The sequence below is a fragment of the Lactuca sativa genome, chromosome 5 (assembly GCF_002870075.4).
Source record: "Lactuca sativa cultivar Salinas chromosome 5, Lsat_Salinas_v11, whole genome shotgun sequence".
NCBI lineage: Eukaryota > Viridiplantae > Streptophyta > Magnoliopsida > Asterales > Asteraceae > Lactuca > Lactuca sativa.
This window is the reverse complement of record NC_056627.2, coordinates 282082262-282154350: the sequence shown is the minus strand read 5'-3', so window position 1 is coordinate 282154350 and position 72089 is coordinate 282082262. Positions and strand designations below refer to the sequence as shown.

General features: G+C 36.8%; 4 protein-coding genes and 2 non-coding genes across 6 annotated transcripts; 3 read left to right on the top strand and 3 right to left on the bottom strand.

Annotated features, from left to right (window-relative positions):
* The first annotated feature begins 16735 nt into the window (after positions 1–16735).
* Positions 16736–16853, top strand: LOC111910415 (U5 spliceosomal RNA). The gene has a single exon (XR_002856525.1). It is a non-coding gene; the product is annotated as a U5 spliceosomal RNA (small nuclear RNA).
* Positions 16854–21653: 4800 nt separating this feature from the next.
* On the top strand, positions 21654–21771 carry LOC111910416 (U5 spliceosomal RNA). Its single transcript, XR_002856526.1, has one exon. It is a non-coding gene; the product is annotated as a U5 spliceosomal RNA (small nuclear RNA).
* A 27710-nt stretch (positions 21772–49481) lies between these two features.
* On the top strand, positions 49482–52659 carry LOC111910181 (dynamin-related protein 5A). The gene is made up of 5 exons (XM_023905955.3): positions 49482–49915; positions 50199–50390; positions 50465–51530; positions 51590–52208; positions 52294–52659. The coding sequence occupies exons 1-5, from the start codon at positions 49559–49561 to the stop codon at positions 52478–52480; spliced, it is 2421 nt and encodes an 806-aa protein (XP_023761723.1). The 5' UTR covers positions 49482–49558; the 3' UTR covers positions 52481–52659.
* A 1103-nt stretch (positions 52660–53762) lies between these two features.
* Positions 53763–56109, bottom strand: LOC111910182 (uncharacterized). Its single transcript, XM_023905956.2, has 4 exons — positions 55827–56109; positions 55224–55445; positions 55029–55141; positions 53763–54942 (listed from the first exon to the last, which is right to left on the bottom strand). The coding sequence occupies exons 1-4, from the start codon at positions 56010–56012 to the stop codon at positions 54582–54584; spliced, it is 882 nt and encodes a 293-aa protein (XP_023761724.1). The 5' UTR covers positions 56013–56109; the 3' UTR covers positions 53763–54581.
* LOC111910183 (uncharacterized) lies at positions 54063–54487 on the bottom strand. The gene has a single exon (XM_023905957.3). It carries the CDS (start codon positions 54298–54300, stop codon positions 54142–54144), a length of 159 nt encoding a protein of 52 aa, XP_023761725.1. The 5' UTR covers positions 54301–54487; the 3' UTR covers positions 54063–54141.
* Positions 56110–60942: 4833 nt separating the features above from the next.
* Positions 60943–62915, bottom strand: LOC111910179 (probable protein phosphatase 2C 39). Its single transcript, XM_023905954.3, has 5 exons — positions 62741–62915; positions 62042–62290; positions 61687–61963; positions 61384–61538; positions 60943–61289 (listed from the first exon to the last, which is right to left on the bottom strand). The coding sequence occupies exons 1-5, from the start codon at positions 62771–62773 to the stop codon at positions 61155–61157; spliced, it is 849 nt and encodes a 282-aa protein (XP_023761722.1). The 5' UTR covers positions 62774–62915; the 3' UTR covers positions 60943–61154.
* Positions 62916–72089: the final 9174 nt, after the last annotated feature.

The window sequence follows — 72089 nt, the reverse complement described above, 5'->3', positions numbered from 1 at the left end:
GAGTTCAGCTATGGACTCGGTGAGTCCAGCCTCCAGAACACCAAAAATCAAATTTTTCAGATATACAATGCATCAACACAATTGAAACCAGGCTAGGCTCTGATACCACTGATGGGTTTTAGTCATAAGACATCCTATGTGCTCATACAAACCCTAATGCTTGGATCTAGGTTTCTCTATTGTATATGCAAGTTATCCAAGACTATAAACCCTAATTCTAGCATATGGAAATCGATATTAACATATAATTAGGTTTAAGATGTTACCTTGATTGTTATGTAGTAATAACAATCCCAATTCCTCCTTGAATTGAATTTGGAAGGCTTAGAGTCACAAGTGTCACTCCTCTAATGACTCACAAACACCATAAGCAAGAGGATGAAGAGGAGAGAGGATGGAGGCTGCCAAAACCGTGTGAAAAGCCTAGCAAGAAGCTTAGCCAAGTTTTTGGTCCTTAAGGGATCTATATATAGTGAGACAATTAGGGTTATCAAACATGAAAACCCTAATTTGGTTGCTTAAGCCCTAAGCAACCCATGGAGCCCTTTCCATAAGGCCTTGGAAGATTTCATATGGGCTTCCCCCATAGAATTCGTCCACCTTATGATATAAGGCAATCCATGGCCCAAACTGTAATTATCTTATAATTACAATTCCAGTCCTTTAAGTTTAATTAATATTTTTTAGTCACAAAACTAATTACCAATTAATTATTGACTAATATTAATTAAACAATATGATTTCTCCTTTAATATATTATTCTCATAATATATTAATAAATCATATTTAATCCTTTCTCTCCATAATTCATCCTATCAAGTTGCTTTGGTGAAGGCAACCCAAAAGGACCATGCACCATCGGGTCAAGTACATACCAAAATAGTTATGGACTTAGACACTAATCCAACAGATACATCCAACCAATTATTCTAGAAGCTAGCTATTTAGTTAGGTGTTTTTGCTTTTTCGAAACAAAAATTCATAAAGTGTGTAGACCATATCTGTAACCCTCTATAACGAAAGAGGTGGACCAAACGGATGCAGCCAGTAATAAAAAACATGTTTGTTTTTCAACATATGCAAACTACTGCAGTAAACTGAAATTTAAATAAACTAATTTTATAAACTAAAAATAGTTCTCTTATACCGAAATTTTAATAATTCTATTCTTAAAACATTGAAAGAATACTAAAAAGAACATGTAAAAAATATGAAGTTTCTAAAAAAATGTAAAATAAGAAATCTGTTTTATTCTAGAAAAAAACTAATTTTGAAAAATATAAAAAAAATAATAAAAATAATAAAATTAAGAAATATTACAAACGATGTCTACAAAGTTTGTAAAAAAATTACATGTTAAAATAGATGCAACCGAAACTGAAAATAATATTAACAAAAACGGTAAAAAAAATAAAAAAAATCAAACTGTTTTTTTTAAGTTATATATTGATGAGATTAAAAACCTTTAAATCTATGAAGATCGATTAGATCTCAAACAGGCAAATAAATATAAAACTGTAAGAACACGAAAATATGAACGAGACAAGTGTGAATCAAACGAGTCGAATGATTAAAACAAAATCCTCAGAAGAGCTCGATTAAGAACATCAACTGTAGAGGATTGGTAGGTTACAAGAACGATTAAAGAAACCTGTAATGCTATCGTTAGGCTCTAGAATAATCGCTAAAATCGTTAACCTAATATGCATGCAAGAATATACTTATATGTTAAACATAAAAGGCTCTCGGTTGGACAGGCCCAAACCGGAATACAAAATATCTAAACAATTGAGCCCAAAAGATGCAATCATCAAAATAATCTTCAGCCCAACAATCTCCCCCTTTGCGTCAATTTGGAGCGAGACCTTCACTTGTTACTTGGGCCAGCAGCTGAAGTAGGTACCTTCTTCTTCACGGTGCTAAACAGACATTTGGTGATAGAGAGTATGGTTTGTCTAAACCGGATGTACCATTGGATCATGTCATTGAAGTATTTGATGTCATCAGCCGAATTCTCTTTGCACCTCTTGATGATCGATAACACATGCTCCAGACAAGCAGTGGTGTAAAGGTGTTTGTCAGCTAAAGCAAAGAGACATTTCTGTCCTTCTGCTCTAGTGAACATAACCGAGTTGCGTCTCGGGTCGATCTTGCCCATTTGCATTTGGTTGAGATCACTGGCCGATCCCACAGGAGCTATCTTCGGTTTCTTCTTGAAGACTGTGGCAACCTCCTGATCCATTAGGGCAACCTCCATGATGTAGCAGGCTAACATCCTTCTGATATGGTCTATAATGGGACCATATTCGGCTTCATCAGTCAAAAGGATATTATACAGGACAATCCAATCATGAGGATTTAAATTCGGTAGATCTGCCAGGGAGATAAGATGAGCAGATCTTGCAGATCCCCGAATCACCTTGAACCGAACGTTTATAAAACGACCTTCGGTGTAAGGCTTCAGCACCCGAACATTTACCATCTTCTGGGCGCTCCAAGTAAGGTATTAAGGACGAGCAGCCGTTAGATAGAAGTCAATGAGCTCCCTGTCAAGCTCAGCGTTCGGATGAGGGACTTCAAAAATGTTAGAGAAGGCGTGGAAGATGAACGCCTTTCGAGTCAGCGGCATGTCGAACTGCGAGTCGACAATATTATTGCAGTCGAACGAGATAACCGGCTCGAGCCATAAGATGCTGGGAGTATCTATGGCCTCTTTAATCAAACGCTCCCTGGTCCAGGCAGGGAAGAGAGTCTTCCTGCTCTCAAGGAGTTCATGGGCTTCCTTTTGCTTGCGTTCAGCTTCTTCAGCCTCTCGCGCCACACGACTGGCATCATCGTCAGCATTGCGACTGTTCTTTCGTTTTAACATGTCAGCAATGGTCTCCCTGTCTTCATCTTCATCTTCTTCCTCAGCTATGTTTTTGCCTTTGTTCTTCACACCCGAACCCGAAGCTTGACCAGTAGGAGGTGGTTCGGTTGTGTGAGTAGCTTTGGAGGAAGGAGGTGGTTTCGATCCGTTCTTCTTCTCATCTCCCCCTTGTTTCGGAATGGACACGAAACTAGGAAGGCCTTCGATTTTGCTAAGAAGGTCCATGGCCGGAGAGAGCTTTTCAGCAAGGGTTCGCCTCACTGAGTGGTTGAGAATAGGATCGTGTGCTTCAAGGATGTTGGATAATGCTGCGTGGACATCCGAAACACAAGTTTTGATCACCTCCCTTTTGGATCGAAGAGCTTCCAGTTGTTGTTGTGAGTTGGAAAGCTCCGTGCTCTTGACCTTGAGGGCGGTTGTTTTGCTCGCCAGAACGTCCATCAATGAATTCTCGGCTGCGAGATCCTCCTGTAACTTAGCGAGGCGCGCATCAATGGAGGCACGAAGGACCGAGTTGTCGTCGCTTATGTTTTGGCGAAGGGCAGCGAACGAAGTCAACTCCGTTGAGACGAACTTGGCCAATTGCTGAACAATCGGTTCCAAAGTTGTCTTAGTGGCATCGGCGCTTTCCTGTAAAGACTTCAACAGGACAGAAGCGTCGGAGAATAGTTTATCGACTTTTTCGGTCGCAGCCTCACAGGCTCTGGTTGAGGCGTCAATAGCAGCAGTTGCGGAGGCCACCGAATCATGTTGAGCCCTGGAGAAGGCATCAACAATTTTCTGAAGCGCAGCTTCAGAGATAGAGGACTGCTGGTTGGAAGAGGAGGCGAGAAGTAGATCAACCTTCTCGTTAAGCTCTTTAAGATGCTTCTTTGTCACTGGAGCATAATCCTCGTCGTCACTCTGAACCTGAAATGGACTATAGTAGACCGAATCAAAGTTCATGTGTTCACCACCAAGGTAAGGGTTGTCTCCATCAGAGGCATTTTCGGGAGATGGAGGGGGTGGTGAAGTTGGGGGTGTTGTGGTTGGGGTTTGTTGAGGTTGAGTATTGGGTGGGGTAGTTTTGGGTGGTGGTTGAGTGTGGGTAGGTTCGGTTATATGAGTTTCGTTTTGTGGTGGTTCGGTTACGGGTGAGGTTTCGGTTACTGGTGGTGTTTCGGTGGCAGTGGTAAAAATGGGTGGTGGTATAGGGAAAGATGTTGGGGGAATAGTGGTAGTGGGGATTATGGTCGGAATGGAAGTAGGAATGGTTGGTGGAGGTGAAGGAACTGGTGAATTGTGAAGTTCCACCTCTGGGGTAGGTGACCGAGGTGGTGTGTTGCCTCGTTGAGGGGATTCGTCTCCTTGAGAGCCGTCAGAACCCGAACTCTCGCCCTCAGAATCACTTGAAGAAGAGGGAATAACGAGCTTGCGCTTCGGTTGTGTCTTCCTCCTCTTCGGCTGTGGGGACTGTGCAGCCTTTGTTAGTTTCCTCTTTTTGGGAGAAGGACCCTTTGGAGCTTTGGTCGCTTGCTTCCCTTTGTCAGCCTTTTTGCCCCTGTTTACCGGTTTGTCTGCATCGTGGATAGACCTGAGCATATCCGGTGTCAGTTCCCTAGGACCAGTTGGCCTGAACTCCTTGATCGTCCGAATCAACCTGCTGTCAGAGGGCACGCCGCCATACATTGTCTCCGGGATGGAGCCAATGAACGAAAATTTAGATGCATCTGAGACGATGATCTTCTTGGTATGAAACGTACCAACAGAAGACATCGATGCACCGACAGCAGTGGGGATGTCGAACTTGTCCATCGCCCATTTTGTAATCAAGATCCAGAATCGTGCCAACAACACCTCAGAGTGTCGTGATGATGAAGAAAGGCTCTGGATGATCTGTTGCCATAGGACCAACCCATAGTCCAGGTTAATCCCGTTGTAGACCGCGTACATGATCGATAGGAAGAGGCGACTGGCACCGTCGGATCCTGAACTCCGTTCCGACAAGCCCTTGAATAGGACTGTAAACAAGCCGTTCCACTGTGGCGGCAGGCAGGACTTTTTGAATTTAGCGACAGAGGTGAGGACCTCTGTATACCCCATGTTGTAAAACATGCTAAACAGATGCCCAACCGGAATCGTCTCCGGATTTATTCTTGATGGGTCAACAGCCAACCCAAGCATGGTGCAGAATCGTTGGCGAAAAACTGATGTCTTGTGGTCTGCAATTTCGAAGAACACCCGTTCGACTGCCTTGTCGTAATAAGCAGTCGCATAGACCTGCGATAGGGCCACCATTGGCACAGATTCAATCCTTGAGAGAGCTGGAGCTAGTTGGGAGTACTTCAAGCATTCAATAATCGGCGACATGTAGGAGTCGTACGCCAGTGGGTTAAGGTCAATCACCAGACATTGTTGTGGACGGATGGGAAGGATTTGTGAAGTAGCATGGACGGAAGAGGATTCAGCCATTGTTGAAGGTATGAAGAAGATGATGAACAGTGAAGCTGTTTGGGAGTATGTGTGCTTTGGAAATTTCGGAGGCAGTAAAGAGGTAAAAGGTGTTGAAGACGGCCTTTTATAGTGGGTGATAGGAGAGAGAAAAATCGTTTCAAATCTCTTATGGAAATACGAAAAGGTTTCCGGAGTGACAGATGGATGACAGTTGAGGCGTTCGATGATCACGTAGGAAAGAGAGTGTCAGATTCCTAGGATCACGCCACCCAACAAGCGCCGTTTCAGAGAGAAAACCGTTCCAATTGCTCACGCGCCCTTAATTGCCAGAGTGATGACGCTTGGATTTCGCACACGCGTCCCCAATGTCAGTAAAAGCATGGCCGTTTCAAATTCACACGCGCCCACTTTTTACCGTCGTTTGAATTTCAATCCGTTTAACTTCCGCCGAGTCAGCAATCTTTCGTCTTATCCTTTTTAAACGGCATCTTTTGAATTAAATGCCCACGTGGATTGTTTTTGACCACAACTTCATAATTAACCACCAAGTAATAAGACAGCCTGTAAAAGTTAGTAACGGAATTTTGGAAAATCAAAGATTTTCGTGCAAAGAGTGTAAAAGAAAAAGAAATAAAGCAACTCTTTTAAGGATTTTCTGTGATGTCAATAATGACACGAAACAGATGATCCCGGGCACGAATCTCTTCCTTCAAGGTCAAGAGAGACCTTAAAGTGTTAGCGTGGATTCCCGTTGAATTACGATCAAACACTTATTAATAAATGTTGAAAGGCTTCTTTTAATTAGGCTAAATAAGGGTGGTTTTCGCTTTGATTCAGCAATTCTATTCTTGAAATAAGAAAGAAAGTGAACAAAGTACTTGTGAGACCGGTGTAGCCTGTTGAACAAGTAGGTAGGAATTTATTTTAAATTGGCTTGGAAAAATATAAAATCTCAGATAAAAAAAATATTAAAACCTGGATCCCAAGGGAAGAAATGTTATGGTGTTTAACAATTTCATAGGAATCACACAAAAGAAAATTTGAGATTTCATTAGGGTACATTCGTCAATCCTTTGGTGAAAACTTGAGCAAATTAATTGTTCACCGTCAATTCATTAGGTGTTGAATTTTGGGTTTCACTCAGCTCGTAGTGACACGAAACTAAGATCATAAACACAGATGTTGTGTAACCATAAACCTCAGTGATAATTTCTGAGAGTCTCAAGGGTTACGTTGATGAAACGAATGTAGTGGAGAAGATTTATGGAGATGGTGTAAGGAGATATAGTACCTCTGCTGCGAAAATAGGGACCAAGCAGGAAACTCTTAACTCATGTGAGAAAAGAGTGAGGTAGCTCACGATTAGAATAAATGTGTTAGCCTTATTGGGAAGACAAGGTTTGTGTATACCAGGTCAGGAAGGCTATTATTCAAAATCTTATGAGGCTTGGGACACATACAGCAGCATGCTTCTAGGGACACTTAAGTAATTCATCAAATATATCCCCATAAACGAACGAACACACAAAAAAAAATAAAAAATATTTTTGGAGTTTTTGAGATTTATTAAAAATAAAATAAAATAAAAAAAATAAAAGGAGTAAAAAAATAAGTAAGAGAAAAAAATAAGACTTAAAAAAAAACTTTGGAAAAAAAATTGAAAAACCGAACCCGAACGTTCGGTTGGGAAAAAGTTGAAAAACCGAACCCGAGCGTTCGGTTGGTTTCGGTTCAGCAAAATTTTGAAAAACCGAACCCGAACCTTCGGTTGGTTTCGTTTTTGAAAAATTTTGAGAAACCGAACCCGAACCTTCGGTTGGTTTCGGTTTTGGAAAGTTTTGAGAAACCAAGGAATTTAGACATGCAATTGGAAAATACTTTTAACACAAAGAAAAACAAAATCGTACAAGAAATATACAACAGAGAAAAACTACCTTTGAAGTGATGAGCGAGACACATGGTTTAACCGAACCCGAACGTTCGGTTGGTTTCGCTTCTTACGTTTGAGGTGGAGAGGTAGTGTGAGGTACTGACTCTGATTCCATCATACCTAGCCCTTGCAATATTTTATTGAATGATGCTTCAGGAAGAGCTTTGGTAAAGACGTCAGCCAGTTGATCAGTGGTTCTTACGAAGTGAACTTCGACGTTTCCATCTTCCACATGATCTTTGATGAAGTGATACCTCAGTGCTATGTGTTTGGTTTTAGAGTGTTGCACTGGGTTATGACAGATCCTAATTGCACTTTCAGAGTCACAATATAGTGGGATCTTCTTCATATTGAGTCCATAGTCTCGAAGTTGACTCTGGATCCAAATCACTTGTGATGTGCAGGATGCAGCGGCAATGTATTCCGCTTCGGCAGTAGACAACGACACACACGTTTGTTTCTTGGATTGCCAGCTGACCAACTTCCCGTCAAGGAATTGACAGCCACCAGTTGTGCTTTTTCTGTCGAGTCCACATCCTCCAAGATCAGCATCAGAATAGGCTTGAACGAAGAAGCCTGAGTTGGATGGATACCATAGACCTAAGGAGGTGGTTCGCTTGAGATAGCGTAAGATGTTCTTCACTGCAAGCATGTGAGGTTCGCGTGGGTTTGCCTGAAATCGGGCACAATAACACACAGAAAACATGATATCAGGCCTGCTAGCAGTAAGATACATTAGTGAGCCTATCATTTGACGATAGAGCGTGATATCGACAGCCGGTTTGTCTAGAGATGGGGTAAGCTTGGTGCCAAATGCCATTGGGACTTTGACTTTTGAGTCTCCCATCATGCCAAACTTTGCTAGGAGAGTTTTCGTGTAAGCTTCCTGATTGATAAAGATGCCTTCTGGTCCCTGTCTAATATTTAAACCAAGGAAAAAGTTAATGGGACCCATTGAGCTCATTTCAAACTTAGTCTCCATCATCTTTCTGAATTCAGCTGTTAAGATGGGATTCGTGGAGCCAAAGATGATGTCATCGACATAAATTTGAACTATCATAAGGTGGTTACCTTCCTTTTTGCGAAAGAAGGTTGGGTCAACCGAACCTTGTTTGAATTTAGACATCTTTAAAAATTTTGTTAGCGTTTCATACCAGGCTCTCGGAGCTTGTTTGAGGCCGTACACAGCTTTATCCAGAATATAGCAATGGTTTGGATACCTTTCGTTCACGAACCCAGGAGGTTGCTCCACATACACAGTTTCTTCGAGTTCTCCATTGAGAAATGCACACTTGACATCCATTTGGAAAACTTCAAAGTTTTTGTGAGCAGCATAAGCCAGAAATATTCTAACAGATTCTAGCCTTGCTACAGGAGCGAAAGTCTCTTCATAATCTATCCCTTCCTCCTGGCAGTATCCCTTTACTACCAAACGAGCCTTGTTCCTTATTACATTCCCTTCCTTGTCCATTTTGTTCCTGAAAACCCATTTTAGACCAACAACCGAAGCATCTGGAGGAGTTGGAATGAGGCGCCAGACTTTGTTCCTTTCAAATTCGTTCAGTTCATTTTGCATTGCTTGAACCCAATCAGAGTGATCGAGGGCAGTGTTAACTGTCTTCGGTTCAACTTTTGATACGAATGAGTTAAACATACAAAACTCAACCTTTGAAAATAAGGATGTCTGTTTTGCCTTCAGTTGTGATCGGGTCAGAACCTTCTCAGATACATCACCAACTACTTGAGAGATAGGATGATCTCTGGTCCATTTGGTAAGAGGAGGGTAATTCAGATCAAAGGTTGGGTCTAGTTCAGCATTGATCATTTCTTCTGGCTCAGATTGGCTATCGTAATCAAGCGTCATATCATCATGCTCCCCCTCGATTGATGAGCTTTGAGAACCTTGAGGTTCAGGGGTTTCTTGTGGTGCTGAGCTTTCAGGCGTTGAAGCACCTTCGGTTGGAGAGGTACCTTCGGTTGGAGAAACACCTTCGGTTGGAGTTGTAGAACTTGGCTCCCCCTCGACATGTGAGCTTGGCTCCCCCTCGACATTTGAGCTTGGCTCCCCCTCGACTGAAGCATTGTTAGATGGAGGGTCATCAGTAGTCGATCCTCCTTCATGCATTCTCCTTGCAGCTTCTTCGACAATCTCCTTCATGTGGTCAACCTTGTTGTCTGCTGCACCTGCTTCTGAGAGAGAAGCTTTCTCTGGTTCGTCAAAGAGCTCCAGAAATTTATCATATAGGTTAGCGATCGAGACTGTGACTTGGCCAGTTTGAGGAAAGATTTCCCCAGCAATGTCTTCTTTGGCCTGTAGCTTTTTGACATAGCTATCGTCAAAGGTCACATAGTATGTCTCTTCAATTCTTCTCGAACGCTTGTTTAGGACCCTGTATGCCTTGGATGTGAGAGAGTAGCCCAGAAAGAGTCCCTCGTCGGCTTTGACATCGAATTTGTTGCGGTGTTCTTTAGAGTTAAAGATGAAACACCGTGAGCCGAACACGTGGAAAAACTTCACATTGGGCTTTCTGTTGTTTAGTATCTCATAAGGTGTGAGCGTGAATCGCTTGTTGAGATAAGACCTGTTCTGTGTAAAACAAGCAGCAGAAATAGCGTCAGCCCAAAAATAAAGAGGTAAGGAAGCGAAACTTAGCATAGTTCGGGCAGCTTCACACAAAGATCGGTTTCGTCTTTCGACAATTCCGTTCTGTTGTGGTGTGTAGGGAGCTGAGAAGTTGTGACTAATTCCCTTTTCTGCAAGAAACTCTTCAAACTCCCTGTTCTTGAATTCCAGACCATTGTCGCTTCTTATGTTTCGAACGACCTTCTTGAGCTGTACTTCAATCTGCTTGATGAACATTTTCAGCTTATGAGTCGCTTCAGATTTGAGCTTTAGAAAGAACACCCATGTGAATCTTGAAAAGTCATCAACAATAACAAGAATATACTTGCTACCACCGATGCTTTCGATAGATGAAGGACCACACAAATCGATATGAAGTAATTCGAGTGGTTCAACAACTTTTGTGTTAATAACAGATGGGTGACTTTGACGACTCTGCTTCCCCATTTTGCATGCAGCACACAAATGATCTCTGTTAAACTTGAGCAATGGAAGACCCCTAACATGACCTCCAGTAACAAGTCGGTTGATATCTTTAAAGTTGAGATGAGAGAGTCTTCGGTGCCACAACCAGCTTTCGTCGGATTGAGCTTTTGATAACAAGCATATAGCTGGGTTTCCTTTGATAGGTTTAAGGTTTAAGTGAAACATTTCACCCTTTCGCTCCGACTTGAGAATCACTTTCTTTGTCTTTTTCTCTATGATTTCAGAACCTTCATCATCGAATGAGACTTTGAGACCTGTACCTCCAACAAGCTGAGATACACTGATGAGGTTGTGTTGGAGTCCTTCCACATAAGCTACCTTCCTTATAGTAAAGTCCCCATTTGTTATCATCCCGTATCCCTTTATGGTGCCAAAAGAGTTATTACCAAACTTGACGTTGCCACCATTTGCAAGAGATCTATATTCCCTGAGCTCCTCTTTCCTCCCTGTCATGTGACGTGAGCAGCCACTATCTATGTACCATTCTTCGTCGAACTGCTCGTCACTTATAACCTGCAAAAATTAAGCAGATTTAGGAACCCAAAGTTTCTTGGGTCCACGTGAGCTTTTCATGGGAACAGGAACAGTAAGAGAGATGTCAACAAGATATGTTCGTTTTATGAGTGTTGTTTCATCTTTCCTTTTAATGGTAAAAACTTTTATCTTATTAGGATTGGGTGCGTTCGGTTTGGACTCTGGTTTGGATTCATTAACCTTCTGTTTGCCCTTTTGTTCAACTGATGAATGAGACTTTTGAGAACGAACAGAATTAGCTTTAGAGCAAGATGGAGATGAATTGGTGGAAGTTGAAGAATTAGAAGAAATAGAAGAAGTAGGTTTAGATGGAGAGGACTTCTTGGCTTGAGACTCTAGGTGACCTTTTTGCTTTTGATCATTGGAGGGATGGACCTTAGAGTTTTTTTCTCTTTTGACTTCAGAACCGAATCTTTGCGTTCGGTTGGAATCGTTCTTTGAACCGAACCTTTGGTTTCGGTTAAAGTCTTTTTCTGAACCGAACCTTTGCCTTCGGTTGGTATTTTCTTGTGAACCGAACCTTGGCTTTCGGTTGTTGTGGCTCTCAGGCTTTCCGACAGGATTGTTTTCATACTTCAGATTCTTGTCTTGATGTGAGAAGTATGCATTCTGGGATTGCCAGAATTGTCTCCTTTCAGAGAGATTCTTCCTGTATCTTTGGTTCCTTTCTCTCTTCTTATTCCTCATCTACTTTGGTTGATGATGAACATTAGCTTTTGTTTTCGGTTTCTCCTTGGCTGGCTCCTTTTGAACAGAAGGAGTTTCATTTTGAGCTGAGGGAGTAGAGGAAACGTCTTCTTTTGCCGAACTTTCATCCTCCTTAGGAATGTCTTTCGTACCACTGGTGCTTGGCTCGTCGAAATTATCTGGCTTATTCAAGGGTTCAGGTATGTATCTACCTTTACTTATCCAGGAAGTTCTTTCTGACAGGCCTACTGTTTCATCAGCATTATCAATTGGAGCCGTCCAGAAGAACTCATCACAGCCATCAGCATTGTCTTCGTTCACAATAGACGTGAGTTCAGCTGTCTGATGTTCGGTTACTCCAGTGACCTTGTATACTTGATTTGGAGTGGTCCTGACCTTTTGATACACAACTGCTTTCTCTACTAAGATCGGGGACTTTTGTTGGGACAATCGAGCGAACTCCACTGAATTTTCAGAAATTAGATTCTTGTGGTTTTCAGGTTCGTTTTTAACAAATTCTGAGCAGTCAACCGTGTCCTCTACAGAAATTTCACTCATGTTGTCGTCCTCATTAAGCTCAGATGCATTTTCAACATCAATTTTGTTTTCTGTGCTTACGTTGGCGTTTAAAGAGTCAAATTTTTGTATGGTTTCGGTTCTCAGTTTAAGTCTATCATTTTCATCCAAAAGATTTTTAAGCATGTCCTTGTGGTCCTTGGATTTAATGAAGGACTCAATTTTGTCCAATCCATACATGTAGGTCGGATTGACATCATCAGACGATATCACACTCTCACAATTATAGGCTTCGGCATCGATTTCATCCTCCTTAAATTCAAGGAAGGGCAAAATCATGCGATGGATCTTTTGGCCTATTTCACAGTCTAAGTGAAGCTGAGTAATATTAGAATATAGACGTTTTGCAATTAAACAAAAAACATTCCGCTGTTTTAACAATTTTAAATTATCTCTTTGCAAATAAATGTTTTCGTCTTTAACTTTAACTAATTCAGACTCCTTCAACTCGATCCACATTCGCCGCTCCTCACTCTTCGATGCCACCCTGCTTAATTGATCAGTTAGGTTAGAATTGGTGACTCGAGTTTGAGTTAAGCTACTATCTAGATGAGAAATTCTTGTATTAACGTTTTTTAGTTCTTTCACATATGAGGATTGTGGTACTTTAGATGTAATGAAAACCGATTGTACCTTCTTTATCAGTTCATCAAGCTCATTGAACTGCTGGCTGAGCGGTTTGGCCGTAAAGCACATGTCCTCCTGCACCTTCGGTCCATCGCTTCCACCATCAGTGTTGTATCCTCTCATTTGAGATACGTCAGACACCATGAAGCATCTTCCTCCACTGCTCTCCTCCTTTGCCACATAAGCCTTTCCATGAGTAGGCTTCCTTACTTCATCGTCTTCTGAGTCGGTAGACCAAACTTCCGTGCTACCGAACTCGTCATCAGCAACTGAACCCTGCACAATAAGAGCATTAATAGAAGGGTTAGCGGTAGACTTCTTCTTTCTCAATTCATCCAGCCTTTTCTGCAACACAGTTTCCTCATCCTTTTCATCATCCTTTTCATCATCCTTTTCAGCCATCTTCTTAAGCACACAGTCTTTAGCATAGTGGTTTTTCCCACCACAGTAGTAACAGCTTACTCCGGAATCGCCATCCACCTTCGGTTCCTTCTTGGGCTCCTCAACCTTCGGTTCATTGTTCACCTTTTCTGAGCTGTAACTCCCCTGCCAGTTTCGGTTTTTATTGCTGGGGAATCTCTTCTTTATGAACCTCTTGGGATTGGACACCATCATAGCATAATCCTCAGATGTGAGGTCATACTCCTCCAAATTGAGGTCTTCATCCCCCATCACAACTTTACTTTTTGATAGAAGGGCCAACGAGCCAAGGCTTGAAACGACTTTCTTCTCTTGCAGCACAATCTTCTCTTGGGACTTGAGAATACCCACCAGTTTCGCCAAAGAGTATGATTTAAACTGCTCATGGGCTTTGACTGTAGAAACCACTGCTCTCCATTCAGACCTCAGTCCATTTAAGAAAGTAACCTTCTGCTCGATAAGCTTCCTTTCAATATCGTGTTTGATCATCTTGCTGAGAAGGTGATTGAAGCGATCGAACGTCTGGGTCACTGTTTCTTCGGCTCCTTGCCTGAATTCTCCAAACTCTGATAAGAGCAAGGTTTGGATAGAATGTTCAAGATCCTCGTCTGTAGAATACAGTTCGCGAAGTCTATCCCAAACTTCCTTTGCTGTCATGCATGAGCTGACCAACCTAAAGGTGTCGGACTGAAGGGCGAATCTGATTAACCTTAACGCCTTGATATTACACTGGAATTTGTCCTTTTCGTCTTGTGCAATATCTTTAACGTCCTTCAGCAGATCATTGTACTCCTTTTGAGTTTTAACAATTCTGGACGTTGCTGAATGAGAAAATGGTCCATTAATTATAGCTTCCCATATGAGGTATCCATTATCCTCAGATCCTATCACGTAGTCTTCGAAGTGATGCGCCCAGACTTCATAGTCATGGGTATATAGGATTGGAATCTTTGTCGTCGAGCCGATGCTGTTGGAGATATTAATAGGATTTGATTGCGACTCGTCCATAATGATCGAAAAACCTGTTTAAAGATCAGACTTGTAATAAAGCAGATTAGGGCAAAACAATAAATATCAAGATACGTCAATAATGAGATGACGGCTCAATAAATATCAGTAATTGCGGAAAAACCCTAATTGAAATCTTTTCACATAAAAGATGTGTATCGATTACACAACCTCCTGCTCTGATACCAATTGATGAGATTAAAAACCTTTAAATCTATGAAGATCGATTAGATCTCAAACAGGCAAATAAATATAAAACTGTAAGAACACGAAAATATGAACGAGACAAGTGTGAATCAAACGAGTCGAATGATTAAAACAAAATCCTCAGAAGAGCTCGATTAAGAACATCAACTGTAGAGGATTGGTAGGTTACAAGAACGATTAAAGAAACCTGTAATGCTATCGTTAGGCTCTAGAATAATCGCTAAAATCGTTAACCTAATATGCATGCAAGCATATACTTATATGTTAAACATAAAAGGCTCTCGGTTGGACAGGCCCAAACCGGAATACAAAATATCTAAACAATCGAGCCCAAAAGATGCAATCATCAAAATAATCTTCAGCCCAACATATATAATTGTGGAAACTATAAAATGAAATTGTGTCAAATCCGTAAATCAAAGTTAAAAAAAAAAATTATACCAAAATTCGGACAAAAAAACTTGGAAAAAAATTGAAAGTTAAAGAGATAAGTGAAGTGTTGCGCCGCGCTAAACACGCATGGATGTTTTGTAGTCTGAAACTTTTCAAAAAACAAACTTTTGCGAAAGAGTAACTGTTGTGTCATATAACAAAAAATAATTTGAAGAGTTTTAAAAAAAAAAAAACAAACACCTAGACGTAGGACTTAGATGTTGTTGACTCTTTTTGATTTAGTGGAGTTAACATTCTTACCTCCAGACACTTTTTCTTATGGTCATTCATCCTCACACTCAAACAAGAAAAATGTCTGATTTGGAAGCTGTTGGAAAAATGTCCACAATGGTAGCAAGAATCAAACTCATTAGAAGTAAAAAAGAAAAAGTAAAACTAATGAGATGTGTGGATGTGTTTTGGTACTAATGATATTGATTTATAAACATTTTAGATCTTTAAACTAACACACTTGTAGGTTATTTATAGTTAACTAAAAAGTGTCACACTATTATGATTGAAAATATAACAAAATTACGAATTTACCCATTACTTATTGTAAGATTAAAAAGGATTTCATTATAACTTTATAAAAAGATTAGTTTATAATCTGTGGGAACTACTGTTATAAAATTAATTAAACTTTTATAGTAAAAAATTCAAAATTATTAATCATTTTTTATATAAAATATTAATTAAACGATACTTTTTAATTATATAAAATTATAATCGTTAATTTAAATAAATATGTGACTTTATAATTTGTATTAATTTTATTTTATTTTTTATTGTAATGTTATTAATTTAATGTAAATAAGGTGAAAAATGTAAAATTTGAAATGGAGAATAATAGGTTCATAAGAGCATCTCCAACCCACTCCTATTTTTCATTGTTTCCTTTATTTTCTTCCCCTATTCATCTCCAACCCTACCCCATTTATTCCTCTATTTTAGGAAAATGAAAAGTATAACACCATATTTGGTGTTATACTATTTGATGTTATACTATTCATTTCCCCCAAAATGAGATGAACTTTGAGTTGTCGATTTTAGTCCCTGTTTTTTATATTTATACACTTCTAGTTTATTTTCATCTACTAATTATGATTTAAATGTAATATTTAATACTTATAATATTGTGTTATATATCAAATTATATTAATTATTTATAAATATAAAGTTTGTTTTTTTTTTTTATCAAATTCGTATTAAAATTTAAATACACAATGAATTTTTAAAACACGATAACTATTTTACAAAAGCTTATAGTTAAGTGTTATAAATATAATCTTATTTATTTAATATTATTGTAATGAAAAAAATATAGATTATATATTTGTTAAAACAAAGTTAATAAAAAATGTATGTTTGACAATTTATATAAGTTAGAAGAACAGAATATATTTTTTGGGGTAAAAATGGGATAAAAATAGAATAGGGTTGGAGATGAAACACTATTTACCTCATTTTTATTCCATTGTTTTGTGAAAAAATGAGAGTGGTTTGGAGATGGTCTAAGTGACATGACATTAATTAATAGGCATGATAGAATGACACGTGACAAAAGAAAAATCAACTTATTCTTTTATTAGAATAGGGAGATTGTCTTCCATTTGCCCTTTAGTAATTTTAACCATTAGTTCGCTTAAATCTAAATATAATCACTATAACTTATGCCTAGATTGAGTGTTTTAAAATTGTATATCACTTTTTAAAATCGAAAAGAATACAAAAAACTTAAATGAAAGTGATAGAAGGGAAAAGAAGAGACGAAGAGGGGGAGAAGGGTTTGAATTAGTTTGTGAGGGAGTTCACCACTTTATCCCACATCGCATCCTTAGAGAAAACAAATAACTTTGGAGTGCTTATATAAACCAATCAACTTGTAAGCTGAAAGGCACGCAACCATGTGGTGAGCACAAAGCGAACTATTCTTTCGCCTTTTACTAAAGAATACCGTGTGTTCGCCATTTATAGTGGCATACGCTTATTTTTGGAGAGTCCCTTTTGATTAAAGGGCTCCAACCAATGTTATTAGTTCAAAATTTTCAGTATATCTAACATATATTTTGCATAAGTTGGTTCTTTTTAACATCGAAAATAATCAAAAATCTTCCTATCTAATAAATAAATAGTGTTAACATGCTTTTGTCATGTGTCAAACAGTTAACTCAATATTACGCCACATGTCATTGTTTTGCTTTTCCAATATTAATTTCATAACCAAAATTACCAAATACTAATTACCAATTTACCAAACTCATCGATTTCAAATCCTAAAAATTTGCACATTTTACTTAAATTAATAGTCTGTAATCCATAAAATCTGGTTTTTAAATTTTAAATTTCAATAACATCATCTGTAAATAAGGAATACAATAAATTTATCCAACTAAAAATCAGGTATCAAAACCTTAATTATCGGTTAACGCTAATATCTCCTGATTTAATAATTTTCTGGACGATTGGCAAATGAAAAGTATACAAATATATACCTTCATACGATAAGAAAGCCTTCACAGTTTGTCATTTGTCTTATTCCTAATTCTATTCCATATTCTGCTACTAAACAAGTTCAACACAACAAGTATTCCATCTGTTTCTTCCTGTTTCCTGTTTGTTACTGTTTGTTTCTTCACATCTTCAAATCTACCACCGCTGGAAACACGAAGACAATAGAAAACAATGACACATTAGTCCTTATAATAATCTTCCAATTTCGGTTTGCTTTCTCATATTCTATCACACGAAATCACATTGAAAAACAACAAATGAACCTATTATTTCTTATTATTTTCTTATGTTGATTACTTTTTATATGTTGATAACAACAATGTAGTTTTGTAGAATTCTAAAAGTATAATGTTCAAATAAGAAATATATGAAACTATGTTGTTGTCAGTAGACTAAATTCATGAGTTTCCATCCTCCTTTTTTATTTTTTGAATCAATAATCATGGATTTGTCTCACTAACTTTTTTTTTAAGTATTCATCACATGTGTTTCTTGACTAAATGACCATTTTACCCTTTTTATTTTTTTCCAATATAATTTGATTTTTTTTTTCTAATAACAAAAATCACTTTCTGTTTGAGTTGTTCTTGGAAAATAAGTTATATAGTTTATTTTGGTTCCCAGTTGATTTTCATCCAAACTCACATTTGGCACCAACTGATGGTAGCCATTGCAATGGCCTTTCATTTTAAAATCAATTTTTTCATGAATTCAAAAACATGAGGGTAAAATAGGATTCAAAGGTATGAGGATTTATATAAAACTTTGTTCTTCAAAGGACAAAGAAAATTTTCTATAATTTATTATAAAGTATTATCTAAAACTAAATAAGTACAGCATTCTTTTGTGTAAATTTAGTCAAGAAAACACAAAATCCCACAAAACCCACTAAATAATAATAATCAAAGACACGAAATTCATCATAGCTTGACAAAGTAGGATCTATTTGAACCGAAATACGAAACTTAAAACGTAAGGAAACATAATCTTAACAGAGGAGAAAATAAGAAAAGTTTAATGTACTCGAACCAAGCGGAAACTTTGAAATCTCAAAATAAAATTAGATACCAGGAATTATAAAATTTTAGAAGATATAAGAGATAAATTTGGGATGTAATTTTGCACCACAATAAAAGGTTAATACTAACATATTAACTCTTCAACCCCAAACCATTTCCGTCTTCTCCAAAAATATAAAGCTAATTTGTTACCTGTTAAAATCGCAGCTTCATACGATCTTCATAGTTGAATATATCTCCAAAGTTCCTCCTTTCATTTTCAATTGGAAATCACATCAAATCGCACCTCTTGCTGTGCACCGATTTTTCTTTCGAACATTTTCAAGGAGTTCGATCTTTTTGGTGTTATTTTTCATTTTATCTTTTAAGAAATCATATGAACAATCCTGGTTAGGGATGAGCATTAGAACCGACGGAACCGGAACCGGACCGGAACCGAAACCGGAATTGGTAATAAGGTCGGTTACAAGTTCTTCATTTTTATGAAAACCGGTCCCGGTTCTAAAAACCGGAACTGGTTTAACATTTTTCCCGTTTTTTAAAATGAACTCACTCATATGAAGTCGAAATTATTTGATTTTCTTCCAACATGTAATTTGGAGTTTGTAATTCATTTTTGATTATACAAACATATGTTTTTGTTAGATATTGAATCGGATACATGCCCCGAAAGAAAGAATATCGACGATGTGTTTTTTCTATTTCAATTTTTTTTTTTGTTTTTTTGAATATATCCCATTTTTTTAAATGAGCATAACTCATTCATATGACGTTGTAATTACTTAATTTTTTTTCTAGCATGTAATTTGGTGTTTGTAGTTCATTTTAGACTATAAAAACACTTAATTTGGTTAGATATTGAATCAATTATAGACCCCGGAAGACATCATATCAATGCTACGTATTTTCTGTTTCAGCATTTTTTTGGAATCTGTCCGGCTTTTAAAATGAGCATAACTCACTCATATGAAGTCGGAATTATTTGATTCTTTTTTCATCGTGTAATTTAGTGTTTGTACTTTAATTTAGAATGTAAAAAGTCTTAATTTTGTTAAGTATTGAATCATTTACAAGCTCCGGAAGATAGCATATTATCTATAATATTTCAACTGGTTCTAATTTGAAAAATAACCGAAAAACCGGGACCGGAACCGGAACCGGCGCTAGATCCGGCGGTACGGTTCCCGGTTCTTATAATATAAGAAAATCAGTTCTGGTTCCGAACCGGTCCGGTTCTAAAGCTCATCCCTAATCCTGGTATAACCCCACTTATTCATGCCTAATTTAAAGTTATAATATAGCCCCTTTACTTTTAAATAATACAATCTTTGTATTTTGTTTTTAATTTTTTTCCTAATAGGTTTTTGGAACTGTATAATTACTTTTTTTATCTTCAAATTATTTTTTTTAGCTTGAATCATAGATATGTTTATAACTTTTAGTTAGTTAACCCAGATTAATATTATAAAAACTAATTTACAAAAACTATATGATTCATCTTCAAGTTTTTTACAATCCTAATTACACTACAAATTGTTTTGCTTAATTTTCCATTTTCTATTTATAATATAAATACATAAAGGAATGAAATGGACAATGGAATGAATCAAAACATTACCATTTATACAAAAAAATGTATACAGATTTTGTTTATAAAGAAGTTTTAGAAATTTAGAAATTATTTGTAAAATATTAGTTCTCATAAACATAACATGTTTTATTATTATTGTTAATAAGACTTTGTTAATTTTTCTTATATAATTCCTTATTTTTTTTATAATATATATGTTTATTTTAAAATTTTATTTTTCTTAATTTTCTGATTAATATATCATTTTCATTTTTTAACCATGGCTCCCACGGATTATAAACTAGTGTCTTATAAGAAAATGGATCTTGAAACTCTAACGAGCTATATAGGCCTTAACGGAACATGATTTATTTATTAGTGTATCTGGAACTGAAAAACAACTAGTTTTTTTTATAAATTAGGTCACTATGGATCGGAAATGATCATCAAACTTTCGCAATTTACATAAGAGGTTAGCTAAAAAGACACCTTATTTTACCATATAGACACCTTAATTAATTTTTTCAAATGCTGTAAACTTGTGTGACAAAACATGGAGGGGAGGTTCATCTGATGGAGTTTATTCATTAACTAGAATAAACAAATGAGAGAAGACTCAAACGATTGATGCCTTCCTGCCCAAGCTAACAATTCTGAGAATGAAAAATGTTCCAGAATGATCCCCACACACTCCGACATCAGCCTATATAAAATATTATCCCCAAGTGCACAATAACAAACTCAATGTCCCTTCACCTTATTTCTCCAGTGGTAAACCATCCACGCAGTGGGCTTGGGCTGATCAACTGTGGGCTGGACATTTAGATTCATGGACTGTTCTTTATCAGCATCTAAATTCGGCTTGGTGTTTTGTTTGTAACTCGATCAAAGCCTCCAACATGGAAAAAAGGTGAAAAAAGAAACTCTTTATGTATAGGAATCATGGCAACAAATTTTGGAAAGAGAAACTATTCATTTATAGGAATCACTGCAACAAATTTAGAAACTTGGAGGCAATTTGGGATCAAATGCAACATCTAAAGCTGCACTCATTATTAAGGTGGCAATTACAGATTTTTCAAAAAAAAACATATTCATTCTTGTTGTTGATTGCATATATGTAAAAGCTATAAGCGAGTCACGACTTTTGTTTGTTTATTAGAAGTAAAAAGTAAAACTCATGAGATGTTTGGATGTGTTTTGGCACTAATGATATTGATTTATAAAAGTTTTAGATATTTGAGCTAATACACACCAATTCACGTTATTTATAATCAAATAAAATATTTCACACTATTATGAGTAAAAATAAAACAAAAATACAAATTTACCAGTCACTAGGTGTAATATTAAAAAGAATTTCACTATAATTTTATAAGAATATTGTCTTCCATTTGCCATTTAGTAATTTTAACCATTACTTCCCTAAATAATCATACTTTATGCCTACATGGAATATTTTAAAATTGTATATTTTGTTTGAATTATTTAGTATCTTGTAATCACTTCTTAAAATCCAAAAAAAAAAATTACAAAACAATTAAATCAAAGTAGTAGAGTGGAAAAGAAAAAGACAAAGAGAGAGGAAGAAAGGTTTGGATTTATTGGGGAGCTTATCCCACATCGCCTCCTCAGAGAAAACAAATGGTTTTGGAGTGATTACATAAACCAATCACCTTGATTACATAAACCAATCACTTGTAACTTCAAAGTCACAAAGCCATGTGGTGAGCACAAAGCGAACTATTCTTTCGCCTTTTACTAAAGAATACCGTATGCTCGTCATTTATAGTGGCATATGTCTATTTTTGGAGAGTCTCTTTTTCGTGAAGGGCTCCAACCAATTTTTGAAGTTCTAAGTTGTTAGTATATTTAATTGCTCATTTTGTGATAAAGTATTTTTTGAGTGCCTACAACTTCAATCTACTATTGGAATTCATGTTCTAATGAAAAAAAACAATGGTTTCATTTAAAAGCAATCATATCTAACAAATGGTTAATTCTTAACAGGTTAATGACATAGAAAGACAACATAGTTTAGGGTCTGTATACATTAAGGTAACGATGTTTTTTTTCGTACACATTTGCCAATTGAACTTGTAGGACATGTACATATTAAGGTAATATGATCGATGATCTTAGGTTTTGTTGATTTGGCATATTACGTTGCATTATGTCATATTACGTGGAATTAAATGAAATTACTTGGCATTTTTTACACATTATATGAATGGTAATTTGAATTAGGGATCATAAACAAAAAAACCCACCGCTTTTGTTCCTACGTTCCCCTCTCTCTTCGTTCTCAATGTCGAACCTTTGCAATTGAAATCCCTTTCTGTTTCTTCGACTGTAATGACGAAGGCATCATCCCTGATCGTAGATGTACACTATAATGGTGTATTTGCCCCAACACCCTTGTATATTTCGACCCAGACATCGCATCTGTACGATATGTTGACTTCAATACTATGGTATTTTCAGATTTCATTACATTCCTTGAAAAGCTCACATAGAAGATCAACTGCAAGGATGTTTACTACTGTCTTCCACATGAAAGGTTGAGTGAAGGGTTAGGAGTAATTCAGAATGAAGGAGATTAGAGAGAGTTCCTTGAGGTTGGGAATGGAAGCCAAGAAAAAAGAATTAATGTATTGATCAGTACAATGAACCCATTTTTGATTGGATCGAAGAGGAGAATCCTAATGAATATGATTCGGTTGTAGAGGATGAAGACGAAGTTGATGATTCTACATTTTCGGATGCTATTTTACCTGACCATAAAGAGGATGAGGTGGTGTCAAGTAGGAAACCACTTGATGATTCATTTCTTAATGCCCTTTGTCCTAACAAGAAATCAAAAGATGGTTCCGAAACAGATGCAACAGACGAAGAAGTTGATGTGAAACCAATGTATCTTGTCCATGATCCAAACCAAAATTGGAAGAAGATGGTTCCTATACTAGGTATGAAGTTTTCTAACCATGATGAGCTTAAATGTTTACTAAGTAATTATGTTGTGAGACATGGATATAGTATATGGTATGAAAAAAGTGATAAGAACAGGTTGGATGAAGGATGAACATTCTTTTCAAATTAAGTCACTGAAAGATGATCACAATTGCTCCAGGTCATTCAAACATGGAGCAATTGTGAGTTATAGGTGGATCGGGAAGCATTTTGTTAATGAAATATTACAAAGACCAATAATGAGCTTAAGGAAAATGAAAGCTAAGATTTCCAAAAAATTTAATATTATTGTTAGTTTGTGGCAGTGTAGAAATGCAAAAAGGTTTGCATTGAGTAAGATTGAAGGTACTTTGGTTGAGCATTATGAAAGGTTGTGGGATTATGGTGAGGAGATTATGAGGTCGAACCCAGGGTTTACAGTAAGAATTGATGTGGACATCATGCATGACTCAACTACATATCTTTCAAAGTACTATGTCTGCTTCAAAGGTGTCAGGGATGGTTGGATAGAGGGATGTAGAAAGGTGATTTGTGTAGATGGCTGCTTCCTGAAAGGCTTGTGTAAGGGTGAGCTTCTTGCATCAGTGGGTAGAGATGCGAATAACAACATCTACCCTATCGCGTTGGATGTGGTAAATGTTTTGAATAAAGTTAATTGGAAGTGGTTTCTTGACATTCTCATGGATGACATTGGAGGGGGAAATGGTAATGGACTTACCATCATTTCAGATGGACATAAGGTATTAGATTGCTTTCTTTTTGCTTTTTGTTTTTTACTTTTAATTTGTTTAACATTAAGTTTTACATTCACCAACATGTTTTAATTTTGACAGGGATTGTTAGAAGCTGTGAAAGAAAGGATTCCAGAAGTTTAGCATAGGCAATGTGCTAGGCACATCTAAGCTAATTTTAAGAAGAAGTTTGATGGTGAACATTATAGGAAATTGTTTTGGGCTGCTGTACATAGTACCATTGTACCAAAGTTTGAAGAAGCTATGGATGGAATTAAGAAATTAGACCCCAATGCCTATGATCATCTTATTGACAGGGAACCAAAATCTTGGTCAAAGGCTTTCTTTGTAGAAGGGAGGAATTGTGATGCTATGGAAAATGGTGTCTCGGAAAGTTTTAATAATGCAATCAGGGATGCTAGAAGAAAGTCGATCATCACAATATTGGAAGAAATCAGGGTTTGGGCCATGGAAAGGATTTATAATCAAAGGATCATGGGTGAAGAGTGGGATTTGGATATTTTCCCAACAGTTAGAAAGGAGTTATGTGACAACTCGAAAATTTCATGTTAAGCAAGGTTTGAAATGTGTTTATGTATAAGTACAACCACAATGTATCCTTGTTGCAATAAAACTTTGAAAGCCAAAAGGGCATTGTTTGTATAAGTATATATATATATATATATATATATATATATATATATATATACATACTTTGAAAATCATATTCGTAATAAACACTTAAAAGTGAAGCCAAGTCAAATAGTTAGGATTTGATGCATGATTTATGCAATGCCTTTGATATTTCGGATTTGGGGACCCAAGAACATGAGATTTCGGTTATGCTAGGCCAAGCTCATATGCTTAGGCTGAAATCACCCTTAGGCCGAAAACACCCAAGATCCAAACCACTAGGACCAAAAACACCATTTGTGGAGGGATTAGGACCGAAATCACGTGGGGTATAAGGTGATTTTGGTCATGCCTTGGCCGAAATCACCAATTTGATCTTTCCTAAGGTGATTTTGGTGGGAATATAGAGATAAGAAGTTGACTTTATGACTTGATGCTTTACCCTTTACCCATGCAAAACAATACCCAACATATATCAACGCAATTAACCAACGGTTAACCAAGCAAATATCCCATCAACTTCTACTCCTTATCTTTGGATGAGATCACCTCCACAAACCCCACCATTTCCCATTTACTTCCTAATACTTCATATTATCTCAAGAACTAAGCCGAAATAATCTTCCAAGTTCAAATCCTCCAAGCTTGTTCTTAGAATTTGGTAAGTGTTTCTTCAAAAGCTAGTGTATTTATACACTTTCATGTTAGTTTCATAATATTTACACATATTATTATGTGTTAAACCTCTTAGGATAATATCACCTTCAAAGAGTTCTTCAACCACATTCAAGTGTTTAGGCCTAGAAATCTTCACACCATGTCTTCAAAACAACTCACAAATCCACTCAAGGTGAGTTCATACCCCCATATTTTTGAGTTTTTCATGTTTTAGGGGGGGGGGGGGGGGGAATACAAGTCAAAAAAAAATTTATCATACAAATACTTGCATGTTTCATCTTTATGTTAAAGTATAAGCCATTATTTGCATAAGATGTGATTATTACTAACTTTTATACAAATATTTGTGATATATTAGTTTTCAAATGCAAAACTAACAAAAACAAAACATGATCTATGTTATAAAAATCATGAAAAAAATTATGATTTGTAAAACTATAAGGTTTTTGGAAGCTTTTTACCAAAATATAGTTTTTCTAACAAAAAGGAGTACATTCTAGTTATTTCACTATTTTGTGGGTTACAACCCAAAAATATGAAGTTTGGCCTTACATTTTGAAACTAAACAAGATGATTACTATGTATTTATATAAATGATTATATAAATGTTCTTGACAGACAAACATAATAAACTTTAATTGGTATAGTTTGGGAGTCACAAAACTACACTATCATTTTAGAAGAAACATATAATTATTTAAAGGTATAATTATTCCATTTACAAGAAAAAGGAGTTTTCAGTTCACGTAAACTGATTGATACTAGTTGTGAGACATTTGGCTTCACCGTACCCACCAGAGTACACATACTAAGACCTGCATTATAATCAAAGTCTCTTGTAGGGAGAGCGTGACACGTGTGTATATATCTATACGGGATTGACAGCCCCGCACCTCAGCTGTTAGCTACAGTTAGACCGACCAGTCTAGCGTGACAAATGTCGTAATAGTTCCGACGTCCGAAGCACATCGTTCATGCAACTAGTCGCATTAGCATGGTTATAATAACTCACATAGGGTATCGACAACACATTTGATTTACGGGCTAACATACATTCAAGTAGTTTTATATAAAGATAAAACTTCATAACTCCATTTCTCAGTACAGTTTTACTTACATTTTTAGTCTTGGGATCTAAGACTTACAGCTCAGTTATAAAGAAAATATCGGATTTTCTAGAAGTATACAGTATCATTTTACTCAAAACAGTTACAAATTCGTCTCATACAAAACACTTATGAACTCACCAACTTAATTATTGACATTTTTCAAATTCACTTGTATTCTCATAAAATTAGTAAACAGGTAACCACAAGAGTTTTTGGTGGATGAGACGTCGTCGCATCACGTTATTTACTTTTGTCATATGCATTTGATCTCATGTAAGCAATGTTTTTTGAGTACAATGTAAACTTATTAAATATTCAATACAATGGTTGTAATGCTTTGATCGCTACTATTTGAATGTTATGATACTATACATGAAAGTCATCCACCCCCACATGTTTCCGTCGTTCTGGTTTGGAGGTGTGACAAGTTAAAAGATAATAATATAACTCAAAGGTGAGTAAGATTTGTTTTAAATTTACATTAGCTAATGATTGATTTGATTTGGAGTGTTAACTTGCGTTTTTTTACATATTTTGGGGAGTTTATCCAAGTGGCTATCAACAATTTGAAGTAAGATTTGGTAATGATGCATTTGTTGTGGATATAATCAGAAGGGTACGTGAATGTAGGAGTTGGCAGTTGAGAGGTATCCCATGCTTGCATGGCTTGGCTGCAATTGCATACTTGAATCATAATGCAGATTCGTATGTGGCACCTTGTTTTAGCAAACAAAGTTTCCTTTCAAGCTACACTTACAATGTCCACCCTTTAAATGGTAGTCCAATGTGGCTGAAAACAGCTTATCAGAAGCCTTTACCTCCAAAAAAAAAGACTACCAGGCAGATCAAAGGTTAAACAAACAAAGGATAAGTCATAATTATAAGGTACTGGTAAAAAGAGGCATACAATATCACGTGCAAAAGGGTTGCAAAAGTGTAGTACTTACAGTGGCATTATACACAAGAAATCAAGTTGTCCACGAAAAGGTAAAAATGAATTTATTTAGTGTAGTTCTATGTAATTGGAAACTAATATTAGTTTGTTTTCTCAGGAAGGGGAAGTACAAGTGGAAGTGGAAGTGGACATGTACCCATACAAGAACCTATACAAGAACCCATCCAAGAACCTATACAAGAACGTGTACAAGAACTTGTTCAAGCTTCAGAGCTTCAAGAATTGGAAAGATGCATGTGTAAAAGAGGAAATTTTCAGAACGTATAACCGAGATTGGTCTAAGAAAGAAAGTTGTCCCCAAAAGAGGGATTGGTTGTAGTCAAAACATGCCAGTAACTTTAGAATGATGTGCTTGTTTACTACTAGTATCTTTTGTCTAACACAAACTTTTCATCTTTTGCATGGAATTAGTAACAAACCTTAAGTCTTTTGTAATGTGACTATGCTACCTTACTACTATAATGATGTAATGTTACTATGATACTAGTAGGGGGTATTTTGGTCATAACCTGCTGCAAGATTATGTTGATTAATGTGTTAAGGGTATTTTGTAGTGGAACTGTTTCTATTAATGTGCATCCTACTTTGTAAATATTTTGGAAAAATTATTGAAATAAACGTGTTAAGGGTAAGTCAGTAAACTAAATCAATAAACTTCAAAAAGTTAATCATTATTATTAGTTAAGGGTATTTTGTAGTGCAACTATTTCTATTAATGTGCATCCTACTCTGTTTCTATGAAATTTGTTTTACCAAAACTGCAAATCCAAGGGTAAATTTGTCAAAACAAATTCTATTTTATCATCCTACTTTGATTCTACTTTAGCATCTTACTTTGAAATCCAAGGGTAAATTGGTCAAAACAAATTTGTTTTACCAAAACTAAAACCTGTTTCATATCAAAATAATATAACAAATCAGATCTCATTCATATCAAAATAAGTGTTACAAAGTACAATACATCTTAATACAACTTCAAAAGATTAGAAATACCATTTCACAATCTAAAAGATTACAACCAACACAACCTTAGCATTAATCTACTTCTTGATGATTACAATTACTACTTCAAAAGACTAAATAAACACATCACAATGAAAACAACCAACAAACACTTAACAGTAAATTGTTTATTCTTTACTTCTTCCAACTCTTTTCTAAGGCTCAAAATGTCACGTTGCAGAACTTCAAGTGTTTCATCAAGTTCTACCCATTCCCAAAAACCACACCTTTCTTCTGCTTTCTACATAAAATACAGGATCAAGGAGTGAAATAACCAATACAACAACAAATATGAACCAAAATCTAAAAATCGAAAAAATGGCATACCCGGCATATCATAAACTTTCTTCCAGGATTGTTTTCCGTCCTTGATGTGCGGATTCGAGATGGAAGGCCACAGTAGCAAGGAGTAAATCCATGACTTAGAGGTGAGGGAGAGAATGTTGAAGAAGCCGTCAACATTCTAGGGCACCAATCTTTTTCTAAGGTAAAAATCATAAAAATGTATCGTTTGGTTTAAATAAAGGATGAGCAGAGGGTGATATGTCACGTAATATGTCAAATCAGCAGAAACCTAAGATCATCAGTCATATTACCTTAATGTGTACAGGTCAAACAAGTTCAATTAGAAAGTGTGTACGAAAAAAACATAGTTACCTTAATGTGTACAAACCCTAAATTACGTTACATTTCTATGTCATTAACCCATTCTTAACAAGTATTAGGGAAGGAGCTAATGTTGTACTTTGATTAAAGTCCAAAATCTTGCCTGTTTGCTTTTGCTTTTTGGTGTCAAAGTTGAAATTAACATTAAAGTGTCAAATATTATTTAGACCGTTGGAAAGTGAGATGAATAAATTTAATGAAATGTTTCTAATTACCCGTTTTATCCTTATAAATTGGTGAATATTTAGAATTTGTAAGTGTAACTATCTATTTAAAGTATATTGCAATAGGAGCTCAAAATCAAAAAAAGCCCAACCAATGTTTTTATTTTTTTTCACACCTCCATATGGATTGTCGGAAACAAACAAACCCAACATTATTCAGGATTTATAAGAAGATAGGAGAATTAAATTCGATTAAAGTGAACTATTATTTTGAATTTATCTTTGGTCAGGATTATCTTTTACCAACCGTCTTATTTAAAGTCGAATATCTAAGCTTATTGTGAATATCCAATATTCTCTTTAATAATACATGGGGGAAAGGTCTTGAAGAAGAATATTCGGTAGGGAGTTCATCCAACATCTTCTTCTTAGATAAAGCAGAAAACCTTGAAGTGACTACATAAACCAAGCAACTAGGAAGAAAAATTCAATTGTATAATACCTTGTTTTGCCTTAAGACTAAATTAGCTAAGTATTAGTGTATTTGGAACATAAAAATACTTCTTTGTACTTGAAGTTCATTACTAGAGTTTAAATCAGTGATTCAAACCTTTTTAATTTATAAAACGGAACTGGACATCTTACAAATGACTATCAAGTCGTTTATTCATGTTAAAAAAAGTTAGGGATCATGTGCTTATTATTAGCAGTGAAGGTTGAAAACCAAAAGCATGCATTAACATTAAGATTCACTGTGCAAAACCCATTGAATCATTTAGACTTATTTGGCAAATGAAATAAATGAACCTTTGCAATAATACTTTAGACTTATTTGGCAAAAGAAATGAATGAACATTTGCAATAATACGTACTACCGATATAGATTGTAAAACTACTTTTTATTTATTTTATGTATCTTTTCCCATATAACTATCTAACTAAGTTACAATACAAAATTAATAAGAGGTTTTCACCTATTCTTTGAAGTCTAGGTGAGTACTTTATTTGTAACGCGATCAAAACCTCAAAGAGTCAAAGTTGATAGTTAATCATATGTTCATACATGTCATTCATCTCGTAATAATACAACATAAACTAGTCATAAAGAAAGTGATAGGCAAAAAAGAAATGACTCAAACTCAAATCAATATTTGTACTAATTAATAGATAACAATAGAAAATGGTGCATCATCTCATGAGACTATGAGAACACACTCTGGATGGAATTCAGCTATAACATGTAAGTAATATAAAGTATATCATATCATAAACACAAAATGGCTAGAAAAATAAGTCATCATAGGTGATAAGTTGGCCAATAAATTAGTTGGTTAAACTAACAAAACCCAATTAATAAACTTATTACATAAATCAAGAGTCCTATATTCATAGTTCATAATACCGGTTTATAATTGAGAATAAGTTTTTCACTAATAACCAGGTACGTGTTAGTGATTTTAGTGTCACCAGGACATTTTGTGTAATTAGAACTTACATGTGAGCTAAGGAGCTTCGTAATTTATACTCTAATACATGTTTGGGTATGTGTGGAGAGCACATATGTATAAGTTCGAATTAGAAGCCGGTTCGACGACAACTCGGGGGTCCGGGGGTAGCGCCCATTTGGCGGGGTCTAGGGACAGCGCCCCTAGTGTGGTCCAAGGGGTAGAGCCCCTGGCTGGGGCCCGCTGCCAGGTCGGTTTTGGAAACCATTGATTTCTTTATTAATTTCGGAATCCCTTGACTTGTTTCTAAAGGATCCCATGATGACCAACCCTAAAACAAAACCCTACATATCGTTTTCTATATAAATGATTATTTTTTAGGCAACGTTTGGTGCATGGGACTAGAATGGACAGAACATAACAAGACTCTTTCAGACGGCGTTTGACATGGACGGAACAAGAACAAAAATAGTTGTTGACCAAGTCAAATATGACAATTTTATTAGATTTTAGTACCACCAAAAAAGGTGGAACAAAGTGGAACAAGAACAATTTGACACAAAATATCATTAAATATTTTTCTTCTCTTCCTCGTTTATTATTCTACCACCGCCTTTTATTTATGTTCATCTCTTATATTTTTAATTGTTTCTTCAAATAGACTTCAAATTGCAGAAGAGAATAATTCATTAATAGCAGCGAATACAACATCAATTTCTTTGATGCTTCCTATGTCTTTTTTTTATATTTCATTATTTTAATCTTATTTCTTATTTGTGATTATAGATTATTATATTTGACGTCCCATTTTAATATATATTCATTTTTCCTTTATAAGATTAATGATGTATAGCTATTCCCCATAGCAACCGCTAGAGGGAATTCCAATATGCTACAAAGGTGTGTGTAAAATGTTATATATAAGTATTCTTTAATAATATTACTAGAACGTCACTTACAAGTATTATATCCGAAAGCAAATTGGAAATGGTTTATAATTTTTTTGATAGATACAAGGATAATTTAGTAATTTTACAATCTTGTTCCATCGATTCATAGCCATATTAAACACTATATAGATAGATCATTTTAGTCAAGTCAAGTCCAGTCCTGTCATGTTCAGTTTAATCCCGGAACCAAACACTACCTTAAGGAGAAAATAACACCTATTAGCTCTTGTTTTTCTTCATACGAACTCAAAATTCTCTATCAATTTGGTTTATGTCTTTTGTGCCTAGATTTGTAAGGGTCCCCTTGGGATTATCCTAGACTGAATTCCTTATAATCCGGGCATAATGTAGAAATATCAGTTCAGAAAGTGTTTACACAATCCAAAAGGGTATCCAAATCTCCACTATAAACCTTACCAAACTTTCTAACAGTGCATGCATAGTTAAATCTATAATTTAATACATATACACAGGGGTGGACGCAAGAATACATACTAGGTGTTATCGAGGTTGAAGTAGGTGTTGCCGATGCAAGAAAATAGGTACAAAAATAGAAATGTTTTCCACGACGTATAGAAAAAGTAGGTGTTGTCGCCCATGCATATACAAGTTTCAAAGATGTTGAACTTATACTGTGTGTGTGTGTGTGTGTATATATATATATATATATATATATATATATATATATATATATATATATATATAATGAAATCTATAAGGTGTTGTTTGTTTTTTCAGAGACGAAATTTTGCGGTCTACGGACCACATCTGTAGTAGAAGAGGTGGACCAAATGCTTGCAGTCTGCAAAAAAAAAAGATTGTTTGTTTTTTAAAGTCTGCAGACCGCTAAAAATAATTGATTTTTTAAAACTTAAAAGACTTTGAAAAAAAAATTAATAAACAAATTATAATAATTTACATACAATGTACAAAATCTAACAATTTCTGTTGCATTATCCGGGTCATGGGCGGAGATGTCATACCCCAATCTGTTGGGGTGAGTTTGGACACCGGGTCATGGGTCAGACCTAGGTGGTTCTGCATACTACAAAGATAATCTAGTAGATTAGGCAACGATTGCAGACCACTCAGAGTCGGCAGAAGTGTAACACCCAAAGTTTTGAAGGCCAAGAAAGGAAAGAAAACCTTAATTTTAAGGGGCGACTCGGCGAGTCCAAGGAGGAACTCAGCGAGTCCGAGCGGGATCCGGGTCGAGGAGTAAGTGACCGACTCAACGAATCTGGTATGTGCGTGGAAAACCCTAAATTCGAGACTTGTAGCCTATATAAACGTCTTAATCTTCTTCCTAGGGTTCCTTACTGCCTCTTTAGCCCTGGATACCAAACCCTAGCCGTCATATCCTTTGATTGAGCCATTTGTTGCCTTGGAAGGTGCATTAAAGCTTGGAGAAGGAAGAAGGAACTTGGAGGAGCAAGAAGGGACTATAGATCTGGGATTGTGAGTTCATTATGAGCATTTGTAGGTAATAAATTAGTTCCTGGACCCTTTTTGCACCTAGATCTATGTGTGGTTGTTGGGGCTTTTTAGCCATAATGTTATTATTTTGAGTTAGAAGCCAGATCTGAAGTTGCTACTTCAGATCTAAGCATATTATGGTCTTGAGAAGCATAAAGTAGCAGCCCTTGAGTTGATTATGGAGCCTCCTTGCCTTAAACCCTAGTTTGTGGTGTATTTTGCCTAGATCTCCTTCTCTATATGTAAATTTTGCAACTTTACGTGAGGAATAGGCTTGGGAAGGGTAGATCTACAGTTTGGAGTCCCTGCATGACTCAAAAGTCCTCTGCATGTATGAAGGACCGGATGGATTCGGCGAGTCCTTTGAGTGGACTCGGCGAGTAGCTTGAAGATGAGGAGGAACTCGACGAGTGGGATGAACAGCTCGTCGAGTCGGATGAAGTTGGGCATGAACTCGACGAGTTGGAAGAAAAACTCGGCGAGTTGGATAAAGATTGTCTTGGACTCGGCGAGTCTGTTCTTGGACTCGGCGAGTCAGGTCGCGAAACCCCAAACCCTTCGAGTTGAGACTCAAATCAGTGAGTCGAATGGAGACTCGGTGAGTTGGACAGGTCAGGACTTGGTAATTGGTAGACTCGGCGAGTCATGGACTGACTCGGCGAGTCGAGTCGCGAATAGAAGGACTCTGAACATATGAACTCGGCGAGTCAATAGGGTGACTCGGCGAGTAGGGTTGACCTGGGAGGTTGACTTTGACCAGGACTTTGACTTTGGCAAGAGTTGACTTAGTTGACCTTTGAAGGTCAGTTAGACTAAGTGTTATGTTGATATTGGTAGCTCGGGGAGCTAGTGGAGCAGCAGTTCGGAGTCAGTGGTCAGGTAGCGGTCAAAGGGATTAGCAGCAATAGTTTAGCAGTATCAGGTGAGTTTCCCTTTGTATGAGTGGGTCTACATCCACAATGTCGACCCATGTAGTTATGAGTAGAAGACCCGGGGGTTAGCCCTAGGCACAGTATGCTAGTATGATATTCAGGACAAGGTCCAACGATAGTGGGCGGGTGCCCGAGGAATGGTTTATGTGATAGTTATACTTCTTGTCTGCGTGATACTTGTATGTGCCTGGTAGGGTGGTGAGTGTGGGCGAGGTCCCGTACCTCACCAATAGCAGAGTGTGGATGGCGTTCCACATCTCATTAGCAGCAGATCAGGGGCGAGGCCCAAGATAGGGAAAGAGTGAGGGAGGGCTGGGCCCGTATCTCACTATCAGTAGGAGCATGGACGGGGCTCCCTGGCTCATCAGTAGAGTTCAGTTGTTAGGACCGGAGGGTAGTCTGACACCCCAGATACGTCTGACAGTATGTGATGTTATGTTTATGTGCTAGCATGATATGATGTTATGTGATAGTGGTAGTAGGGGTGAAATAATCCCTACTTACCGGTTGACAGGATCGAAGGGGTAGGCCAGCACCCAGATATGCTAGGCAGTATATGCCTTATGTGTTTATGCTATGCTTTTATGTGGTAGTGTTAGGAGTGAAATAGTCCCAGGTTACCGGTTGAAAGATACCGAAGGGGAGGCCAGCACCCATATATACTAGGCAGTATCCGGTCGAGAGGACCGAAGGGGAGCCAGCACCCAGATATGCTAGGCAGTATCCGGTCGAGAGGACCGAAGGGGAGCCAACACCCAGATATGCTAGGTAGTATCCGGTCGAGAGGACCGAAGGGGAGGCTAGCACCCAGATATGCTAGGCAGTATCCGGTCGAGAGAACCGAAGGGATAGGTCGGGCACCCAGATATGCCTGACAGTGTATGTATGTTATATGATTGTATGGTATGATGGGGGAACTCACTAAGCTTCGTGCTTACGGTTTTCAGTTTTGGTTTCAGGTACTTCCGGTAGCGGATGATGGAGCTCGGGATGATCGCATGACACACACCATAGATTTGCCAGCCTAGGAATGTTTACTCTGATAATCAACATGTGTTTTGAAAACTTATACTCAGATTATGTTTTGGAATGATGTCTTTGCTTAAAGTAATGTTTTATTAAAATAAATTTTTGGTCTTAAATTTTGGGTCGTTACAAGAAGAGTTATGCCGACCGACGCTGATCCGAGTTGGAATTTCATGTCGGTGATATGGTGTTGCTGAAGGTCTCACCCTGGAAGGGTGTGACCCGCTTCGGGAAGAGGGGAAAGTTGGGTCCCTGATATATCGAGCCATTCCAGATTATTTCTAGGGTAGGCAAGGTTGCTTACAGGTTGGACCTCCCGGAAGTGCTCATTTAGATCCATAGCACTTTCCACGTATCATAGCTACGGAAGTGCGTGTTGGACGAGGTCACGATTGTGTCGCTAGATGACATTCAGGTTGATGAGTGGCTAAACTACATAGAGAGACCCGTGGCTATATTGGATAGAAAGGTGAAGGGTTTGAGAAGTAAGGAAGTACCTTTGGTGAAGGTACGATGGCAACATCGAAGGGGTTCCAAGTGGACTTGGGAGCCAGGGGCAAAGATGTGGGAGCATTATCCAAAGTTATTTGTCGCAACAGACTTCGAGGACGAAGTTAAGGTCGAGTGGAGGAGAGTTGTAACATCCTGGAATTTGCAGGCATTTTCGAATCCTCCCATTTTATTATTATCCTCGTCATTTGTAGTCCTTGGGGATGGAAGGGTGGAGCCATGAGATGCCCTAATGGCTAAAGTTGCAAATTTGGATCAGGAGGAGTACATAAAGCGTACATAAGGGTACGCTAGGCGTACACTTGTGTACGCTGGGCATACTCACGTCATGAGAAAACCCTAATATTTAGGGTTTGGGTGGTATATTAGTATCCTTATGAGCTCATAACCCTCTACCATTTCAGCCTCCATAGTTTTGAGCTGTTTTCCCCAAACCCTAACCTCTCATTTGAGTGTATGAGCTAAAAGTGTGGGTTTTGAGTGGTTGAAGAATAAGAAGTTGCATCAAGCTGTTGGAGAAGTGAGGCAAGCTTGAAGATCTGAGATTATCTTGTCCATTAGAAGCTTCGGGAGGTAAAAAGCTTATACCTTTATGTTTATATGATGTAGATCTTGCCTTGATAGCTTTATGACACCCTTCTTGTCCTAAAAAGTCCTAATATTGAGCATGTTATTGTAACATCCCGACTCCCATGTATAAATTTTAAAGCTTTATATTCATATTACTGAAGGAACTCGATGGGTTAGAGACCCCAACTCGTCGTGTCGAATCTGATTAGCCCGCATGGTTTATGGTATCTACTCGACGAGTTGGAGGACCCCAACTTGACTAGTAGAGGCTGTATATGAAAACCCTACTTTTAGGGTTTACACCCTATTTAAAGGACCTTAAGCCCTTTCCTCCAGCCTCCTTACCACCTTTTGACGCCCAAAAGCAACCATGATCGATCTAAACCCTGTTCTTGAGTGTGTGAGAGGCTAAAGTGTGTTTTTGGTGCATTTGTTGATGAAGTTTGAAGATTAAGAAGCTTGGAACGAGGGGAAGTTTGTAGATCTGGTATCTACATTGTGTTGGCATCCAGTAGAAGGTAAAAAGTCTTTACCTTGGCTTTCCATTTCTTAGATCTCTTATTTTGTTGGAATATGGGCATTTTGGTGCAAAATGGAGTCACTTTCAAATTTGAGCTTGTCACAAGGGCATGGTTTCAGATCTGGACTCCTATAGGCCCTTATGGACATAAAGCCTCAAGCTTTATGAAGCTTTGGACCTCCTCCATGTCCAAAACCTTCATCTAAGGCTAGTTATGAGTGTTTTAGCCTCATGGAGCCTTTCATGCATGTAAAGTTTGCAACTTACGTGATAACAACACCCTAGGATTCTAAATTTACAATTTGGAGCGTTGGTTTCACTTGAAAGCATCTGAATGAGAAATGGACTGAAGGAACTCGACGAGTTGCATAGTCAACTCAATGAGTTGAATGAGGGTTTCCCGCTTTCTGGATTCTGCATGAACTCAACGAGTTAGAGAGGTAACTTGACGAGTTGGTTAGGGTTTTCCCGACATTCTGGATACTGCATGGACTCGACGAGTTGTCTGGAAACTCGGCGAGTCGACTAGGGTTTTCATGACTTCTTGAGTTCTGAAGGAACTCGACGAGTCAGCAAGCTACAATCAACGAGTTGGGTCAACATTGACTGTTGACCTTGGTTGTTGACTTTGACTTTGACCAAGGGTTGACCACTTTGACTTCTAGGGGTATTTTAGTAATTTGGAAATTTATGGAAGTGTATCATTGGTGGATGTAGGTGTTTGTTTGGAGCTGTATTTGGGGAGTTTTACATTATCATCCCGAGCTACTTGTGAGGTGAGTTGTCCTCACTATACTAACGGGGTCGAAGGCACCAATGCCGATCCTTCTTTTTGGATTGTTATCCTGGTTATTTCTTGATGATATGCTTAGTGACCTGGTAGGTCGGTATCCTGGTATATAGGATGATGCTATGTTAGTGATCGGTTAGGTCGGTATCCTGGTATAGAGGATGATGCTATGATTAGTGATTTGGTAGATCGCCTTGGTTATCTGTACATGCTAACCAACGTATGATATTTATGTGCACATGAGTGTTTGATTGGGAGTTGGATTAAGGCGGTCATGATTTGTGCTTGTGTTAACATACTCAGGGTGGATCGGATAGACTGCAGACCCGGTTAGGGCATACTAGTCAGACCGAAGGCCCGACGAGGGGTCTGGATAGGCTGAAGGCCCTGAGAGGCGGTCCAGACATGCCGATAGCTCAGAAAGCGGTCCAGATAGACTGATGGCCCTGCGAGGCGGTCCAGTCAGGCTGATGGCTCATTATGCATGTTTGTTTTTATGATATTGATATGGTTTGTATGGCATTGGTATTTTGGGGGAGGGGGAACTTACTAAGCTTCGGGCTTACAATTGTTGATTTTGTTTCAGGTACTACTGATGATCGCGGGATGGAAGAGGCGTGATCGTGCACCTCCTTATGTTTTATGATTTGATTATGGGATACTCTGACATGAAACCATTTTGAAAATAAATTTGTAATAATTATCGGTTTTTGAATGATTTAAAAAGTTTTTAAGTTGGCATGATTTTTATGGGTGTTACAAGTTGGTATCAGAGCCTTGGTTTGAGTGAATAGGAGGAACACTCGTGTGAATCCAATCTCAAACCAAGGAAAAGATTTTCAAAATGATTTTCAAATGGTTTTCAAATACTAAAGGAGCATGCAGAGTGTACGATCAGTGGGAGCCAGTAAGTATACCCCAAAATACCATATGGGTATTTGATATTATGATATGTTAGAACAACATGCTTGTTCTAGGCTAGGGATCTTCAGGAATTGCATGATAGAATTGTTTGATTATATGATGCCTGATAGCCTAGGGTTTTCCTTATATGAAATTGACATCATTAATGTAGTTGCTTAGTGTATGCATCATAGTTGTACATAATTAGGATCTTATAGCCTGAGAATGTTTGGTTTGGCCTTATTTCTTGTGCTTGTTTGATGAAGGACTTAGGGTAGGATCAGATATAATAATGTCTATAGGGTCCAGCGTTATGTATGACTAGCATACACGAGTGTTGCGGGGTTGGTGGAAGTTTCATGGGTGAGTTGTGCGGGGTCAGTCAGCCAGTTATGAGATATTTAGCCTTCCTCTAGGAGTGAGGATTGAGCGCACGCCATGCTTACGTATATTGCTAGGGCGTTGTGATGACACTTGAGACAAATATGGGTAGGTGTGGAAGGTAGTATGGGCCCGTACTACTGAAAGCACAGGACTCGCACACTTGGAAAGGAAGTCACAACCCCTAGGGTTTTGTTGGGAGTTGGTTCCCGGATTATTATATGGAATGTCTAATATCTTCCTGGTATATTTTCAGCATGGTGGTTACTAGACTATTTATGACTGGATCCAGATCAAGATCAGGAGATGGAGGTCAGGAAGGACCAACAGTGCCCGAGTTCATTGGTCAGATGAGGTCGGATGAGTTCGACGCAAGGATTCGAGAGATCCTGTATGATGAGGTTGCTAGTCTGTTTCGGGCACAGTTGACGGAGATGTTTGGGTCTATCAAGACTGCTATGGTGGAGTACTTTGTGGCTCTTGTTGAGACAACTGTCGTTGCAGCCTCTGCAGCGGTAGCTGTCTCTGGTGGTGGGACCAGTCGGGCTTTCCAGTACCGGGACTTCGATAACATGAAGCCCTCGAATTTTGATGGGATTCATGACCCAATTGTAGCTATGAGGTGGCTGTCTGACGTGGAGGGATGTTTCTTCACTTGACCATGTCCTACTAACCATAAGGTCAAATATGCCTTGAACCTGCTGAGGTTCGAGGCAAAGGACTGGTGGAGGTTGATGACAGGGTCGTATACAGATGATCAGAGAACTGCAGTTACTTGGGAACAGTTTAGGGATATGTTTCGCGCTCACTACATTCTGCGGGTCGAGCGGGAGCGGTTAGCTCAAGAGTTCTTGGAGTTAAGACAGGATGTTGAGATGGTGACAGAGATCAACCTTATGTTCACCGAGAGGGTGATATTTTGCCCAGAGTTTGCTTCCGGGCAGGCTCATATGACACGTTATCTGAGCATACTCAAGACTGACATCTGTTAGTTTGTTGCTACCTAGCGTTGCGATACACTGCTGGAGTTAAATGAGGCCGCTATGCGGTGTGAGCTGGAAATCGAGTTACAATTACTGGAGCAGAGGCAGGCCTCGGTGTAGTTACAGCCGACGCCAAAGCGATCTAAGATTGTTGATTCTAGGTCGGGAGGCTAGCATGGCCGCACTTGTGGCAAGTGCGGGAAGGGTCACTCTAGGGTTTGTAGATCTAGTAGTGTGTGTCGCAAATGCGGCTAGGAGGGGCAATTTGTGATGGATTGCCGCAAGCCAGCCCCGGTTCAGGATATGATGATATGCTACCCCTGCCATCAGGTTGGTCATGTGAAGACCAACTGTCCACAGCTCGCTGCCAGGCCGACGTAGGCTCCAGCGCCGACTATGTTGGGTTTTGAGCAATCTAACACTCCTAAGTGTACATGCAACCCTAAATACCTTGGATCTATGTTTTCTCTATTATACATGCAAATATGAAATTTCCAAGGTATTCATCCTAACTAGCATAATAACATTGATTCATATGAATATATCAAGTTAGAATTACGTACCTCTTTGATGTAGAATGTCTTCATGAAGCTTGAGTGCCTAGTGCCCCAAGTAGGACACCTCAAATGGTTCACACAACATCATATGCACTTGGAAAGACTTGAGAGAATATACACACTTCATGTAAATCGGATAGCCCTTTCTCTCACACATTGTGGCCGATTTTCTCCAAGAATAAGATCATTATATAGTTAGGGTTACACCATGTAAACCCTAATTGTCATGGCCTTTCATTTCCATGATCCATGGATACAAATACACCATGGAGCATCCATGGAGCATATTATGGGTTTTAGCCCAACTTGACAATCCATGGAGCATTAGCCCACTATATAAGTATGGATGATTACACAATCAACCCATATATTTAATTAGTCTTCTTTTGAACACTTAATCAATACAAGATTAACTCTTGATCAATACTAATTAAATAATCTTATTAATATATTAGAACTTATAATATATTAACCAACCTTAAGTGTTATTTCTCTCATTATAGTCTATCCAAATGCATGATGCCATGCAACCAAAATGGACCATGCCAGGTCGGGTCAAGTCTTATCAATTACAGTTATGGACTTAGACATTAATCCAATAGGCTACACTGAGGATTACTGACGGGAGTCACAGTAGAGCAGGGCTCCCGAGGGCTCAGGGACGCACCTTCCAGCTTACAGCTAAGGAGTCCAGGGCAGCACCAGATGTGGTTGCTGGTATGTTTCTATCCTTTATCTTACTGATTATATTTGTTTTATGCTTATATTTTTTGTACCTTGTTAGGTACATTCTTAGTGAACTCCTTACCTTCTTTGGTATTATTTGACTCCGGGGCGAGTCGGTCTTTTGTCTCTCAGTCGTTCAGGAGGGAGTTCGACTTGCCTGTAGGAGAGCTAGAGTGTCCGTTGCGAGTCTCCATCGCCAACGAACATGGTATTTCTGCTTCTTCAGTCTATCGGGGTCATGTTTTGGAGATCTTCGGGGTATCTTTCCCGATAGACTTGAATCTAATTCCCATGGGGGATGTATGTGTGATTGTGGGTACGGACTGACTTAGTCGCTTCCGTGCCACGATCGACTGCGAGGGTTAGCGGCTGATAGTTAGAACCCCAAGTAGGGGAGAACTAATTATCTACGACGAGGGCACCAGATTGGGATCAGGTTTTTGCTTAGCTGCCAGGGCTTGGCAATACATTCAACACGGGTGTGCGGGTTATTTAGCGTATGTGGTAGATACATGGGTCACGGATCAGGTTTTGGTTTCAGATGTTCCGTTTTTCAGAGAGTCCGCTGATGTGTTTCCGGAGGAGTTGCCTGGAGTGCCTCCAGAGAGACAGGTCGAGTTTAGGATCGACCTTGTGCCAGGTGCGACCCTTATCGCCAAGGCGTCGTACCAAATGGCACCACCAAAGATGCAGGAGCTGTCGACATAGCTGCATGAATTGATGGGCAAGCAATTCATTAATCCAAGTAGTTCTCCATGGGAAGTGCTGATTCTCTTCATTAGGGAGAAGGATGGTTCACACCGGATGTGCATTGACTACCGCGAGTTGAACAAGTTGACGGTGAAGAACTGTTATCCACTCCTGAGGATAAATGATTTTTTCGATCAGTTGTAGGGAGCATCTTGATTCTCCAAGATAGACCTGAGGTCCGGGTACCATCAGGTCAGGGTTAGGGAGGAGGACGTGGAAAAGATCACGTTCTGGACTCGTTATGGACATTACGAGTTCTTGGTGATACCATTTGGGCTCACTAACACGTTTGCAATGTTTATGGACCTGATGAATTGGGTCTGCAGACCGATGCTTGATCGCTTGGTCATCGTGTTTATAGATGATATCTTGGTGTACTCTAAGACTAGGGAGCAACACGAGGAGCACCTTCGGGAGCTATTGGGAGTCTTAAGACGAGAACGACTTTATGCCAAGTTCTCGAAATGTGCGTTTTGGTTGCAAGAGGTTCAGTTCCTTGGACGTTTCGTTAACCAGGACGGGATTTTGGTCTACCCGGCCAAAATCGAGACGGTGTTGCAGTGGGAGGTTCTGAAATATCCCACACCTATCAGGAATTTTCTGGGTTTGGCAAGGTATTACCGGATATTTATTCATAATTTCTCTAAAATTGTAGTACCCCTCACTCTTCTGACGAGGAAGGGGGTAGATTTCTGGTGGGGCCCTAAGTAGCAGACAATGTTTAAGACCCTTCGGAAGCGACTGTGCAAGCCTCCAGTCTTGACCCTCTCGGAGGGAGTGGAGGATTTTATGGTTTTCTGTGATGCATCCATCACTGGACTGGGAGCGGTCCTCATGCAAAGAGAATGAGTGATAGCCTATGCTTCGTGGAAGTTGAAGCCGCATGAGATGAGATATCCCACGCATGATCTTGAGTTGGGATTAGTGGTGTTCGCCCTCAAGATCTGGAGGCATTACCTCTACAGGGTCTGATGTACCCTCTATACGGACCACAAGAGCTTGAGACACATTATGGATCAACCGAACTTGAATATAAGCAACGCAGGTGGTTGAACGTGGTTAGGGATTATGACTGCAAGAACCTTTACCATCCGGGTAAAACGAACATGGTGGCGGATGCCCTGAGCCGCAAGACAATTGGATCTTCTGTTCCGATATCATGTACGAGGATTACCGTGGACTCTCCGCTCGTGGGATTGATTAGCGAGGCTCAAGCCAAGGGGTGCGAGAGGAAAATTAGAAGTTTGGGAGGATCAGGGGCGAGATCGCCAGATTCGTTCAGGATAGTCGTGGATTGTTGACCCGTTATGGTCGGGTGTGGGTTTTGATGGCTGGTGGGGTTAGGCAGATCGTGTTGGAGGAGGCTCATAAGTCTCGATTCTCTATTCACCCAGAGGCCACCAAGATGTACCGGGATCTGAGACTGAGTTACTGGTGGCTATGCATGAAGAGAGAGATCGCTTGGTACGTCAAGAGGTGCTTCACCTGCATGATGGTCAAGGTCGAGCATCAGAGGCCGCATGGCAAGCTGCAGCCTCTGGAGGTCCCCATGTGGAAATGGGAGCAGATCATGATGAATTTTATCACCAATTTGCCGAGAACGACAAAGGGTTACGATGCTGTATGGGTCATCGTGGATTGATTGACCGAGAGCGCCCATTTTCTGGCCATTCGGGAGAGTCCTTCGGCCGAGATGTTGGCCGATGTGTATATCCACGAGATTGTTGCTCTCCATGGGGTGCTGGTCTCTATTGTTCCAGACTGTGATGTTTGGTTCACCTCCCGTTTTTGGCAGAAGTTCCACGAGGAAGTTGGCACGCGGCTGTATTTCAACATCGCTTATCATTCGCAAACCGACAAATAGAGTGAGCGAACCATTCTGAACCTCGTGGATATGTTGAGGGCCTGCGTCATCGATTTTAGTGAGAGCTGGGAATCCTACCTACCCATGGCAGAGTTCTCCTACAATAACAACTTTCATTCCAGTATTGGTGCTCCACCTTTCAAGCTGTTGTATGGGCGGAAGATGTCGTACCCTAGTTTGTTGGGGTGAGGTTGGACACTGGGTCATGGTTCGGACCGAAGTGGTTCTTCATACTGCCGAGATGATCCAACAGATCAGGCAGTGATTGCAGACCGCTCAGAGTCGGCAGAAGAGTTATGTCGACCGACGTCGATCCGAGTTGGAGTTTCCAGTCGGTGATATGGTGTTGTTGAAGGTCTCACTCTGGAATGGTGTGATCCGCTTCAAGAAGAGGGGAAAATTAGATCCCTGATATATCGGTCCATTCCATATTATTGCTAGGGTGGGCAAGGTTGTGTACAGGCTGGACCTCCCGGAAGAGCTCAGTATGATCCATAGCACTTTCCACATATCGCAACTACAAAAGTGCGTGTTGGACGAGGTCATTATTGTGTTGCTAGATGACATTCAGGTTGATGAGCAATTGAACTACGTAGAGAGACCCGTGGCTATATTGGATAGAAAGGTGAAGGGTTTGAGAAGTAAAGAAGTACCTTTGGTGAAGGTACGATGCCAACATCGAAGGGGTTCCAAGTGGACCTGGGAGCCGGAGGCAAAGATGCGGGAGCATTATCCAAAGTTATTTTCTGCAGCAGACTTTGAGGACGACGTCAAGGTCGAGTGGGGAAGAGTTGTAACAGCCAGGAATTTGTAGGCATTTTCGAATCCTCCCTTGTATTATTATCCTTGTCATTTGTAGTCCTTGGGGATGGAAGGGTGGAGCCATGAGATACCCTAATGGCTAATGTTGCAAATTTGGATCAGGAGGAGTACGCAAAGCGTACATAAGGGTACGCTGGGCGTACTCACGTCATGAGAAAACCTTAATATTTAGGGTTTGGGTGGTATATAAGTATCCTTATGAGCTAATAACCCTCTACCATTTCAGCCTCCATAGTTTTGAGCTGTTTTCCCCAAACCCTAACATCTCTCTTGAGTGCATGAGGTAAAAGTGTGTGTTTTGAGTAGTTGAAGAAGAAGAAGTTGCATCAAGGTGTTGGAGAAGTGAGGCAAGCTTGAAGATCTGAGATTATCTTGTCCATTAAAAGCTCCAGGAGTTAAAAAGGTTCTGCCTTTAGGCTTATATGATGTAGATATTGCCTTGATAGCTTTATCACACCCTTATTGTCCTAAAAAGTCCCAATATTGTGATGTTATGTTTTGGATGTGTTAAGTTGTCCTTTCAGACCCTAGGAAGGGTTCTAAGCGATAAAAATGAGGTCCCAATGGCTAGAAGTGTCTCATGCAAGTGGTAGAAAAGTCTTGATGGATTAAGACCTTGCATCAAGGACTTACTGGATGTCCAAAGCCTTAAAGTTTGATACTTTATGGTTCTAAGACACATTTGGTCGACGCATCTGGAATTTGGGCTTAAGTGCTTAAGCCATTGAGCACTTATTACGGTTTTGGACTCAACGAGGGTACACCCTAAGTAGAGAGAAGTACGCCCCACGTACGAAGTCAACGTCCCCTTTTTCAAGTCAATGCAAGGTGTTTATACGCTCTGCTTAGCTTCGGGGTACGCCCAACATACACCCTATGATGGGTTTTTGCGAGTTGGGCTTCGAATTTAGGCCACCTTTGGGTTAGTTTGGTGTAATGACCCAATAATTAAGGGTAAAAATTTTATTTTTAAATATAGCTAAAGCATTGATACCATTTATTTCAAACATTTCAAGTTATCATTAAGTAAAATGTTTATCAAAGTTTATCCCAAAATCATACATTGCGGAAATCATAAGTGTGTGCACTGCGATTAACCCGAGCCCTTCTTTTCCAAATCGATGACACCTGAAACCATAAACAATATTGTAAGCACGAAGCTTAGTGAGTTCCCCAGATCATACCCCACACAATCCACATAACCACATAATCCATATCAGCTATAACAACTACATAACCCATAACAATCGCATAAGCATGCATATACACATATAAAGATGCCATGGAAACCCTCCAAGGTCTTATTGGCATACTCACGTAAATCATATCAACTACACCAACCATGTATACAAACATATAGGGAAGCCATGGAAACCCTCCAAGATCTTACACCGGGTGCCCTGGAAACCCTCCAGGGTCTTAGCCCATTGCCATGGGAACCCCCACATGATCTTCACTAACTACCAATCAAACCATACATACAAACATATAAGTTAAACATGCAAACACATAAGGATGTCCTGGAAACCCTCCGGGGTCTTACACCGGGTGCCATGGGAACCCCCACATGGTCTTAGCCCAATGCAATGGGAACCCCCCACATGGTCTTAACTAAGGATGCCATGGAAACCCTCCAAGTTCTTACACCCTAGTGCCTCGGGAACCCCCCGAGGTCTTTACCTAGGATGTCGTGGAAACCCTCCAAGGTCTTACACCTAAGTGCCCCGGGACCCCCCCCCCCCCCCCCCGAGGTATTCCATGCAAGTATCACAAACACAACTAGCTTATCATATACCACATAGTCAACTAGCATACCGCATAATCACTATCATACTCCCATTGGTATGGTGAGAAAACTCACTTGGCACTGCTGAAGTCTTGTGGTTGCAACTCCAGCTGTTGGTTGACAGATTCACGAGCTGCCAACATCAAACAACACCCAGTTAATAATTGGGTTCCAACGCATAACCACAACTCCATACTTGGGATAAAAGACTACTTTACCCTAACTTAGCTTTATTCAGTCCAAGGCCCAATCGAAAGGCCCAGAAGTCAAACCATAGACCAAAGCCCAACATATGACTCAATTTTCCAAATTGGGCCCAAGACTCTTACATGGGCCTTATCCTAAAACCCATACAATTATTTAGTCCATTTACTTATTCTTGGAAAGCCCATTAATAGTCCAATCACCAAAGCCCAATAGAAAGGCCCAACTCAAGGCCTAAGTGACATTTGGGTTCCCACATGAAATGAGAATTAGGGTTAAGTGTTTCTTACTTAACCCATTAAGGACTTAATCCATTAAGTCCAATATTGCTTTAGGTTAATTTGCCGATGATTATTAATTATTATTTTAGGTTTAATAATAAATTCTCGTGCGGTCCCGATCAATCCCAAAGATAGGGTTTCAAGGCATTAGGGTTTTCCAAACCCTAATTAGGGTTTCCAACTCAAATACTAGCCCATTAATCAAATGGTTGGGCTTTTAGGTCAATTAGGGATTTATTGGGCCCATTAGGGTTTCATTGGGTCCACTTTGCTCAAGCATCCCCAAACGAGTCAAAACGCAAACGAGGGACACCGCTACCCAACGCGACGGTTCGTGGCGGCAGGAGGCGGCAGCCACCACCTCACGGTGGTGGTTATGGATTTTTCTATTGATTATTCCGGCACGATTACAAACAATATTATAATTAACACACACACACACACACTCAAAATAACATAATAATACACACCCACGACCACCTTTGTGGTGGCAGGTGGTGGTGGTGGTGGCCTTTTCTTGGTTTCCGGCTAGACAAACACCCACAACAGATATTAGAAGCATAATCACACACTACATTACACATAGTCTTACTCACAAAAGGAATCCAACATGTGGCGTAATGTAGCAGACGACGACTATCATTCGGAGGACGTCATCGGAATGGATCAGTCGCTGGAGTTATGGTGGTGACGCAACAACGGAAGAAGGTGGAGAAGGAGAATGGGTCGGGAATAGCTATCCTAGCTGTCGTAACGTCCGATGACAGTTTCTTCTTCAACGGAAGCGAGCAACGACGGCAGCAGCTCCGGTCTTTGACTCTGATGGTTGTAGGAGCGACAACGGCTGGGTTTGGCGGTCACAACAGCTTCTAACGGTGGTTCATGACCCACCTTCGCTCTGCGCTCCGCCGTTGGCCTCCGTTGGACTTCCCGGATGTATGCTGCATTTCCGACAACGGTGGTGTTGCTACCATGGCGAGATATCGGTGACGGAGGTGGGTTTCCATGGTGGCGACGACCAGAAGTTAAGAAGGAGGTGGCGGCTGTTAGAAGAGGAAGGCATAAGGGTGGTGCAGCTGAGTGTTCTAAGGTTAGGGTTACCGGGAGTCCAGGACTATATACCCGCCTCCTATATAACTTCCTTCCATAATGACAAGATCAGTCCTTCCCTTCTCTTTTTTTTTTCAAACTAAGTTCATAATTTACCTTTTCAACCCTGAATTCAAAAATTTCTTTAAACTCCAATCCCAAAATTTACCCAACAACCCCCAACTTTCAAAATCCTTTCATACCAAGTCCAACACTTACGAAACACCCCCCCCCCCCCCCCCCCGTCTTCTAAAAATATTTACAAAATAAATCCCAAAAATACACTTTAGCCCCCGAATAATCCAAATTATAACGTTTGGCTCCCCAAAACCAACAATCCGCTAAATAATATGAATTTAGGGCGACTATTCGTTCATCAGTTTTTATCTATTTATTTATTTAATAACCAGGATGTTACGTTTGGCGTGGGCCCTTGCTGGACTTTCTGAATAAAAGTGTATATTTGGGCCATTTTTGGAAGTGAATCTTAGGATGAGGCCCATATAGAGAGTTGGGCCCAATTTGGAAATTTGGGCTTTTGGATTAAGGATTTGGAGTTGGGCCTTGGCCCAACTTAAGGAAAGGACAGAGTGGACTATTACCCTATGTTTGGACCCTTGGTCAAGGTTGATATTCCAATTGTTGACTTAGTATTCGTTATTTTGATAGTTCGAGATTTTCGGTGAGACAACGGTCAGAGACTTTCAGTCCAGTTAAGTAGTACTTGTGAGGTGAGTTTTCATCACTGTAATTAGGGGTCGAAGACACCAAGGTCGACCCATTGGATTGATATCCTAGTAGTTATTGATATGCTGAGTATGAGTCGATATGCATGCTAGTTTGATATGCTAGTCTGGTAGATCTGTAGGACTACCTGTGATACTGCCTGATTATATGTATGTATATTTATTTGTTACATGTAGACATGTTGTGTGGGTTGGGTTGAGGTTGTACTGCTCCGTGCTGTAGCCGACAAACCCTAAAGTATGCCAAATATGAGCTTAGGGTCAGGGAGGGCATACCAGACTCATACTGAGGACTCATAAACATTCCAGATACAAGCTGAGGGCCGGGCAGGGCATGCCAGACTCATACTATGGGCTAATCTTTGTATTCCAGTCCAAGGACTGAGGGAGCAAGCCATACATAAATTGTGAGTCTAAGGGGCAAGCCAGACTTATGTTGTGGGCTCGGGAGCATTCCAGACATGAATTGTGGGCCCGATAGGCAAGCTAGACTCATGTTGTGGGCTCAGGGGTAATCCGATTTGTAAAGTTGTGGACTCATTACCTGATGTTATTATGTGTGCTATTTGTTATGTATCGGTATTTTAGGGGAACTTACTAAGCCTCGGGCTTACAATTTTGGATTTTGTTTCAGATACTTCGGATGATCGCGGGAAGGCGAATGCTTATGATTTTGATTTCTGGGATTCTCTGATATGAAACTACTTTGAAAACATTTTGTAATAAATAATGGTTTTTGAATGCTTGAAAAAGTTTTAAATTTTTATGAGTTTTATAGAGGTTACAACTTGATGTCAGGATCATATTTTAAGATCATAATTAGTATCCTAAAGATCTCAATATAGATCTTGCTTCAAATAGATCATAGTATGACCGACAATATTTTTTGTTTGTAAAAACTTTAAATCATAAGATTTTAAGATGAAGATTGAGATTTAACAACTATGGATGAAACACACACGGTCTCATATTTTTATTTTCCAAAAACAATTTAATTTCCATTTCATATTTTTTTAGTGTCCTAAAATTAGTTTTCCAAAGTTATCAATGTAAAAAACATAATTATAGAATCAATGATCTCTATGAGAATCCAAAATACTTATAGCCTATAGTAAGTAGTCTATTTGGAAAATATGATTGGAAATAATTAGATTGTTGGTTTCTATAAAAAAATTAATAATGATTTTAAAAAATATTAAAAATAATTTTATGTTACTTTAGTTTATTATTTTTGTGTGTGTGTAGTTTAGCATTTTTATAATTTTATTTTACCATTCTTTTTCCAATCCGAAATCGAAGGAGCCCCAAATTCATCAAAACGGTCAGCGGGTTTCATTTCCCAGATTCAAATTTTCAAATTGAATCATCCCTCCTTTCTCTCTCTGGTCATCTCCTCTATCTGCAATGGCGACCTCCGACAACTTCTTGAAAACACCTAGTAAAACACCAATGAACGATAAAGTTTCTTCGTCTGCTAGAAAACACAACCACCAAACCACCTTCTCATCGTCTTCGTCTTCCACTAAGTCCCGGTTCGACGCTTATAACCGCCTTCAGTCTGCCGCCGTCGCATTTGGCGAAAAACTCCCGATTCCCGAGATTGTAGCGCTCGGAGGTCAGTCAGATGGCAAGAGCTCTCTTCTGGAAGCGCTACTTGGATTCCGATTCAATGTACGCGAGGTCGAAATGGGTACACGCAGGCCTCTCATACTCCAGATGGTTCATGATCCTACTGCTCTTGATCCTAGGTGCCGGTTTCAGGTCAATTCCTGTTTTACCTAATCATACACTCTTATTATATGATGGAATTGAATTTATTAATGCTTAATTAGGGTTTATAGTTTCTAAAAAAGTGACGACAATGAAGTGAATACGTAGTTAGGGTTTAGCAAGACCAAACTATTGGATCAGAACCAGCTCTTATTTCTCTCAAAATCGGACCATGGTATTAGGGAATAGGGGGTGTTTGGATGTGCATTGAAATTGACAATCAGTTTAGAGTCTATGTATGAATTATGATACTGATTGTTTATAGTAATGACAGGAGGAGGATTCAGAGGAATACGGAAGTCCAATTGTTCTAGCATCAGCAATTGCAGATACCATTAAATCACGAACAGAAGCTCTGTTGAAGAAGACTCAAACTGCTGTCTCACCTAAACCGATTGTCATGAGAGCTGAATATGCCCATTGCCCCAATCTCACCATCATTGATACTCCAGGGTTTGTTCTCAAGGTACTTTATATCATCAGACTCTAGTGTACTCATGCATATTTATACTTTATAGTAATCCGAACTACATTTTGCAGGCTAAAAAGGGTGAACCTGAGACCACACCAGAAGAAATTCTGTCAATGGTGAAATCTCTAGCTAGTCCACCTCACAGAATCCTTGTATTCCTTCAACAAAGTAGTGTGGAGTGGTGCTCATCTTTATGGTTGGATGCCATTCGTGACATTGATCCAACTTTCAGAAGAACATTAATTGTTGTCTCCAAATTTGATAATCGCCTTAAGGAATTTACTGATAAATGGGAAGTGGACAGGTACTTAAGTGCAAGTGGGTACCTTGGAGACAACATACACCCATTTTTTGTAGCCCTACCAAAAGAAAGAACCACAGTTTCAAATGAAGAATTTCGCAGACAAATCTCACAAGTGGATGCAGATGTTATACGCCATTTACAACAAAATGTCAAAGGTGGATACGATGAAGAAAAGTATAAATCCCACATTGGTTTCGGTTGTCTCAGAGATTATTTAGAATCCGAGCTTCAAAAAAGATACAAAGAAGCCACACCTGCAACATTAGCTTTACTCGAACAACGTTGCAGTGAAGTCACAGCTCAATTAACCTCCATGGATTCCAAAATCCAAGCAACTTCTGATGTCGCTCACCTCAGAAGATCATCAATGATGTTTGCATCTTCAATCTGCAACCAAGTAGGGGCATTGATAGATGGAGCAGCAGACCCTGATCCTGAACAATGGGGAAGAACAACAGAGGAGGAGAAATCAGAAAGCGGAATGGGAAACTGGCCAGGGGTAGTATCGGAAATAAAACCACCTAATGCTACCCTTCGTTTATACGGAGGTGCTGCTTTTGAAAGAGTGATGCATGAGTTTCGATGTGCTGCTTATTCCGTTGAATGCCCTCCTGTTTCAAGGGAGAAAGTTGCAAATATAATACTTGCACATGCGGGAAGAGGGGGTGGAAAGGGAATTTCAGAAGCAGCTGCTGAGATTGCACGTGCTGCTGCCAGGTCATGGCTTGCCCCTCTTCTCGACACAGCTTGTGAACGCCTTGCTTTTGTGTTGAAAAATCTGTTTGATCTTGCCATGGAGAAAAACCAACGTCAACATTTTGATTGTGATTGTAAGTATTTATTTATTTCTATTTCTTGGGTTTCATTTTGATTTTATTTATAATTTTAGATGGGAAGAAAAGCGGTGACATGGATGGGTACGTGGGTTTCCACGCTGCATTAAGGCGATCCTACAATTGTTTTATAAAAGATCTTGCAAAACAATGCAAACAGCTCGTTAGGCATCATTTGGATTCTGTTACAAGTTCTTATTCACAAGTGTGCTATGAGAGTGATTTATTGTTTAGTGCAAACTCCAGTTACAGAAACCAGACATCTGTCACTTCAATGTCGCTTGATTTGTCAGATCAAGAAAACATTCCGCCGGAAAATAACGATCGGGAGACAACACCGGGAAAGCTTGTGAAAGCGGCGGGAGAAGGAGAGGCTTCTGCTATGACTGTGCCGGAGACGCCGTCACCTGACCAACCACGTGATGGGAATTACGTTGTGAAAAAGGAAAATGGTAACTTTTTGGAAGGCGGCGGCGGGAGGAAACGGCATCCTAGGATTCAGATGAATCAAGGTAACGGTGGTAAAGTGTTGGGGAACTTGTTAGGGCAAAACGGCGGCACGACGACGTATAACGAGATATGTTGTTCGGCTGCACAACATTTTGCGAGGATACGTCAAGTGTTGGTGGAGCGGAGTGTGACGTCAGCTTTGAATTCAGGGTTTTTAACCCCATGGTATGTTATTCTTTTTTTTTTCACCATTTTTTTAATTAAAATAATACATAAAATATAATGATTTTTTTTTTGTGTGTGTGTGTAGTCGTGAGCGGCTTATGGTGGCGTTAGGAGTGGATTTATTTGGGGTGAATGATGAGAAGTTTATGGATATGTTTGTGGCACCGGGTGCGATTGATATACTTGAGAATGAAAGAGAGTCTCTTAAGAAACGTCAGAAGATATTAGACTCTTGTTTGACTGAATTTAAGGCTGTCGCAAGATCGCTTTAGTGATGGACTTTTTTTTTTCCTTGCTTTCATCTCGTGAGCAAATGTTGGTTTACTATGATTTTCAACACGTGTTTTTATTAAGAGATTTTTCTGTTTTGAATTGACATACACCGGTTGAAATTGCCACTTATATTGTTAGGACTTGTTTATCAATGTGTTTTTATTTTATGTTGACAAAAGATCTGAGATGTTGCAAATGATGCAAAAACTGTGCAATGAATGAAAAGTGTTGTTTGAATACCAATTAAAAATGCGGATAAATAAAAAGATACAACAAGTTTATGTGGTTTATTGATTTCATAGGAAGGTTTTCAATTACATTGAGATCTACATACAGAGCTAAGTAAGCATTTGAGTTCAAGCTATTAGACTCCACAATAGTCTGGATGATTTAACTGTTAAATGTGTGCAACATGACAATTTTTTAACACAATAAAATATTTGAGCATTATATACGACTTTGGTCTTCAACAACCACATTCAAGTTGACGGACAATAAATGGGCAAATATCTCAAAATATTGATAAATAAGATAAAATAGACTTTTTTTTATTTTTTATTTTTTATTTTTTTAAATGTTTTTGAGTTTCTTTATTAACCATATATATTCGTAGTCTAATCATCGTTTTTCTTAATTTCTTCATTCAATACAAAGATGACAAAAATTGTATCTTTGTTTTGTACAGATGTACTTTGAACCCCACCCCAACGGGTCAAAATCAAATGCTCCTGTTGGACTGAAAGTTGCTAAAATACATTTAAACATTTACCATCACCTAAATTAATTTATCGAAACTATTATTATCTTAATAACTAATTTTCACATTCGTATTGTTTATTTATAAACTTCAAAAAAAAAAAAAAAATTGCTGGATCAGCTTCCAGGTCATTACTTTATCCTTTACACTGAAAACAAATTTGACTTTATGCAAAAGCGCCTCATTAAAACTCTAAAAAGTAAACAGGGGAAACCTCGTTTACATTACATAAGCAGTTTTATTTAGTAATTGTTAATTTAAGCTAAATAACTTTTTATCCGTAGGAACATAGGTAAAATTGCCATAAAAACATATATATTTTTTGAAGGAATAATACTTTTTAATCTGATTATTAAAAAATGTTATCCCAAATTCCCAATCTACTACACGTTCATACAAGAAATTGAACAAAAGATGTTTTTTGCAAAAAAAAATTACGTTTTTTTTTTTTTTTTAATAAATGAACTCTCGCTTAGCACGTTACCCAACCCATAATACACCTCTTAACAAATAAGAAAGCAGCATTACAAAAAGCCATTCCAATTAGTAGCAAAATACAACTAAATAATAACCCTGATGAGTCATGAAATTCCCGAAACTAATCAATCATGATTCATGAACACAAGATCTTGATCATAATCTGGAAGACTGGAACACATGACAAAATCATGAAAACTCATAACCTGGAATACAAACAGAGATCATCATTCATGACATCTATCTATCTAGTAAACACACTTCATCTAGGACCCAGCTACTTTAAACAAGATCCTACCCCAATTAACACATTCAAATTTAATCTACCCACCACACCAAGACGAAGATGATGCAACAATTATTTAATCTTATACTACTATTATAACATACATACCCATATCACATTTCAACAAAATGCACTTCACTTCACTCTGTCTTCTTTTCATCCTTGCTTTCTTTCTCAACAGGTTTACTCTCTTTCTCCTTGGGTTTACTTTCCTTCACTTGTTTCTCTTTAGGTTTCCCCTTTTTAGGCTTCACAAAACAAAAGCAAGAACAACATGGACACTGAAACAAAAACTTCATCTTTACCTCTATTCTCTATCTCTACCCAATCCCCAAAATTTTCAGATTTAGATCTATTTTTATCACTACAATTATATGATTGGATTCCATTTCTGTCACTTTCAGTCTCAAAAGTGGGGACTACCACCCATTAACTCACAGCCTGTTTTTCACCTTGTGGGGTACAGGTACACTCTCGAAACAAAAGCCTTTCATTCCGGAATTGAAAACTTTATTGCTTACAATAGTCTTAACACTATTACTACTAGAGTGTTACATAAAAGGATATTCCTGTAAATAGATTAAATCCTGGAGGGCTGTTTAGGAAATTTAGTATAGTCATAAACACCAACACCTCGTTTTTTACCTAAGCGACCTGCATCAACATATTGTACAAGAAGAGGGCAAGGTGTGTATTTAGTGTCACCTAGTCCTGCATGTAGAACTTTGAGAATTGATAAGCATATATCTAGACCAATAAAGTCTGCCAGCTGTAGAGGCCCCATTGGTTGATTGGTTCCTAGTTTCATTCCTGCATCTATGTCTTCTTTTGTTGCAACACCAGTGTAAAGTGTGTAAAAGGCTTCATTAATCATTGGCATTAAGATTCGATTCACTATGAAACCCGAATAATCCTTTGAGCAAACAACAGTCTTTCCGAATCTGTCATTGTTAAACATTAAAAGGTTAAAATCAGAACCCAAAAACCTTTAAAAAAGGTTTAACCACTATATGTAAACAGTAAACACCTCTCAGCCAAAGTTTTTGTCTTGTTGTAAGTCTCATCTGATGTTTGTGCACCTCGGATGATCTCAACAAGTTTCATGATGGGGGGAGGGTTCATGAAATGCATGCCAATCACCTGAAAGTACAAAAATGCCCTTCCCAATATCAATATTTACATAGAGAATGATGCACAAAATCATCATAGGCTAATATGAAACCTGGTGTGGTCGTTTTGTTGCAGATGCCAAACGAGTAATGGAGATGGAGCTTGTATTTGATGCTAAAATGGCAGACCCTTTAACAATCTTATCTAATTCTGCAAATAGTTTCTTCTTCACATCCTCAGATTCAACGATGGCTTCTATTACAATATCTGCAGATTGAAGATCTTCTAGATTCGAAGTATATTTCACACGAGCTACAGCATCAGCCCCTACCTCCTGCCAAGTAGATTTTGCATAAATTTTAATGGTTACTGCATGCGAGATCATATTTTAATTTGAAACATTATCCATTTGATTATCCCAAGGAATTGCTATCAAATTTAGAGAGTTATTGAGCCGATATGTGCAATCGTAACACAAAAACCCCAATTACAGTGATTGAGAAGTCCAAGGCATAATTTTGAAGATTAAACGGAAGGAGTGCTACCATACGTAGATAATCATTGAATCAACAAATTCGAAACCCTATTACTATATTATTATCAACTAAATCGCAGAGCAGAATTCTGAACAAATTTTGGGGCTTAGGATGATATATGGCTATAAATATGACGAAGCTTAGGATCACAGAGACAGCGTAGAGATAGGACAGGAGACCTTGGAAAGTTGACCTTTGGAGACAAAACGTTGAACTGAGTCGGAGATAGACCTCTTGGCAGTGAGGAGAGCTTCAGCGTCTTTGTCGAGTAGTCGTACATCGGCACCGGCAACCGCCGCCAACTGAGCTATCCCGGAGCCCATTTGGCCAGCGCCGATCACTCCGATGACCTTGAATTCTGCCATGTAATCACTAATTCAACAGCTAACGCCACCGATTTAACTGGTTAATAGTCGCCGGTAGTTGGTTGGATCCCCAAGATGATAACAAAATATGGCAAGAATATTTATATTAAAAAAAATTATATGATATTTAATGTAACAAATTTACTATTCCATTATTATTTGATTGATTGTAAAAGTTATTTTAATGTTCTACTAGTCTATAATCCGTCGGTACCACAGATTAGAAAGGTAAAAATAATTTTAATTAAATTATAAAGTGATTATTGAGCAATGATAAAAAAAATTAATAATTTAATAAATTAGACAATAAATATTACAAATAAATTTTTTGTTGAGGTGTTTGATATGTGTAAAATGGAGGAGTGAATTAGTGAAAATTTAATTAACGAGGAAAAACCTTAGAATGACAAATGACAAATAATTAATGTGAAACTCTAATTGATTGACACGTGACAAATGTGCTACTCTTTTATTAGGTAGGGAGATTTAATATATATATTTTACTTAAGATTTTCATAATAGTAAAAAATACAAGTTTTTATTAATTAAGCTTTCTAATTTTCATAATTGATTATATGATGATAATTATGTTATATACTTTTTAATTTAACCCTATATGTTATATGATTATATCCTTGCCATCCAACTACTTACTTATCGAAGTCAAAACGAGACAACAACAGTTAATAGATATAAATTAAGTAGTAATAGTAGTATTTATTTTACGAAACATGACTAAATGATTTTTTATTTTTTATTTTTATAAATTTTAAAACAGAGTTTTTTGGATTCTTTTTGTTTACAATTTAAAGTAGCAAGATATTTTAAAACACAAGTATTTTGATAAGTGAAATACTAAAAATAGTAGAGACCAAAATGTCGCCCATTTTTAGATACGTATGGTATGTATGACAATATGAGATTGATTTCAATAGCAATAAAGACTAAAGAGAGATTTATATAATAAAAGCATAGCATGTTATGTGTTACATCTTTATATATGTTTGAGCATGATAATTGACGGTCATCAAAGTGGTAAAGTTTTGGTAATTTATTTTGTTATTATTATTAGTGTTTATTTATTAAATAACCAAAAACTCGTCTACAAAATAAACTTGGTGAAATCTGGTTTAGAAAACCAGACTTGTACAAATTTGGAGTCTCTTTGAGTTAATTTTAAATCATCGGCTACTTCGGTTGTTAAAACTAGGGGTGCAAGTGAGTCAAGCTACTTGTGAGCTACTCAGGATCGACTCGTTAAAAGATCGACTCGAGATCGAATTAAACGAGCCTGAGCCGAGCTCGAGCCTAAATATGAGGCTCATTTGTTAAACGAGCTCGAGCCGAGCTTCAATTCATGGGCTCGCGAGCCTAAACGAGCTTAAACGAGCATATATATATATATATATATATATATATATATATATATATATATATATATATATATACATACATACATACATACATACATACACACACACACATACATACATACATACATACATATACACACAAACATATATATATATATATATATATATATAAAGTTAGGTAAATGCTTTCACTATCTATTGTGTGGCTGTATGATTGATTCTGGACCAATCATTTTAGTTATTTTAAGAAAGTAATTAATGCATATTACATGTTGAAGATATTAATTACATCTTCAGCATTTAATAAGCATTAATTACTTTCTTAAAATAACTAAAATGATTGGTCCAGAATCAGTCATACATGCAAACAATAGATAGTGAAAACAAAATAATCTAACCCTACATATATATATACACACACACACACACATAAAGGCTCGATTAGGCTCGCGAGCCCACTAAATTGTTCACGAGCCGAGCTCGAGCTTCCTCAAAATTAAACGTGCTGAGCTCGAGCTTGGTCAGGCTCGAGCTCGGCTCGGCTCGTTTACACCCTAGTTAAAACTTTGCACACGGCAACATTCATGCATGGAATCAAAGCCGTCTCACATGTAAAAACTTTAGAAAATTCTCTATTATGTTAATTTCACTCGTGATTGAAGTCACCATTCACCATGGCTTAACATTTCATATTTGTTTATAGGGTTATTATCATTATAGCCCAACAAACTTTTTTATATTGGTTTAAATGGTCACTCGTGACTTTTTTTTTTTTTTTTTTTTGCCTTTTAGAGGTATGTACTTGTGTTTTACCATTTTAAAAAGGTCATTATAAAAAATATGAAGGGGTCACCCAGTGAACCCCTTCCTAATCATCAGTTTTGATATGCCACGTGGCATTTGGTCAACTGAAATAGTCCACGTGGCGCCCATCTTCCTAATATCCTCATTCTTCCCTAAATTCAACAAATTGAGCACCAAATTCACCCGAAACAAAACCAGATTTGCAACCCTGGCTCTCGATAGGCTTATGATTCTACTTGAGGTGGAGGCTATGCCACCGATAATCGTCGACACAACAACAGCGACAACCACCAATAGTTGGTATGCCGGCAAATCAAGGGAGGAAGCGACGCAATCAGGATTCAAACCGCCTACATCGCTGCCCTAAAAAATATTGGTGTCGCCTTCAGTGATTACGCCCTATGGGAGCTCCAATTTCCTGATCATCTCCACATAACGCCCTAAGGGACTTCTTTTTTTACGTAAATGGAGGGTGTCATTGGGTCTGAATTGGCTGAAGTTGATGGAAAGGGTAGCAAAATCGGGAAACCTGAGATTCAGGGGAGGACGATGGTGGATGCTAAGAGTGGAAATGACGGTGGTGGCGGCTGCTGTCACCGGGCAGTGGTGGAGAGTGAGAAAGAACCACCCCTATCATCCATGAAAGAAGATGTGCATAGTATAAACTTGTTGCCGACAATTATAGAGATCAAATATGGTTTTGTGAAAGCTTTTGAGAGTGCTCATGAGGTTTCAAAGATTCTTGAGGCCAATATGTTGTAATACCACACTCATTATATAGATAACATTGGTATGTATCCGAGCCATATGGTTCCCTATTGCAATACCACACCATATTTGTTTAGGTATATGTTTTGAGGTTCAACACGTCTATTTAAGAGTTGTTGAATTGGTTGTAGCCATATTAGATGGACCTTTACCCACAGCCACATTAGATGGACCTTTACCCACAATCACATTAGATGGACCTGCAACTCCCGTTGGAGCTCTGAGTAGCACTTTAGCTAAACTCCAAGCAAGTCCTAAATTGCGTAAGCTTCGTGAAGCTGCAAAGGTGATTGATGGGCTGATTGATTAAATTTCACCATTTTATCGATCGATTGATTCTGCAATTTAGTAAGAATACTTGAATATAAAATTCTTAATATGTGAACAGAGCATCACTAAGCACATCGGACCTCAAGCCCATGAAGTTGCAGCGAAGGTGGATGGGTATGTGAGGGGAATGATTAGTGCTAGTGGGTCGACATTGTTTAAGGAGCACGGGTTATAAAGGACACAATGTTGAAGATCTAGTCACCATTTTTGAAAAAGTCAAGTCAATGCATGCACTCAATTCTTATAAGTTGTGAAAAAGGCCATGTCATCAAGAATACCGGTAATAACAAGTCTTGGGCCTTTTTTAGCAGGTAAAAATAGACTTTATGCCCCTAAACTACCAAAAAAAGTCACGAGGGACCATTTAAACCTATATACTAAAGTTTGTTGGGCTACAGTGACAATAACCCTTGTTTATATTAAGGAAATAGTAATTAATTGCACTATCTCTCTAAGTGACTCACGTTTATTTGTACTAAAGCTCATATGGAAAGTCAATCGCAGAATACTAAGACTGTGTTTGGCGTGCCACAACTAGCTGATAAGTTAGCTTATTTTTTGAGCTTTTTTATCTTGTCGTGTTTGGTAAGCCAAAAACTAGGTTATAAGCTAGCTTTTTGAAAAACTACTTAGACTAGCTTTTTAGGAGTTTTTTAAAAAAATTTCAAATATACCCCTTAATTAATTATAAAAACACATACTATTACATGTCTTTTTATGTAATTTTATATATTTCAGCTTGTTTTACCAAACATTATTTTTTATTAACTAGTTTTTTATTTAACAGCTAGCTTTTCAGATAATACGCCAAACATAGCCTAACTAACAACATTTTGGACATGTCAATGTTTGAACAAAATAATTAGATATATATGAGTAAGTACTAAACAACTAAGGCCGGACGGAATGGGGTGAGGGAAGCTTCCCTCCCCTCTTGAACACCACTCCGTGGGTGAGGGAAAGGAGTGCGGGAAAAGAGGTGGGGGGAGGGGGTGCCGCACTCTCTCTCCTCTTCTCATTGGCCAGTTTTTTTTTTTTTTTTTAATTTTTTTTAATATTTATAAAATTATATATCTACTATACAAATATAAAAAAATATATCAAAATTCATGGTTTTTAATTCTCTACAAAATAAATATAATATATGTATGAAATATATTTTAAAAAAAAAAGTGAGGGAAGGGCTTCCCACCCGCTTTTAGATGAGGGAAAGGAAAGTGAAGGAAAGAGAGATATGGCCCACCAAAAATGAGGAAAGAGTCCCTCCCACACCCTCCGGTCTAAAAGTATAATAAATAGGATACTTGTGTTGGCTTTTTTTGGAAAGTTAACAAAGTCTAGTGCAATGTGCAAAAAAGAAAAAGAAAGATGCGACTTTAGTTGGTGATTAACTTTTGATTATACTTTATGGATCATATTGTATTTTTTGTAACTAAATGACAGATATGTGATCAAGTTAAGTTGATATCTTTTGTAAAGCCACAAATGTATCGTACCATGAGAATTAAACGTTGTACTTGGGTTGTATATAGTGACACGTTTTTAGTAATTGTGAAAACATGGTAAAGGCTAAAAGCAACACACGTTTTCAGCTATGTAAAACATGGTAAAAGCGGTAAACTGTTAGATTAGAATGTTAGTTTCAAAAATTCGAATGCTATAAAATCCAGGGAAATAACATACACAACTTGGCATGTATACAATATTATAGAAGACTCTGAAATGCAAGACAATTAAAAGATAAATATGATACACAAACTGAAAACGAAATGTTGAGGAACATAGAAAGACTCAAAAACAAACATGAAACAGCTTAATTTATATATATTATTCTTCTCAATGGCTGCATCTGCATAAGGATATATCATCAGAACCTTACAACAATGCACGAAATATCATCGGTGCTCTTCCTTGTAAGTGCCTCTTCGGTCAATTGCTTTGCAGCTGCCCTTGCATCCTTCACATTCATGATGCAATCCACAGCCTCCTGATTCGTCATAACCTGCCATCAACACAACATCAGGACACATGTTCTCATGACATAACAGACTGTGTTTGATATTCATTGGACTGTGACTGATGTCAGTAACACAAACCTTCCACACACCATCGCTTGCCAAGATTATGAATTCCGTATCATCATCTATCATTTCCATGAATACATCCGGTTCAGAACTCAAGTGTTCTTTCAAGCTCTTGTCACCAAATGCTCTGGCCACAGCCAACCGCCCATCGACACGTGGCACATCACCTGTCATCCATCTAATACCCTGTCATACCTTCCTTGTTGTAGTAGGTAATAAAGATAAAAGATAGATATATATATATATATATATATATATATATATATATATATATATATATATATATATATATATATATATATATATATAATTTACCTGGAAAGGTGGACACAAAGCCTCCTCTATCCTCAATAACCTCGCGTTCCTTGCTAGGCTCATGGTCAATTGATAACTGTTTGGCCACACCTTTCTTGCATATCACAGCACGTGAGTCACCTACATTAGCTACTACAAGCTTTTTACAGTTTATCAGGATTGCAGTAACTGCTGTTGAACCTCCTTTACCCAAATCAACTGCTTTTTCAAGTATAGTTTCATCAGTTATACGGTACGCCCTTCTAATTGCACACTCGGTCTCTGTCCAGAAATCAGGCTGAAAAGAAGGAAACAGGAGGTGTAAGGAATCTATAAAATAAAGTTTAATGGAGTGAAGAAAAAGGGTGTTTCTTGCCTCATTCAAAATGTTTTCAAACAAATGTGAGCGGAGATAATCAGGAACTTCATGGCTTAAGTGACCATCGAATATGGCAAACAGTCCGAGTTCATTATCATCAACCTTTTTGAACTGTGCGAATACATAATCTTCCATGTCATGATATGATTTTCCTTTAACTAAATGATACCCATGTGTAACGTGTTTAGACATCTTGCTCTTTCCTTTTCCAGTTTCAGCTGAACATGACGATAGCCCAACCTTTTCCTGTCAGACAAGGAAAGGAGATAAGATTTTAATGGCGGAAAGGTTATATATGCACATTTGCTGTTTATTAGCTATATATTGATGCAACCTCCTAATTTAACGTTTGCCTAAATTGTTAATCAGATATGAAGAAACTTGAAATAAGAACAATCCAGCACTATAAACCCTAACTTCTCAGATTCAATAATCAAGTATTATGTACATAATAATAATAATAACATACAGCCTAGCGTTATTAAGCTGGAATCCAGAACTAGAACTAGAACTGGAAGCCTGATTATACTTATACACAAGAGAAAGAAACTAGAACAGAATATATACAGAGTGATAAGTCTTAGCACCTAATTGCAACTGCTAACAAATCATGAATGCATTGAAAACAGAGTAGAGAAAGAGACTTAACAAGTGATGAGAAAATTGCTTGATATACAAATGATTATTGTGAGTTACCTTCATCTTGTGCAGGATTTCTTTGCCTATCATGGTTGAATTTTGTGATCGTAATCTGAGAGAGAGAGAGAGAGAGAGAGAGAGAGAGAGAGAGAGGGGAGTATGACGCCGACCACTTCCTACAGTTGACACGACCCACACAAAGTCCAGATGTAATGTAACACCAAAATGATAAGCACCGGAAGTATCGGTGACAGATCATACGGGATATATATACGTACTTATACAGGCTCTCAAATACCAGTGAAAACAAAACTTATTTTTAAAACATTCCAAAAAAGAACAAACATTAAAAAAAGAGAAAAACTTACTTTTTTGGAATATGAATATATACGTATATTTTTGTTAGCGTGCATGAAATTATGTTTTTTTTTTCAAATAATTCATAAATTATATTGCATATTTTTGGTGTATAGATTCAAAAATATTATAAGAAATCCTAGTTTAAAATATGTAGTTTTTGACTTTTGTAGACGTTTCAGTATATAATTTTCTATGAAAAGTAATTCGTTTGACTTGTCGATGATTTTGTATAAATTTACAATTGGACAAAAAGTAATATATTGATTTACAAAAATGATCTCACAAAGTTACCATTTTAATCTGAAACTACTTTAGAGACGAAAAGTAATATATTAATTTAAGATTCGTGCTATTTGTGATTGGTACTATGTAATTGTGTGTTGGATTGGTGCTTGTCTTTCTTTATTGTAATTTCTTTTTTGTGATTAATTTAATGAATATTAAGTCTTTTTATAGTGAATTATTTTTGAGTTCGATGAGATACGTTTTTGTCTCTCTCTCTCTCTCACACACACACACACACACACATATATATATATATATATATATATATATATATATATATATATATATATATATATATATATATATATATATATATATATATATATATATAAAAGAAGATTGCGCAACAGCGGCGACACGTGTCGCCGCTAATACCTTTAGCGGCGACATGTCGCTGCAAATACGTCGCCGGTATTGCTTCGTCGCTAATACGCTTAATGTTGCCGCAAATACTAGCAGTCGCTGCTAATGCTCCCGTCGTTGCTAATGCTACTTGTCGCCACTAATATGTTATCGCCACTAATGAGGTTGTGACACCACAAAAGCTGTCGCCGGTAATACTCTTTTGATTTTTTTTTTTAAATTTATTTCACATTAAATTTATAATCAATCCAAATATTAATCTATATAGCATTTGAAAAGTCTGATAATTTTATATAAAAATATTAATACATATTATATACAATCAATTCAAAATATTAATCCATACCACATTTAGTATTGTTTCAAATTACAAAACGTTTCATAAAATCCTAAAATAACTACTCGTCCTCATCATCATCTCGATTATTTTGTGGCGGCAATGAGCGAAACCACTCTTCCAATTTTAGGGTATTAGCGGCGACAAACGGAGGGAAAACTTAGCGGCGACGCCTTTAGCGGAGACAGCCAGCAATAACGGCGACACGTAACGCGTCATTTACGTGTCGCCGCTATTGCTGGCTGTCGCCGCTATAGCTTTGTTTTCTTGTAGTGTATATATATATCTAGGTAGAGGTTCATTTGAGACCACCTATATTTTGTGAGACATGAAGACCAAATCTTAACCTTTGATCAAAACTAATCTTGTGGCTAAAAAATAACCCAGATTAAGTGCCTAATTAAGTTGTTAGGGGCAGTTTAGTCAATGTTCTAATCATAATAACTAATCATGTTTTATCTCCTATTCATCATTTAACGTAACAAGATGTCGTCCCATTCATCTGATGATTTTCTCAATCGCAACCAAATCGATCAAATCCTCCACAAAAAGTTATCTCATTCCCTTGATGAAATCGCAACTAAAAGTATGATCTGCAAGAACTTGAAGTTTCGATTGTTAGTCTATTCAATGATTTTCATTAGATCATCATCATCAGCAAATTGATATCGATTTGCAACAATTTTCAAGCTTTGATTTTTTTACAATCAAATCTGTGATTTCAGCAATTCATCATCATCTTCGATGTATTCTCAATTAGAGGCTTTGATTTCAGCTATTAATAATTTGTTTCAAGATTTATTTTTTTCCTGCACATTCGAGCACATATTACGTAAAGAAAAGCAAGCAACAACAACGAATCTTTGAGCTAATATGTATTCTTTCTATAAATGAACGAGGTATGTACGAAAAATTATTATTATTGAGCAAGTTCTCTTAAACTAAAAATGCACTATACCTGTTTGATGAAAGTCCTAAATGAATAATGAGTCTTATTTATCACTCCCTCCTTCCTACAACTTAAGTCCTCCTTAATAATATGTGCATACTTACAAAATATGAGTCACAATTGGTGAAAAATGATATAATGTTTGCTTCTCATATTAGCTTCACTACAGTTTTGTTTAAATATGATTTTTTTTTTCATACACAAAAGGTTGGAGATTGATTTTAGCATAATTTTGTTTAAATATTGATAGAATTGTATATTATTATGATTAGAATAATAATATGTTTTATGTTTTATTTTAAGTATCATGATGTATATTTATGCATGTTTGAAAGATTTTGAAAGATTGGTGCTTGCATCGTAGGGAAATATCTGACCATGTTGATGCTGGGAGCTTGGAACATGTTTTATCATTGGTTTGCCTCTAAATGATTAAATCATATTCTTGTTAATATAAATGTTGTTGTTTTTCCATCATATTTAGATAAGTACACTAAATGGTGCATATATGAAGGATTGGTGTAATCATTGTAGGGAAATCTCAGACTATGTTGATGCTTGAAGCTTGAAGCTTGAAAGATGTTTCCTCATTGTTTTTATTACTTTGATTATATGAGTGAAAGGTTTAGGTTAGTTACTATCATCCTTGTCAGTAGCATGTGAAGTAAAAGATGAATTTGGACCAGTTTAGCATGAAGCAGAAATGGTACTTGGTCGCATTTCATCATATTTTTTTTATTACATTACATAGTAAATAATATATTATTCTAATTAGAATAATTGAAAAACATTACTCATACGTCCTTTTATATTTAGAAAATTAAGTTTAGAATACAATTTTGTAAATATTTATACAATAATTAATATTAATGGAATACTTTTTTGTAGGTCAAATTAATGATGGTGCTGAAGAATCACACTCAAGCAATGAACTTGTTTCAACTAATGATGATTTAGTTTGGATTCCGGATATTGTACGTGTACATATATATAATGTTATAGTCTACTTTGATTTTTGTTTGTTGAACTACTCAATTAGTTCCATATTTTGTTTAGAATATGATACATGATATAGTGCACATATTCAATGATATAGTCTATTATTATATTTTCTATATTGATGATACTCATATCTTATTGAAGTGTATAATTCTATTTTTAATAATTTATAAGTGTAATATTCTAATACATGTTTATAAATGATGATGTAATTGAATGTGTTTTCTTACTATGACTAATATTCTAGATTGGATTATTGTTATGTATTATATTCTACATTGATATTTGTTGTTGATATAATCAAGTAGTGTTATATTTTAAAAAAGCTCATTATGTATAAACCTCTAAAATGTAACAACATATAACATTATTATAATAGAATGTTTTACATATACTACACATTATTTTCATGTAATAAATTAACTTATTTATTTTAAAAGCTATAACATAATTCTATTAAAATATTCTACATATACATTTATGAAAACAAATAACACATAACATTATTCTATTTGAATATTCTACATATACATATTTTTTTATTTAATAAATGAAATTATTTAACAAGAAACTTATAAAATTATTTAATTAGATTATCAACATCATACATCATGCGCTAGATTCAAATGAGATGACCTTAATATTGTGAGGCCATGAGACCATGAGACCACATTTCTCTAGTGAAATATTCTAATATTTAGTGTTCATGAAAATATAATATATGTAATATTCTAATGCTCTAAAACATATAACATTATTCCAAAAGAATTATTATACATGAACATACAACCTGTAAAATTATTCTATCAGAATATTCTATATATACATAATAAATAAGTCTTATTAACATTAGATATAACTATAAATTCATTTTTTTTTAAAAAGGTCATTACATATAAATCTATAAAAACCAACAAAGTTTAACACTATTCTAATAGAATTAATGTTCTAAATGTCAATTTTTTTGAGACCTTAAGACCATTAGACCACTTTTCTCTAGTGAAATATTCTAATATTTCTGTATTCATAAAAATATAATATATGTAATTTTCTAATATTCTAAAACATATAACATTATTCAGACAGAATTATTATACATAAGCATACAACCTATAAATTTATTCTATTAGAATATTCCTCATATACACAGTAAGTAGGTTTTATTAACATTACATATATCTATAAATTCTAAAATATTATTGTAAAAAGGTCACTACATATAAATCTAAAAAAAACAACATTTAACATTATTCTAATAAAATATTATAAATGTACAGAAAACATATAACATGACTCTATTAAAATATTGTACATGAACTATAACAAAAAATGAACATTTGATCATAAAAGTATGATATTTCAGATTAGTAAAAGCATAACTATTTTTTAACCATGACTATTATTACGTGAAACATTCACTGGCCATTGAAACAACCATACCTATTGTTCAAAACTAAAAAAAGATAACCAATATTCAAACAAACAAAACACTACCATGTCATTCATAATCAAATACTTACAAATATTCTAAAAAAAATTATTCTTATCCTTCCAGTATGTTTCTTGCATCGATCCATTCCTTCATCATTTTTAATGACCATCATTATCAACATTTACCTATTCCTTTGCTTCGTCAGTTACTTTCTTATGGAATTGGAATCTGATTGGTCAAAGCATAACTATTTTGTATGCTTCTTATTCGGTAGAAAACCTTCTTTACCCAAGTCAATATTTCACATTTCCACTTACTATTCCAGAATAAATTTCCATCTGTCGCATTAAGAACACATCAGAATAAATTTCATTAGCTTTTAATGTGTCTCAAACACTAATCCTAGCTACAGTAAATAATTTCAAAAATATTTAACCGAAACTACAATAAAGAAGTTCATTTCTAGCCCAAGCTATAGTGAATTAGGATCAAACACTAACCATAGCTACAATATAAATTTCAGAAAAATAATTCCTAAATTAGAATAAATTGTTTAACAACTTCCTAAAGCCTATTATAAGAGGTGATTTAGAATCTACATTATGTACAATCTAAATCTGAATCAAATATTATCGAACTAAAACATAAAGAGATGAATTCAGTTATGTCAGGATAGAATAACAAATTCTCAAAATTTTAGTTTTGACTTATCAAAGTAAGTAGTAACATCTGGTTAATCAATAAAATAACATCTTAAATCAAATTTATGAAGTAACACCTAACTTTACAAATCATAATACCTAGGATATTAAGTTACTAAAGACTATTTTACTAATATTTTACTGGATCATCTAACTTATCAAACAAAGTAACATCTAAATTAAATTAAGAAGTACCATATTACTTATCAAAACTAGAATACTTAGAATATCAAATTATCAAACTATATTTCACTAAATATTTACTAGATAATCCAATTACTCAAACAAAATAACATCTAAAATCAATTTAGGAAGCAAGTTATGTTTGCATAACATTCTATCATTTTCAATAACAATTTTCTTGCAGAAAATATGAAATCAATACAGAGTGCATTATGTCGAACACCTAGCGGGCGATGACTAAATTTACCAAACACCTAACTGACACTAGAAGTATGAAACTAATAAGATAAACCAAAAAAACTAAGATCTTGAATCAAATTATAATTCAAATTCCTAGAATATCTCTAGAAATTTTGTGAATAACTTCATTTATGCATAATAACTTAGCTTGGATTGTAGATTTATTAACATTGAAATTGTTAACAGCAAAAAATGAGTCAATGGAATCTTTTATTACCTGATGAGAAAAATCCTTCCTCAACTAAGAATCATGAGAAGAAATAGCAGTTGAAGGATCGGCAGAAACATGATTCAAGATCAGAATATGAATAAAAACGTTTAAAATCAAAATGACAATGAATCAAAATCGACTTTTAGGGATTTATTGGGGGGTTTTGGAAGATCGATGCAAAGTAGAATCAGAGTGAGAAGAAATCTCATAGATGAATACATCAACTCATCATCACATACATATTATAAAATCGACAATTAGAATATTTTAACTCAAAATCACCCACAAATATAAAATCAAGAAGAAATTATAGTATTATACGTCACCTGGATTAACTCTTGATGCAAATATGAATTCGGTTCTGTTGAATGATCCATTTGTTGTAAAACTAAGCTTCGATTTCATTTGATTCAGGAATGTTGATGCTCGAGAACTTGATCCGATTTTAGAATCAAAATAACAATGTTGAAACTCCGAATCAGAACGAAGTAGAAGATGTTGATAATAGAGATTGGATAAGACGAATTGTGGTGTTCGTATCGAGGTTGCTTAGGGTTTTGCAGATCAGAATGAAGAAGATTGAAGAGGATATATAAAGTTTTTACGACCTGAATGAAATAGACAGTAAAATCCCCTTACTGCCCCTCCGCACCCTTATTCTAATCCTGAAGTTCCATTTAATTGCAAAAATGCCACCGTCTCCTTGTGCTTCCTTATTGTGTAATTTTATTTTATTTTAGTCTTATATTATTCAAGATGAATGGTCAAGATTTGGTCCCCTTGTCTCACAAAATACTATTGTCTCACGTGAACCTAACCCTATATATCTATATTACATTATAAAGTAAATCTTACTATTTCTAAAAATAGATTCAATATAATAATAATATTTTTTTTAAGACGTTCAAGTCATTAAGCTAATAGTACAAGTAACCATTAATAAAATAATAATATTTTTAAGTTGTACAAATATATAAGCTTTAAGTACAATTATCTCTTATTAAAATAATAATTAAAAGTTAAACTAACTATATTTTGAAATCTTATCCAAATGGATTTTAAAGGCACCCACTAAAAAGTCAAAACCACCCATTCAAAACCATTGTTGGAAAACTCAATTAAAAAAATATTAAAAATGTAATGAACTAACGAAATATTATAACCTGTCCACTTTTCAAAACTACTTTCACGTTTATTTTAGAGTAAATTATAGAAATGACCCTTGAGCTTTTGGTCTGATTGAAGTTTTGGTCCCTAAGTTAAAAATTTAATAAGTTTTGGTCCCTAAGTTAGAAAATTAATAGGTTGTATCCTTGTGGTTTATATATATAACAATTTTGGTCATTTGGGATAAAAAGACTAACTTAATCTTCCTTTTTTTTCAATTTATTATTATTATTATTATTATCATTATTATTATATAACAATTTTATTTGTTCTTTATTTTAATAGAGTTTGTATAGATTTCTTATAAAATTATATTTATTTTTTTTAATTAATTATATATATATAATTTTTCCGGTGATTAATTTCCAAAGACAATTAGTTTTTCATTCCGTAAGCTTATTCAAGATAAAAATAAAAAATACGTTATTTTGGGTGACAAATAAAAATACATTGTTATTTAGAGTTAAATGTATAAATATATTATTGTTTAAGATTAAAAGCAAGAATATATTGGTTGTTTTATACTTTATTTTTACTTAGTTTCTTATTTAAAAAAGTCTTGTATAAAAATTATATTAACCAAAAAATAATATAAGTGATAATAACAATTAATTTTATTATTTGGTACATTGATCGACTTGTATACAAATTATTTTTATTTAGTTTCTTATTTGGTACAGTGACCGACTTGTAAATTATTTTCCGCAAAACCCTCCGAATACCGGCACAACAAAGAAGTATTATATATATATATATATATATATATATATATATATATATATATATATATATATATATATATATATATATATATATATATATATATATATATATATATATATAAAGTGAAATAATAAGGGTTGAAAGTAATTTTTCAAAATAGAAAATTATATAAATTGAAAATATGTTTTAATTGAAAGGGGTTAAGATGTAAAAGTAATTTAATATTTTGATAAAATATTGTTTCCATCCGGTAAATAAAAATAAAAATGTAACAATTTATGTTAATATGTAATTATTACCTCTAAGTCATATCAATTACGGTTATTTAACTCATGTAAAGATGGTATTGACTTTTTAAAGTGGTTTTATCTTTAAAATCGGGTGTGTTTAATAACACCCATCTTATCCAAATTTCACGCAGCTCATCTCACATTATTATCCTATTGATCTGACTTATTAATTCTCCATGTATCTTGGCAAATCCTTTTTTTTAGTTAACGTGAGCAATTCCCAGTTCATTGGAAGTGGGAGACTCCTTCAGAAACCAAAAGCCTCGAACTATTCACCGATGACACTTTTCCTGGTATCATACCAGATGAAAATGTAGTTGTATATTATCTGTTTTTGGTATAACCAATCCAATGTAAGAAAATATATACCGAACAAACACAAAGACAATCAATAGACTTACAACGCATGTCCAATAAAATGCGAAAGTTCAAAAATTTCCATATTCGATTGACTAATGTGGTAACTGTTTTTTTGGAATATGTTCTCTAATAACAAACTAATTTTTTGCCGCCGCTTTGCGCGGGCCAATTGCTAGTGTGTATATATATATATATATATATATATATATATATATATATATATATATATATATATATATATATATATATATATAGGGAAAAGTGAATATGTGGCTGTCATGTATATAATATTAGGTATAGAACCATCGAAATTAACTTCATTTTGATTAAAAACACAAGTTTTTTCATTGTTAGCTTCTTCCTATTGCTTTTGAGCTCATATTATTTTTTGATTCATAATTTATCTCCAACATCTATGTATTTTGAATGTGTTGTTTATATTAAACATTTAGTAGGCTTCATAACTTTCTTTGACACTTACCATATATATATATATATATATATATATATATATATATATATATATATATATATATATACTTGCATGGTTCTTTTTGATGTGTTATGGGAAGAAGTTTATTGGGTTTTTAATGAACAATTTCAATCTTTCATTATAGTTTTCTATATTAAATTTGAATATGAAGATTTATAGGTAGTTGATAATGTATTTTTATACATGGTTTGTGTTGCAAAATTAAATATTTAAAACTCCATAAAAATATGTACAAAGCCTATCATCTAGTCTAATAGAGAATACAAGAAAGATGATAGAGAGATTTTATCGCATTTTATTAAAACGATTTAGT

What these genes read in the sequence shown, in the direction of transcription:
- LOC111910181 (XM_023905955.3), top strand. Translation starts at nt 49,559, where the DNA reads ATGGCGACCTCCGACAACTTCTTGAAAACACCTAGTAAAACACCAATG. An exon ending in TCAACATTTTGATTGTGATT is followed by an intron (nt 51,531 to 51,589) that starts GTAAGTATTTAT and finishes TTATAATTTTAG; the next exon opens with ATGGGAAGAAAAGCGGTGAC. An exon ending in TCAGGGTTTTTAACCCCATG is followed by an intron (nt 52,209 to 52,293) that starts GTATGTTATTCT and finishes GTGTGTGTGTAG; the next exon opens with TCGTGAGCGGCTTATGGTGG.
- LOC111910183 (XM_023905957.3), bottom strand. Translation starts at nt 54,300, where the DNA reads ATGAAGTTTTTGTTTCAGTGTCCATGTTGTTCTTGCTTTTGTTTTGTG.
- LOC111910182 (XM_023905956.2), bottom strand. Translation starts at nt 56,012, where the DNA reads ATGGCAGAATTCAAGGTCATCGGAGTGATCGGCGCTGGCCAAATGGGC. An exon ending in CAACAAAACGACCACACCAG is followed by an intron (nt 55,142 to 55,223) that starts GTTTCATATTAG and finishes TTGTACTTTCAG; the next exon opens with GTGATTGGCATGCATTTCAT. An exon ending in ACAAAAACTTTGGCTGAGAG is followed by an intron (nt 54,943 to 55,028) that starts GTGTTTACTGTT and finishes TAACAATGACAG; the next exon opens with ATTCGGAAAGACTGTTGTTT.
- LOC111910179 (XM_023905954.3), bottom strand. Translation starts at nt 62,773, where the DNA reads ATGATAGGCAAAGAAATCCTGCACAAGATGAAG. An exon ending in TTGAAAACATTTTGAATGAG is followed by an intron (nt 61,964 to 62,041) that starts GCAAGAAACACC and finishes CCTTCTTTTCAG; the next exon opens with CCTGATTTCTGGACAGAGAC. An exon ending in CTTTGTGTCCACCTTTCCAG is followed by an intron (nt 61,539 to 61,686) that starts GTAAATTATATA and finishes GATGGATGACAG; the next exon opens with GTGATGTGCCACGTGTCGAT.